Raw genomic sequence first — 72,089 nt, forward strand, 5'->3', positions numbered from 1 at the left:
CTTCCAGAGTGGATGTCCACCACGAAGAGCGTGTTGCACTTGGTGCCACACACCACCTGCCTGGCGTTGAGCCACTGCGAGGCGAACACCTTGTTGAGGGGGCCCAGGGCCAGCTGGCGTTCCTGCAGCAGCTCAGGCAGCCTGAGGATGGCGTAGCCCCGCAGCTCGCTCTCGAAGCCCGGGAGCCCTGCGTGGCCCTGAGCACGCCCGTTCAGGTAGTGCACCAGCGAGCGCCGCGCCACCGGCCGCCTCTGCCTCTTGGGCAGCCTCGGACCCTCTCCAGGGGCCGCCGCCATCACCGGGCCGGGCAACACGGAGCTCCCGGCGCCCTGACCGTCTCCCTGAGCTTTCCGCTTCCTGCTGCTACCTGTTTGCTGCGGGGCCATGCTGGGCGCCGGACAAGCGGCGGCGGCGGCGGAGATGGCGCGGTGGCGGCGGCGGCGCGTGGCACCCGTGTTGGCCGTGGTGGCGGCGGCGGGGATGCGAGCGTCTCCGAGTCAGAAAGGAGCACGGGGTCTCGAAAGCCACGGGGCTGTGGAGACAGCGGGGCGCCAAGTGTACAGAGTACCTGGATTGTTGGTGGCAAATAAGACGAAGGTGGCAGCGAAGCTGGGCGAGGAATGCGCGGGGGAAGCAGCGGAGCACGGGCGCAAAGCGGACGGAGTGTGGCCGTGGAGGGGGCACTGACTTAAGCGAGGGCGGGAAGTGTGGTTGTCTGGGAGGTGGCGGCAAAGTCAGTGTGGGGCTAAGAGGACGCCAGGGACCTGAGGGTGAGAGGCGGAGGCAGTGGGAGGGGCGGCGTGGGGTGCTGGGTAGCACAAGCGTGCTTATATGGATGGGGGTTGGGAAGAAGCTGAGGGTTAGCATGAGAGGGCGTATATGGAAACTCTAAAGAGACTCGAGGTGCAGAACTCCAGGTTACTGGATATCTAACGCAAGATGTGTCACCACCCCCACACCAGCAGCCATTCAGCCTTAGAATTTGAAACCTAAAGTACAAATAAGCACCAGATTAGGAGGAGGCTGACAATGATCAGTGGGAAGAAACGAATGTGCACTTAGTGTAATTCACAGAAACGCTTGACTAAGGCAAAACTTGGAATTTGGTCAAGGGCTGGAGCATTTTAAAATGGCCTGAGAACTTTTCTGACTAGTTCATTTCTGCATTCTGTGTCAGTCCCTCTGGCTGTTGGTGACTTACAAAATAGCCAATTCTTGTTTTGTTCTTTCTTGCCTTTGGAACTTGATGTTCTAGACTTCTTGCCCCAGAATCCCAGAAGTATATATCATATATATCCACACTTAAATTTCCCCAATCAGGCTATTTTAGGTAATGATTTAGGGGGAAGCAACCTCTGGAACTTACTCTGGTTGCTAGGATGAAATGAATGAGGGAGTGGAAGATACAGATGAAGGGGACAATGGTCCTATATGGTACTGACTTCTCTTGAACCCCAGAACCCAGAGATGTCGGAGAGGGAAAAAAGCCCTAGAGAGAAGATAGCCCCTTGGTCTCCAGGGAGGGAATATTCAATCCATATAGTCAGTGGCAGGACTCCTGTCACAGCGTTCTCATGTATGGGAAACCATTTGGAGCATTGGGGCAGGGCCCTGAAGACCACATAACATAAGTAGTTAGGAATGGTAAGGGAGAGCTTAGCAAGGGGAAATTGGGCACACAATGATGAGAGTGGAGATACTGTGGCATGAGGTTGGCAATCTCCTCATTCAGGTCTTCCATGTCTCAGATTCTTTGCATCAAGTCCAGTGACAGACCCATACAATAGCATGTTTGTCCATTACGCTGGCTAATACCGAAGCGCATAAACTCAATTCTTCTCCACAAAACATAAGTGTGTTGAGTAGAAGCATGTGGTGAGGAGGTCCATCACAACAGATGATGAAGCTATTTTGTGGTTATTTTCTGAATGTAGCCTTCACACTTTTGCAAAATTATTTCAAATCTACAAGCACCAAGTACAAAATGCTTGTGGCCCTGTCCCAATTCCAACCCCATTGTAGCCTCCCACCTCCTATACCCCACATTAATCTCAATGTAAACTGTCAGATCCAAACAACAGAGTAGATGACAAAGAGAGAGAAACTACAAGTGCAATTGACAATGAGTAACTACATTTAACTTTATCTACTATAATGCATTGTAATTCTGCAGTGAATTATATCTTAGAAAATTTGGTAATATGTAAGATTTCATGCCATTTTTTGTGTTACACTAGGACTAAATGGACTGAATTTGGGAACTATCTCAGTCTGTTTGGTCATATGCTTGCAGGAGTCATTTGTAAAAATTAAACATGGTTATATCAGCTATTCATTAAAAGTCTGTGATGGGGGTGAGAGAGCTGTGCTATACAGTTGAAAAGCTAGATGCTATACATCCAGTCTCACAATAACTTATATACCCTGTCTGACTACAGAACTTTCGTGAATGACTCCTACTCTATTATTTTATGAATAACTATTATGACTTATTTCCTTTAAAGCTGTACATGTGTACATATTGTGAGAATTTTGTCTTCTTTGCTTCTGGTAGACACAATTCTTAATGTAAATAAATAAATTCTGAGTACAAATTTATATACAATAAATTTCATATGATAGATAAAGGAATACATAATGCTTATTTGGTTTAAAAATTTCTTCTCAGTAATGTTTATTAAATATGATATATCCATATTCTTTTACTTTGCTAAAAATGACACTCATAACAAGTTATGATGTTGTCTTCCCACAAGTTAATTACCATAAATATGCAATATTTAAATATAGTAGTATGTTTTTATTTAATGATCAGATGGTTATTTGTATTGACTCCCAATACAAACAGCAATCCAGTACCCAAATTAGATTACTGATTTGAGATAAGTTAATGTAGTAATGTGTTACTGCCTTATGGTATTGTGAAAGTAAACATATAAGATATACTCATTTATATTGAAAATAATGTAAAATTTAAATGTAAATAGTCACAGGGGAAAGGTATTGAAAGTGGAGGGAAAGACAGTCTAAGTCTGGAAGTAGGGGACAAATCTATTTTAATAAATATTCAGTTATGAAAGTTTCTCTTATGCAATATTCTATAGAGAAATATATGCTATTACTTATGAATACAGACTTCATAACTGAAGTAAACTGTCAGGTTCAAAGATATATATTTTCAGAAATAAGATCATGGAATTATTTCCAGTATGTTGAATATAGAGTTAAATAAGATTATGTTTCAAGGTATTTGTGATGTTTATCAACATTTGTATATGTAGCCCTTGAATTATCTCTATCAAAAGTATACATATAGTATGCTTAGATTCTTAGTTAATTGAGCTTTTTTTAAAATAATATATGGTAATGATATACTGTAGTTATATCAGACACAAGGCAAACTATTCTTGAATGATTAAATGGAATACATTTTCAGTTAATCTCTAATTATAATAAAGTCATAACATTTCAAGCTGTGACCTTGTCATGTCTCCTAAGATAAGCAGCTGTTCTTCTGTATTATAGTCAGTTGGGAGCCTTCTTCCAAGCTGCATGGTGCAAAATGTGATACGAATGACTCAGCATGCTGTGTGTCCCCCTACAATGGTACTATCAATGGCATATCTTGTTGGGTCAAATAAGAAGGCAATGATTTATCACATTAGTGTATTTACTAGGAAGTGAGCTATAAAGGAAGAAGAAAATTTTGACTTACTTACTTCTACATTGTCCCAGCTTCCTCCATCTTCTTAAGACAAAGAAGTGTGTCACAATCACATCTGGGTATTTGTTTTGTGAAAAGGAACAGTCAATACTAGTATATGTATTATGGGAGGCACAACAGTGTAGTGGCTAAAAGTGAGATTTGGAGCCAGATATCATAGACTGAATTTCCATTCTATGACTTACTGGACTTAGAATTTCCCCAATTTGTATATTCTTTTTGCATTTATTACCTGGTGTACAAAATATACAGGTATAATAATTTCCTTGGTATGGGGTCATTTAAGATTAAGTGTTTTTGTGTGTGTGTGTGTGTGTGTGTGTGTGTGTGTGTGTGTGTGTGTATCTTCTTTCTGTCATTTAACCTTACAAAGAACCTTTTCAATGTCCTTTGTAGTGTAATACACACATATTCTTGATTACTAAAATCTACTATAGGCAGGAATATGTTATTTGTAGAATTGGCTATTTTTCCACATGTATATGTGCATATGTATATATATATATACATATGTGCATATGTATATATATATATACATATGCACATATACATGTGCATATGTATATACATACACACACACACACACATTACTGCTGCCAAAGTACAGATGCACATTCACAATTTAATATTCATATGAGAAGATTATATTCTAAAACTTTACAGTACGCTAATTAATCCTAAAGGGAATATTCAGAAGAGTTCATTGTAGGAAACATTGAGAGTTGGGTTCCTAATACTAATAACTGTTGATATAACATCTATTCTGAAAAACAGTTGATATTGTCTTAAATTAAAGGTATTTACAACCTAATGATACTAGGTAAATTCAATAGAAGTGACTAAACAAAGGACAGAGATCATGCTTGGATATCAGGTCACCATATAAAGATATGAATGAATGTATGCCAAGGAAGTAACCTGAGAGCATGGTATTCTATTCCCTGAACTAGTTTAAACTGGGTATAGATGATGAATCATTATCTCTACTTTTGATGGCAGCTTAATGCTAACTCCAAAGCACCATATATGACAATGTTTTCTAAATGTATATATCCACCACAAGCCTATGTATACAAATTCTTACCTGACATTTTATATACCAGAAACAGAACTTCAAGTTAGCATGTATAATCTCAAGATCATGGTTTTAACACTTATGCCCCTGAACTTTTATTATTACTTGTCCTCATGGATGGAACCATAATGTACTCCACTGTGGAAACCACAGATCTAAAAAATGTCACTCATAAACCTCTTTCCTGTATGTTCAGTTCTAATGTTCTATCTAATAATGTTTTTTGTTCATTTGCTTCTTTATTTATTTTTAAAATTTTTAAAATATTTATTTATTTTCACATATTTATTGACAAAGAAAGGGAGAGAGAGAGAATGGGCTTACCAGGGCTTTCATCCACCTCAAATGAACTCCAGATGTGTGTGCCCCCTTGTGCATCTGGCTAACATGGGTTCTGGGGAATTGGACCTGGGTCCTTTAGCTTTGCAGGCAAACACCTTAACAGCTAAGCCATCCCTCCATCCCTCATTTGATTCTTATTAGCACCATTGCTGCCTCTGTCTCTCCAGCCATGATTTAGTTTACAGAAAACAATTGTAATAGCATGCTAAGTAAATTTGCTGCCATCATCCTTGCTCTCCTTTGTTCAGTCCTCCACACTGAAGCCAATATAATGTTTTCCAAATATTAACCTTGTCTCACTGCATGGATTTAAACAGAAAAATACTTACCTACTGTCTTATGATAAAGATAAAAGCCCATGGGCTGGAGAGATAGCATTAAAACTCTGATGACCCAGGTTTGATTTCCCAGTACTTTTTTTAAAGCCAGAATCACAAAGTAGCACATGCATCTTGAGTTGATCTGCAGTGAGAGAAGACTCTCTCACACCCATATTTATTCTTTCTGCCCACCTCTTTCTCTGTGACTCTGGCGTAAATAAATAATAAATAAAATACAAAGATAGATAAATAAATAAGATTAAAGTCCATATACTGCCTACCAGGCCCAGCATGATGAAATCTAGGTTATTTTACCAAAGCTCTAACTTTTGCTTATTTTTTAATCTTCCAGCCACACTAGAACTTTATATTATTTTCAATAATGTCACATAATATTCTATCACTTATCTGTTTTACATGATATTCTCCTTATCTGTGATACTTCCTATCCATAGTTCTTCCCATCTTTACTTCACACAAATACCTGAATTTGTTAATTGTTTGATTTTTGAGATTTCAGGTATATATTATGACTTTCTGTTATTAAAATCCCTTGATGTTTCAAAAAAGAAAGACATATTTTCTCCTATTATGAAAGAATATTATTTTAATGTTATTCCATGGCTTATCTTCAATTGAATTGTAGCTGGTATCCATTATACTCACTAATATTTTTTCAGATTCTACCATGTCTTAGAAATCTCTACCATGTTTTTGAAGTAAATTAACATTTTCAGAGTGACAATATAAAGGCATTGGTTCTGTTATTGATATAGCAGAACATTTTTTTGTTATGTGACAGATCACCTCTTAATTTAACAGTCAGTGAAGACTTTTTCCTACCTAATGCATTCACTTTTTCAAATTGTTGCTTCTTCAGTTGCAAAAGTACCAATTTTCTCTGGATATATTCAAACTACAATCCAAAAGTTTCTGTTCCTGTGACTGCATCATTGGTTGACATGATAACAGAGCTCTAGAAAACACTATAATTAGAGTAGAAACACAATACACAACTAGCAATCATTGTCACGTTTTCCTTTAGCTGTGGGGACATCAACAGAAAGTAACATAAAATGGTTTCCAGCTTTCATATTTTATCATAACTAAAATGAAAACCACCAACTTTTACATAGTAGTATATGTTCTAGTGGAATTTAAGCCACTTAATGCTTACCTAAAATAAGCGTAATAGAGGAAATTAAAAAAAAATTTCTGAATGATCATTGTTTTTGTAAATATAATACTCATAATTATTTAATGGCACAGTATTATAATAAGATACATATATAAAATATAAAATTATAAATCCAGTATAACTTGCATTTCCATATCTCCAAATATTATTTATATGTTTTAGGAAGCCTTAAATAATTACGTAGCTTCTGAAGTGTGCAATTACCTATAGACTGTGGTTACACTAAAACCATTAGTATTATCAGCTGTATTTCAAACATCAGATGCTCAATATAAAATTATTTCTAGAGGGCTGGAGAGATGGCTTAGCAGTTAAGCGCTTGCCTGTGAAGCCTAAGGACCCCCGTTCGAGGCTTGGTTCCCCCGGACCCACGTTAGCCAGATGCACAAGGGGGCGCACGCATCTGGAGTTCGTTTGCAGTGGCTGGAAGCCCTGGCGCGCCCATTCTCTCTCTCTCCCTATCTCTGCCTCTTTCAATCTCAATCTCTCTCATATAAATAAATAAATTAATTAAAAAATATTTCTAGAAGCATAGTAAGCAATTTGTTTATTTCATAAAATGGAGTATTTTTCATCATGTAACAAAACAATGGGAAATGCCTTTATTATATCAAACTTTACAATGGTCCTACCTCCTCTGAAGGTACTTAACGCCTACTGTTTTTTATCAAGATTGGCAAAATCCACACTTGCAATGTTCTTTCTAGAAAACCTAGGAGCAGAATGGAAATAATTACTGAAGTACTGTCATGGTTTGCATGTGAATGTAGGTCCCCTATAGCATGAATTATTTTTGATTAAGCCTGATACAGGGTTTGTCACTGGGGGCAGATTTTAAGTCCAGCCCTACTGTGTATTCAGAGCAATTTGGAGCTTGCTGGCTGTCTTTGTGTGTGTGTGTGTGTGTGTGTGTGTGTGTGTGTGTGTGTGTGTGTGTGTGTATGACTCTCTGCTTGTATTCATGGAAGTATACAAGTTTCTGTTATTGGTGGTGTTTTCTCTGGATTCTGTAAACCTTAAATGAGCACTTTCCTCCTATAAGCTGCTTCTGATTGAGTGTTTATCTAGCAATACAAAGGTAACTGAGACAAGAACACAAAAATGTTCTGCTTGTGCTTATTGAGACACATTTGGTTTTACCTGAAGGTACTACCATGGACTGTATTAAAGAAAAGATCAGATATTCTTTCCTCAGAATGAGGATATTGGTCATACTTACCAAGTTCTGTAAGATAGCGACTTACTCCACTATTATAGTCAGCAGATGGGTTACATGAAGAAAAAAGAAAGGTTTTACAAAGCTCATTACACCTCTTTCTTGTCTTGCTTTGCCAAAAATAAATAAATAAATAAATAAATAATGTTTTAGCTATTGCAACTGTATGTAAGAAAATGAATAAACCAATAGCTACCATTAATTACCTGGATTTCAAAAACCTTCTGATTGCCCATAAAGAGCAACATTAGTTTACCAGATCTTCAGAGTTCATCAAAGAATGCAACTGAACTGATCTTAAATGAACAAAACTTTATATGTCTCATAATCTCCCTGTGTAACTGCTCAAGTTGCATCATCCTTTATGTTTTACCTAAAACACTGCCTCTACTGTGGCAGCATATTTAACTTGCTGTGTAGATTTAAGTGCATCTTCTACAGTATAACATCCACATACTTTCAACACAGAAATTGATTTGTTACTTTTCATGGATATACTTGTTTTATTGTAAACTAAAAACTTCCATGAACCACAAATATATATGATTTTTGAATTTGTATGCCTACCGTAATGCTTGACTTATTGATTGTCCTTATGTATTTTCTGGATAAATGAACCAATAAATTCATCCTCTATCAAAACCATTGCTAATAGAGTATAATAGCATTCTGAAGGCTGATTCATTCACTCCTTTACTCATGAATCACCTTAGGCTACTGTTCCATGGGATCACATTATCTTAGTATAGGCTTAATCAGTTTCACTCACTTACACTTTAATGGTATCCTTCACGTGGTTAGTAAAGGTCATTATAAACAGCTCTATGAATATCCTATCTACATTTATTGTAAACGTGTTATGAAGGGCACATTTTATCATATTGCTCAATCTCCCCTTTGTACAAAGTCACACAGCAAATCAATTCTATAATTTAATGTAAAAGAACTTATGAATTTTTTATATTTCCTCATTTCTAATAGTGTGAGTTATATCAGAGTAACATCTATGAAGTCAAAGAATTTGTGGTTTGAATTGTGGTTCCACCTAGATGGACAGTTTCATAACACTGATGAGACAATTTTCAAAACTCACTAGATTCATTTATAGAATAATTTAACATCAACTCTCAATGGATGTAACAGAGGTACATATAATGTCAAAATTCCTGCAATATTTTGAGGTCATAATATGCACTCAACATGTAATATGATTTAGTTTTTTTATTTTCTATTTGGTAGCTAGGAAGTACAATAGCAAATATAATGCTTTGTCATTACAGCTGTATCCTAAGTTTTAAGTTTGACTTCTATAGTTAAACACTTGTTATTTTAGGTAAGAAAAGAATGCCTATAAAATATGTAAATATATAAAGAGATGTCTTCATAAAAGAAACAGATCTAACAGTCTAAAGTTATAGTTATTATATGCAGACATAAAGCAGAGCAGATAAACTTAAAATATAAGGAGCTAAAAGGAAAATCCTAGTGGTGATCATTATTTCTATTCCACACTATTATACATATCATCATTAGAGATCACTCTAGTGATTCTGGAAAGTATTGTTTTTCTCCATTCTTGATTCTGGATCATACATTTCTTTTCTTTGATCATCCTTGATCCTGGGGAGGGTGATATCGATGTCCCATTCAGTAATTATTTGTTCTGAGAACCTTGACTAGTTTTGAGTCTTTGCAGTAACTACTACTTCTTGCAAAAAGAAACTTCAATGACAAAAGCCGTCATAAGCACTAATATAAACAAATATTTGGGAAGCAATTTAAAAGACACATCATGCCCATTTAGCAAAACTACACCAGTAGCTTCTTAGGACCTAACCTATGACCATCCAAAATGATGGGATTTACTTGGTTTGCAGTAGCATGTGTGAATACCTTCTTTGTAGCAAACCTAAAATCCAATCAGAAATTGGTTAATTACCACCCAACCCACTCTATAACAAGCATGTTGCTATTGTGTCAGTGGGTTCACCTTGCTTGGTTGGTCACTATTGTAGCATGCAAGATTCACAACTGAGTATATCATTTGATGACAATTGCCCCCACCCCTCATGCACAAGGCATACATAACATTGTACAGCGCTATGAGAGATAGACAGCAAGGAGAAGGCTTCAAGCCTAGTCACAGCTTGAATTATCATTTTCTATAAATAAGCATCAAAAATAATAATATCTCTAGTAATATAGTCTTGTTTCTAATTCTGGTAGTCAACCAACATTAATGTCAAAAGCATAATGAGAACCTATTTCATAAACTAAAACCATCTTCGCAATGTTAATTCTGCCTATCCAGGACCACAGGAGGTCTTTCCTTTTTCTCGAGTCCTCCTCAATTCTTTTTTGGAGTCTCCCCTGGTCTCTTACATATACAATCATGTCATCAGTGAATAGAGCTAACTTAACTTCTTCCTTTCCAAATTGTATCTCTTTTATGTCTTTCTCCTGTCTTATTGCTTGAGCTAGTACTTCCAGTACTATATTGAAGAGCAGAGGTGAGAGTGGAAAACCTTGTCTTGTTCCTGATCTCAATGGGAATTCCTCCAGTCTCTCTCCATTAAGTATTATTTGGGCCTTAGGAGCTTTATATATTGCCTTTATTATGTTAAGATATGAACCAACCATGCCAATTCTCTCCAATGTTTTGATCATGAAGTGATGTTGTATTTTGTCAAAGGCCTTTTCTGCATCTATTGACATGATCACGTGGTTTTTGTTTAACCTTTGTTTATGTGGTGTATTACATTGACAGATTTCTGTATGTTGAACCACCCCTGTGTTCCTGGGATGAATCCCACTTGATCAAAGTGGATAAGGCTTTTGATGTGTTGTTGGATTCTGATTGTGAGGATTTTGTTCAGGATCTTTGCATCTAAGTTCATTATGGAAATAGGCCAGTAGTTTTCTTTTCTTGTGGCATCTCTGCCTGGTTTTGGAATTAGGGTGATACTAGCTTTATAAACTGCTCTTGATTTGGCTAACTGATCCCCTCAGGGGAAGGAGACTCATAGCTGGAGCTAAGAAACAAGTCAGAACCATATCCAAACATGAGCCTGCTCTCCATTATTAAGCTACCAACAATCATGGGCTACAACAGAGCCTACACTTATTAAATTCTCTATAAAAAAAAAGGGGTTATCCCATTTGTCTGGTGCTAACTTTACTCTCCGTTGGAGAATCTGCTTCTCTTTTACAGATAGATGCAGATCCTAAGTGAGAACCACCCCATCGTACCTCAAAAGGGCCCCAGCTGAAACTAAGAATAATTGGTGAAACAAGCAAGGCTGTTGTTTTCTTGGTGAACTGGGTACCAGCACAAGGGGTGAAGGAGATCAACACAGAAAACAAACAACTCCTACAAAATCAGATACTCAGAGACCCAGAGGCCCCCAACACTTCATACTGAAGCAGACCAACATGGCACAGGGAAATTTTGAGGAAGAGGGGGTGGAAAGCATGTCAAAGCCACATGTTGGGTCATGATACCCAGAGTCACTTCTCCTACTCATAACTGTGGGCTAACCCTAACCCATATACCTCAAAAGAGGGGCCAGGGAGAGGGGTAGGATACGGATGAGCTTAACAATGGTACCAACTTGCCTGTATTCACTGAATACAATACTAATTAATAAAAAATTAGATAGAAAATCTAAAACCAAACAAACAAACAAAGAGTCTAGCCTGCATTTATTAGTAACTAATACTGTACCACATATTGAATATACTAATTCTAGTTTACATAACTAATCCACATAACATAGGTACAATCTTTTGAAGTTATATTTTAATACATTAATATTAGTAAATTAAAATAGCAATTTATGCTAGAGAGAGGTGATCTTTCAATCAAGAAATTTCCTGTGACTTATGACACTGCTAACAGTACAATATTACATTTTTACATCATTTTTCTGTTCTTAGAGAGAGAAAACTAAGGCATAGGTATGGGATGGGTATGTCAATATGCTCCAGTCCCAATGACTGGCCATTGAGAAAATGGGTGATGTTTTCAAAATGTAGATGTGTGGAATGAATATCTCAGAATTTAGATGGTGCATAAACTTTATATGTTGCTTTATCTGTTCTTAAATACTAGGCATATTATTTCAACTATACAATCTAGTCTTACTATATTGTCTAATTGTTGCTAAGTCCCTCTAAAACTTGAAACTGAAGAGAGTTTAATTATATCTGTGGAAGCTCATGCAAGTAAACGAGATATTTTTGTCCTCTTGCATGCGGTTTTGATATTCTGTACCTGCTGTGTTCCAGAGTTAAATCAAAAATATATTTACAGTAATAAAACTAAGAACATACTGCTCTTATATAAAATCATAAGGTTCTTGTCCACCTACTGCTATTTACTATGGAATTTTAAATACTCCTGACTTGGTTGGGAGCATAGATATTTTATTACAAAATTAAGGAAAATGTAATTTTGTAAACTTAGTACTTTTTTCAATTATATCATAAGCAAGACAAAATGTAAAACAAACAAGTGATTGCTAGTATCACTGAATATTATGGTAATGTATGCAAACAGCAACAGCGTTTTATTTTTCTTCTTTAGCTCTCCAGTCAAATGAAAAACATTTTTGCAACTTTCAGATGAAATTTAAATCATATGTTGTTCTTGGCATGAGAATGACTACTGACCTTCTTTAAGTACATGGAGCAGGGTGTCTCATGTTTGAAGATATTTTGAGTTTTCTTTTTAATGTGAGCTCTATGTGAACAAGGAGTCTTGCTTGAGCATATTTTGAAAGTGGAGAGGGATGCCAATTCCCAATTCTCCAGTGGTGAGCTGGCAAGCTGCCCTACTTAATATTCATGCACTGAGCAGAAAAAATATTGATGTTCCCAGAAGTAAAGAATGAAATATGCATTTTGAAAGTGTAAATGCAATGTGTCATTTTACAATTATGTGAAGATTAGGAGGAAAACATATTCCAATTTTATTGCCTCATTAGCACAAGCAATGATAGAAACTATGTCATAAGGTTTATATACTTTAGTATAGCTTAAAATTCATGTACCAACATGAATTACTGGAAATATATAAAGAAAAGCATTGCCTAATTTTGTTAACTATACCAAGAAAACAGTGATATGTGTTTAACACATTTTCAACAGAATGTTATATGAAGACATTTAATTAGCTTTTCAATCTTGACTTTTCTTCATTCATTTATTAATTTATTTGGGGGAGTAGTATTGATTTTAAGGTTTATTAATAGTTTTAATACATACATATATATTTTTTAAGGACAAATAAGCAATATTTTATTTTTACTAAAGAAAGTAAACAGAAGTTTCCTGAATTGGGAAAAGACTTAAGCAAGTGAAAGGGATTCCTATATCCTTGGAGATGTGTATTTTGATCATTATTCATTCCCAATACTTTCTTTTCAACCCTTGACCATACCACTGAATCCTGTCTTCTTTGTAAGTAGTCCTTCTATTTGATGTCTTTTCTTTAGCACTCCTACATCACACATGACAAGACAACTTGTTAGTATGCTCAACATTGATCAAGTAATGACAGCCACTTGGAATTCATGAATGGAGTGGACATTTCCTGTTAGGGAGACAGAGTTATAAAGCATTTCACTCCATTCTGTGCCTTATTATGTTCTTTTTGCTACCTCCTTCACAGTGTCCCTAGGGAATTGTTGGGCATAATTTAGATGCCTCATGTAGTGTTAAGTAAGCAACTGTCATTGTTCTCAACACTTTGAGAAGTTTTGAATTTCCTTAGTGAAGAAAGGGAAACTTCTCTGACCAAAAAGGAGAAGATCACTAAGTTATGATATGAACATAAATTTGGATTTGATGTATATAATGTAGCCACTAGCCAAGAATCTGTCTCACTTTCCCTCCTATGGCATCAATGAATGAGTGTAATTGTTTTTATTGCAAATATTTAAATTAAAGGTCAGTAGTTTGAATTTGGAGTGCCTCCCATCAACTACTGTATTTGCCATTATGCTTTAGGCTTGGTCCCCAGCTGGTGGTAATTTGGGAAGTTTTTGGAGACAGAGATTCTTGCCGGTGGACTTGTGCCCTTGGGGCAGGTCTTGAGATTTGTTAGTCCAGAGCCACCGAGTATTCAGAAACTCACTTTTGCTACTACCTTCCAGCTGACATGAAAAGATTTTATGCACTGCTGCCTACTCTGCCATGCTGCCTTAATCATAATGAATTGCCCCTTCAAAATTATAAGGCAGAGATAAACCTTTTCCTTCTATAATATGCTTTTGTTGAGTGTTCTGTTTCAGCAGCAATAAGGTAACTGCTATAACATGCAACAAAAAAGTAGAGCAATTGCAGGCTCTATTATATGGAATCAGAAGACATATGCCTCATTCTGTGTGCTCCTCTATCTATTAGAGGCTGAATAAAATACCCTGAATGACTGAAATAATTTCTCTTACCTTCTTAAAGAAATGAGTCATGGCTTAAACCTCTATCTATCCTGTGATCCCATAAGTCTATTTGGCACAAATCAGGTATTCAACAAATGTCTATTCAACATTTATTTCAAAATGTGAAATAAATATGCACACATGCATGCACATGCACATATATACATATATGAACTATTATCAAGACTTACAATATCAACATTCTTATTTTCTCGATTACTTACAGAATTTAGAGAAGGTAAAATCCTTACATGACAGACATACATTGTTTTGAATCGCATAGGAATTATTCATCTGAGATAACTAAATAGCAGGTGTAAAAGTTTATTTTTCAAAATACTGGACTGGAAAGTTATACCTCAGTTTCTAAAAGCTATTTTCTATACATTTTGTATTTTATTATCCATGATTTTGTGAATAGAGAAAGTAAAAAGGTATGCTTCATTAAAATTAAATTATATGAGAAATTGACCTTGAATTCTCATAAGAATGTTTGGGATCTTTCCCTAGCTGCACTTTATAAGTTATATCATGATATGCTGTGTTATTTGTATGATCACTGTGCTTTGCAGAATGAAATAAAGAATTCTGGCTTTTCTACTTCTCATCACTGAGTCTTTGTGCTTGTAACTGAACCTCTCTGTTATCTTCCTCAATTATAAAACAAGGAGAAAATAATATCCACCTTTCTGCTTCCCAAGTTGTTCCCTGAATCAAATGAGATGAATGCATGAGCACGTTGTAAAGTACAAAGCACCATGAGTCTGCCAATTATTTATTATCATTGCTTTCTAAATGTCAGATCCAGCCTGTGGTTGTGTTCATTGATTTGTCAGAGGCTATTATTTACATTTAGAGACATGACTGAGAATGATGGCAGAAGTTGCTTTGGAAACACCTTACACATCATCTACAGTGATAGATTTATATTTCAGTGTCTACTCCAGATGTGATATTGACACTGAAAAATTAACTTAATTACTCATTCCTCAGCTCTTAAAAAATGGGAGCAAGAACCATTTAAATTAGTATAGATTAATACTTAGTATGCAAAAAAATGATAACATATAGTGGAATTCTAAATTCAAAACATGATAATTGAATGCACATCAGGTTCTTTTCTGTTGAGAATTATTTTATCATTACCTAACTGTTTAATGAAGAGAGGCATTGAATTAGAGAAATCTTTGATGTTACCGTACTATGTTAGCATTTTAGTGAAGGGAACTGTAATAGTTCCAAAATATCAAGATAAGTAGCTCACTCACCTGGTCAACCTAGCTTAATCATTTATACTAAGAAAGCTCCAAGAAGGAACCTTTAAAGTTGAATTTATAATATTTCTCCAAATTACAACTATTGAAAATTTTCAAATATATTATCTTTAATTTTCAATGCATTTTTAAAAGTAAAACAAACATACTTTTGCATCATTTGCCATTCATTAGTTTCTAGCAAAGCTCCAGTCAAAATCACAATGTGAAATACTGTTTCACCAAGTAACAAGGCTTTTCTGATAAAAGCTAGGTAAATATTGGCTGTGAGAAATAATGGAAGAGGTTGTGAAGGAATGAAGCACTATTAGTAATAGATACATTTAATCACAAACTATTGCAACTAATAATTGAAAAATAAATCTTGATCTATTATAATCAGAGTATCTATGTAGATAAAAAATTGTATGGATGGCAGAAAGATTGAAATCATGAGATGCTTTCAACCATGAAGGAGTTGTACACTGTAAACACTCATATCAAGATCTTTCATCCATGACAGGAGGGCTTGTTACTTTACACAAAGGACAATAAACTGGCTTATAAACAAAGTGAGTAATTTTTTAAAGCATACTACTACATGTATAACAACCCTTATAACATACCTGTCAAGTGTCTCATGCGTAAATAAAAAGGGAACTACAAACCAAATTCTAATGCAAGGAAAGCTGAGGAAAATCTATGGTAATGATTCAGTATACTTTGCCATAAGTGTAGAATGGCTCATGAGTTAAAATTAGTAATCATAAATCCTGACAAATTACCTTCATGGTGATGAAAATCTCAAAGATAAAGGAGTATTTGAATGACTGTATTTATTTACTAATATTTGGCGGGGTTTTTTTCTGCCTTTATTGCTTTCCTTTTTTCCATAAAGACAATCTCTGAATTGATATGATATTCTAAATTATTTGAAATACAATTTCTTTTGTTTTTTTTTTGAGGTAGAGTCTCACTCTTGCTCAGACTGACCTAGAATTCACTATGTAGTTTCAGGGTGGCCTTTAACTCATGGCGATCCTTCTACCTCTTCCTCTCTAGTGCTGTGAAACACTCATTAAAATAAATATGACAGAAGATAATCCTCAGAATTTTTTCAAACATAACCACAAATTAAAATTTGTCTTATTAATTAATGCATTTTACTTAGGAATAGAATAGACAGACACTATATAACACAAGAATACATTATTTATTTCAACTTTTTCCTTAGCAAAAGAGTGGAAGCTTTCTGTATTACTCTCTGTTTTACTTACCAACATACATGTATTTGGGAAAGTACATATCAAAAATAGTGAAGAGTCATTACACTTTCCCTTTACAGTTACTTGTTTTAAGTTCTACATATAAGGGAGTTTATATAATATTTGTTTTTCTATATCTGGTTTATGTTGCTCAGTAGAATATTGTTCAGGTCCATCTATGATAGAGAAAATAATATTGTATCGTGTTTGTGAGTATTATGAGTGTATGTATGATTTCATGTGTACAAATGCTAGGTGTACTGCATATACATTTGTTATCACCGATGCATTTGGCAGTTGAAGGAGACCAGGAGTGTCCCATGGATTCTTTTGTATCAGATTCTTTCTTCTTTCTCTCACTTCCTCCATTCATCGTTGAAAAATCACAGACAGTTTGATTATCTTTAAAGGGAGGATAGATATACGGAGATGAATGATACAAAGTTCCTGAATGCTATTAAATATTATGAAAACTATAAAAAATTCAGAAGTATGATATACTCTATCTATTGCTAACAGGGACAAATATGTGATGACTTTTGTCATTACTATAGATATTACTTGCTTATGCTTTGACATTGTGAAAGTAATATGGTATGTATCATTTTCAAAAGGTCAGTCACAATTACAATGAATTTAATACAGTTTATTTAGGAATGATCTTTCTGCTTAATAATTTATTGATATTTATTCACAATCGTAATTAAATAATTTTAATTATTATATGCATCAGGGATAAACATTCACATTACGATGCTCCTCTTTTCCTTTCTATACATTTCATTAAATTTTGATTTAGGTATTGATATGACATCTTTAAATGATATTTTTACGTATATTTCCCCTAATATTGGCAATGCTACTTATTGTGACAGAACAGTCCAAAGAACAATGAAAGTAATATTTAAAAATGATTGGGCTGGAGAGATGGCTTAGCGGTTAAGCGCTTGCCCGTGAAGCCTAAGGACCCCGGTTCGAGGCTCGGTTCCCCAGGTCCCACGTTAGCCAGATGCACAAGGGGGGGCACACGTCTGGAGTTCGTTTGCAGAGGCTGGAAGCCCTGGCGCGCCCATTCTCTCTCTCTTCCTCTATCTGTCTTTCTCTCTGTGTCTGTCTCTCTCAAATAAATAAAATAAAAAAATTTTAAAAAAATGATTAATTACCAACAGGAGTTAAAGGACATCATGATAGATTTGGCCAAACATTACTACATATGATCCTATGATAGGAACAAATATATTGCAGTATTTGCTTTGAGAGTAATTATGGAATTGTGTTATTTTAAAAAAAATTATCCTTTTAGAACACTAATTATAGTCATAATTTTACAACCTGAGTATCATAGGAAAACTTTTCCCCTGAGGAGATGCAAACACAGGTCTCCTCCAGAGAGGTCACAGATGACAGATCAAAGGATGATTGCACTAAATCCAAGTTTGATTAAACAGTTGGTTTATTGGAGTAATTTATAATGAACGGATTAGGGGTTACTTGCAGAAGCACGGGTTACTCAAGGGCAGCACCATCACCAGAAAGTCGTGCCTCATCATGTATGCAATCTTATTGAAGCTGCATCATGGAATTCCACATCTCATTTACCTTCTACCTCCTATATGAACTAGATTTTCCCCAAGATCACTTGGGGCAGGGCATGCAAGAATAATTGCTGTAACTTCAGGTGAGTGTTGTGTGACCCTTCCTTTCTGCATCTACTAGGGAATTGTCAGTAGTTCCCTTACCATAGACATTCTATCAGTGTTTTCCTGCTCCAAAGTTCCCATAGCTACCTGCTCAAAACATTCTTTTCCTAAAGATGGCTTCATGTTACCTCCATGGGAAGAAACACCATATAATACAGAGCATCCTAGAATATAAAGTAGATCGAGTAGAATGTTCACATTGCCATCCACATTGTCATTTCAGATTGTCAGTTGCTTCAGTAATTGCTACCCCAGGCTAAGGCAGCCTGTATGCCAGTGTTTTCCATTCCATAATGGGACACACAGAGTCCTTGGACTTGATATGACACACTTGAGCACACTGAGTGTTCAATAAATTATTTTTTTAATGTATCTGATCCTAGGTAAGTTTGAAAATGCTACTTTACTTTATGTTGAAAGATGTGTTATGCTCTATTTCACTGCTTTTCTCCTCACCTCACTTTTCTTTCTTTTTTTTTTTGAATAAGTGATGAGGCCTTTGGTAAAGATTAAGTACTAGCAGGCAGTAACTCAATGGTCCAAGTACCATCTTAATTGGAACCTCAAATTCTGTGGAAAAATAAGAAATTAAGATCATTAATTAAATATATTTCTATGAAGACACTATGTAGATATATGTTAGGTTGTAAAACAATTTCTAATTGCTATTTTTTGTATATGATTTCTATATTTATGAAATGTCAAATTCATTAAAAATGCAATATAAAATTATATGCTGAACTTAATCCCTTTCTAGAAGTTCTAAAAATCAAGATATTGCTACAAAATCCACAACAGATTTGTTTCATTGATATTAGCAATGTTGTGTCACCATTAATACTTATGTTCTCTTATGATATTACAGTCTGGTCTTTTCTTAATGTGAACCTGAAAGGATGACATATTTCATATATTTCAGCATAATCAATACCACAGAATAATGCCAACCAACTCAAGCTGCTATATAATTACATCTTAAGGAGGAAATGACTTTTTGGGTAGTCATGAGCCCTAGGGATGTAATGTCTGCTGCTGTCTGGCTAAATGTGTATTCTATGCACATCAAACTACCCAGTAAGCACTTCTTTTAATGTTCATATCCATATATTAATGTTACTCTCACTTTTTGTTAGAGAAGCTTCTCTATTCAGATGGCAGTGACCTTGGCATAACTCAGAAAGCATCATGGTTCTGAGAAGAGGTGACAGGGGAGTATTCAGCACTGCAATATTTCTATCACACTTCCAAAGCTCAGGGTCCATTGTGGAAGAGGTGGCAGAAAGAATGTAAGAGCCAAAGGAAGGGTAGTACTCCTTACAATGTGCTCCCCAAGACACAAAATGGCCTGGATATCCATGACCTCACAGTGTCTGACAATACCTACACAAGACCATCATAATAGGAGGAAAAGATGATGATATCAAAAGAAAAGAGAGACTGATTGAGAGGTGGAGGGGATATGATGGAGAGTGGAATTTCAAAGGGGAAAGTGGGGGGAAGGAGGGAATTACCATAGGATATTTTTTACAATCATGGAAGTTGTCAGAAAAAAATAAAAATGAAATATATATATATATATATATATATATATATATATATATATATATATGTGTGTGTGTGTGTGTGTGTGTGTGTGTGTGTGTGTGTGTGTGTGTGTGCTGTCATCAAAGAAGATCATGAGAATTACCTTCTAATTAGGTATACAGCATACTAAGCAAGATACTAAAGTATCTTCTAAAATAACAATACGGAAGACTCTTTGAAAAGGAGTAGAGTTGTCTTATTTAAAAGACAACTTCATTACAATTTTTTTCCAAAGAACATTTATTAATCAGTCAAAAACCAAGATTTTCTTAAGAGCAATGAGAAGATATTTTGTTGAAGAATTTAAATTTACTTGTGAGTTTTAACTGCAAATGAAATACTTTCAGATAAATTTATACCCACTGTGCATCATGGCTCCAGAGTAATGGTTAGCCGTTCAAGCACCATAATGGTGCAGTTACTTATTGCTTTAGGCAATATTATTTGGGATAAAAGTTTACTTTTGTAAAAAAAATTAGATACTAATACATCTATATAGCATGTATAGATGATATCTAAGAATATGTTCTTTACAGACAAATACATACAATTTGTGTAACATTTTAGTATTTTGTCAACAAGACAAACCAATAAAAATGATATATGATATATACATGCAATTAAAAAAATTCTCCTTGGGCTGGAGAGATGGCGTAGCGGTTAAGCGCTTGCCTGTGAAGCCTAAGGACCCCGGTTCGAGGCTCGGTTCCCCAGGTCCCACGTTAGCCAGTTGCACAAGGGGGCGCACGCGTCTGGAGTTCGTTTGCAGAGGCTGGAAGCCCTGGCGCGCCCATTCTCTCTCTCTCCCTCTATCTGTCTTTCTCTCTGTGTCTGTCACTCTCAAATAAATAAATAAATAAATAAATAAAAGTAAGAAAAAAAAATACTCCTTGTCTCATTTAATTCAAATGAATTATTTTTCTAGTAAACATTGAAGCATGCAAGTCTAAAATTTATATTAACTTCTTCTATAGGGTTACGTGAGTTTTTCACTGCATTGCCTCTGTGATATGCTGGTGAGGAGATGTATTTCAAAGATTTCCAAAGTGATTGCAATTTTTCTCTGCTTCTATATAGTATGTATAACACATTATCTTCTTATTCCAACAGTTATTGATGAACACATTCAGATCCTTTTTTCACCAAGTACTTACTATTCATCCAAAATATTTAGTATCATGTGAAGTTAACTAAAATTAAAAGATGAATGAGAAATGAAGTCTGCTGTTGAGGCACTTGTCTACCAAGAGAGGTAACTCATTAACTAAAAGAGAGGATAGACTGCAGTGAGAAACATAGTCACAATATAGGCTGTCATAGCTTGTAGGAAGAAATTGGGCTTCTTACTGTATGGATCAAAGAACATTCTGTGTAAGATGATATTTCAAAGTATATGTAAAAATGTGACTGAGAGAAAACTAAATGGGAAAGGATATAAAAGTTTGAAATGAAGTGGAAAATGCAAGGTAGAAAAACCAGTGGAAAGCTCTATTTAGCTGAGTTATGTGGTACTAGGACTAAAGCAGTATAGGTAATTTTGAGAGGATACATAATTATCAGGCAATGCTGATCCTTGCATAATACCCCGAATAAATATGATTTAATTCCTTAGGTAATTAGGCTCTCTAAAGGTTTTCAGTCAGGGAAATGGTAGAGTAGGATTTTTTTTTAGGAATTTTAATGTGCAAAAGTATGAAAACTTGATGTGGCAGATTGAAATAGATGAGAAGGTGGGCATGTAAGCAGTTGGGTAGCTATTGTGAGATTCCACATTAGGAATATTAATGGCATACATCAGGACAGAGTTAACAAAAAGGAGGAAAGTAGAACAGATGTGAATAATGTTTTCTTCCTGATTACAATCCTCTAAAATGTTAACTGGTGAATTGAGAGTATGATAGAATGATTAACAGTGATGAGAAAATAATGTAATAGAATATTTGTAAAAAAAAAAAAAAGGGAAGACAGAAATGTAGTTTATTTGAAAAGTTACTACTGGCAGGAGATTGTTCTGCTTGCAAATGAAAGGTAAAATACTGTTCAGAAAATTCTAGTCTGCATAAATGTCAGGAGCACCTACATTTATTCATTCAATTATCATTTAACAAGTACCTAACATATACTAGGCATTAAAGTTACAAAGATAAATTTTACATTGCCCCTGCCCTAGGGAACTAATTTCATAATATAAGATAAACTAAGTAATTGAAAATTATAATTAAATATGGAGAGTCCATTCAAGTCTGTATTAATATAATTATGTATATGGGACACCTGATATGTGTTGAAAGGGTCAGAGAACAAGTCACCAAAGTAGTGACACCGGATCTCAGTTTTGGAGAGTAGGGAAATATTTACAAAGTAAAGGGTCAATATTTGAAATACAAACAACCAGAAGAGAAAAGATATGAAGGTAATACATAGTGGTGTGTGCATAATATTTTTGCTTATTCATTTTTTACTGGAGCAACAAAATTGTGGGAATTAAGAAAATATATTTAGTTTCAATTTACCCACAGTTGTTGAAAGCAAACTAAGGTACTTGGATTTATTAAGTGATCACTAGAGAACTAGTAAAAGCATTTCAGTAAAAGTATGGTTGTAATTCCACTGACTGAGTCCAAGTGGGATACAAATTCAAATTTACTTTCTTTAACATAGAATTATAATTATTTTATCTGTGAATTAAACACCTGGCTATGATACATGATCCATCGTTCCTTCTTGTGTTTCTCTGTATTTCTTTTGAATGACCATAACCCAGTCATTATCATGAAGGAATAAATGTCACACACACACACACACACACACACACACACACACACACACAAACACACACACATGCCTTTAATGAACCTGGAGAATTATCTAATTAAGTGCACTAAATAGACCACAAAGGGGGAAATGTGTGATTAGATCTATATGAAGTAGGTGAGATAGTGAGATTCATAGAAATAGAAATCACTGAGCTTCCTGGGAGGTGCAGTGTATCGGGATGAAGAGTTCATATGGGCATGAAGCTTGTTTTAGTAACTGAGAACTTTCTGAATATGGATGATGAAGTTGAGTGATTTTGCAATGATATAAATTTATTTAATGTAATAAGAATTACATGTCTTAAATATGTAAGTGGTAAATTATGTGTTAATTTACCACAGTAGAGATATTTTAGAGTTGTCTTAACATAATGAGAAATTTTGTAAGAACCATTTCTGTGGTTGGTCATTTATAAACCTACATGATCAGAAAATTCATTTGCACAAGCTATTTTACATTTTTAATTGACTCATTTCTGACATTTAACTCATATTAGCACTTACCTTATAGGCTAATGTGTAAGGTGAAGAAATTATATATGCAAGCCTCCCATGAAATAAAAATATGAGAAAAGTTTGCTGAGAAAACATAGGTTGGACATAAAGATCACAAATTTTTCCTTGTGTGTATACTGGAAAATTAAAATCTCAACCCTTCATGAGGAATGATTGGATATGATGTCCATTAAGCCTCTCTCATCTTTCAGTGAATACATTGTACATTTTAGAGAAAATTGAGGTTGCAAATTCTCAGCATACATGTGTACTGGTGCATTCATAGAGATTAGACAATAAAGACAAAATTCGTGATGGGATCAAAGGAGCGGGAAAAGAAAAGAAAGTTCCTTATATTGAAGCTCTTCACTTTTCCTCTCTTTGTTTCTCCCCTCTGATCTTTGTAAGTCTTCTTTTGTATTCCTTTCCTTTTTGTTTGTATCTCATTCTGATTTTGTTGTGTTTTCAATCTAATAAAATGATGAGGAAAAGTATTAAAGGAAAAACTTTGCTAAGTATGAAGTGGTTAGCTATCACTATTAAGAAACAAAATCTAAAATCTCTATAAGTCATATCCAACATTATTATGGGACAAGATGCATATTGAAAGAATTATTTAAGTGATATTTTTTAGTACTGGGAACCAAAAATAGATTATCTTTGAGTATTTAACTAAGACACCTGTCTTTTGATCATTCCCCCAAATCTTATGTTGTGTTTCTTTTATCCTGGTCTTACATGTCAAAACGGGCTGCACTGCTTCTATTTTACATTTGTCTGCTGGATTGCCCATGACCTGGAACTTTTATCTCTTTTCATAGTTAGAACATTCTTAATGGCTAACTCGATAATTGGAACATGTAGATAGAATCAATAATGGGAAACAGGACAGTAAGGTAACATTTTACTGCTCTTCATAACTACTAATCAATGGACCAATGTTAGTCTATTGGGAAGTCTCCTCATATTGCCTACCATTGGACATTTCCTTATTATGGTTAATGTTTTCATCAATGAATTGTAAATAAAATTCACATAATCTTGTCTGTAGAGAACACAAACCTAGGGTTGTAACTATATCACTAGACTAGAGAGAAGATTCACAAAATTCTTAAAACTCTCTGAGCGAGCATGAAAGTATGTAGTCATACACACACACACACACACACACACACACATATATACATACATATATATATATACATATATATATATATATATATATATATATGATATTCACATATAATTATTGGAGATGTGGTGAAGGGCTAATATTAAAGACAAAAAAGTAGAATAAGATGAAAATCTGACAGGTTAAATGTAAAAATGCTAAGTTTACATAATAATATAAAATTTGTTTGGTTTTAAAAAGCCTGTACTTTAAGGCTATTAACTGATAAAGAGGATGAGGTACCATCCTTGTCTGTCCAATTAAAAATGTATTCCTCAAGACTGGGGAGATGACACTACAGTTCAAGGTGATTGCTTACCATGCTTACTGACATGAATCCAGTCTTCTCAGGACCCATGTAAATCTGGACTCAATGCACCTATGATCCTAATGTACCTATGCCAAAGGGAAGTGGAATACAAAACTCATGAGCCAGCCAGTCCACATTCTATTCTTTTGCAGCATCAAGAAACTGTATCAAAGAAAGTAGAAGAAGAGGAGAGATACTTTATGATGGTTCACTGACCTCCTCACACATCGCATGGTATACACAAGCTCGTACACATATGCATACCTATGAATGAACACACATGCACACATATGATATGACATGATATAATATAATATAATATAATATAATATAATATAATATAATATAATATAATATAATTTAAAAAAAAGGGAAAGAGCCGCTGGTGCCTTGTCCATTGGGTGGGTTGAACTTTACTTGATGTGAGGTTTCAGTAATGGACACTAGGATCTAGGAGAACAATGGATGTCAAAATAATGAAAGGAAAATAGTCATTCCACTTAATACAGCTTTAATGTTTCCCTCCCCAAATAAATAAGCAGATACTTTGAAGTCCTATTCTACCATGCCTCTGAATATGACCTTATTTGAATCTAATGTATTTACTGAAGCAACCAAGTAAAAATGTGGTCATTAGTGTGTACCATACTTCCATATCACTGGTCTCATGAACATAGGAAATTTAGGCAAAATTTGTGTCTTTAGGAAAATTCCATATGAAGAGACATACAGAAAATATATGAAAAATATATGAAAGTATCTCCACAGGTTCAGTGAAATAGGGCACATTCAGTGGGCATGACTGTAGATTCAATACATATTAGAATCATGTTTACATAATGAAGGGAAATTTGGGGCTATAAAGAACAGTGAAGAGGCAAGGAAGAATCCTGTGATCCCAGTTTTCAATTAGGACATGGATTAGCCAATACCTTGCTCTCAGACCTGTAGCCTTCAGAATTAAAAGACAGTGCACATTTGTTGTATTTATCTAAGAGAGAGAGAGAGAGTGAGAGAGAGAGAGAGAGAGAGAGAGAGAGAGAATATGAGCACCAGGACCCTTAGCCCCTGCAAAGAACTCCAGAAACATGTGCTACCATGCCCATCTATCTGACTTACTTGGGTACTGGTGAATGGAACATGAGTCCATAATATTCCCAGACAAGTGCCTTACCAGTTCAGGCATCTCTCCTGTCCCATGTTTCTTTACAAACCAATAATGAAGTGCTCTATTATGATAGAACTATCAAAGTAATGGGGACCTGTGGAGAGGATATGGGTGGGGCCATAATGGCTGCAATGGCTGCTAATCAAGATTGTTCTTCATGGATTCTCAGTAGTAGTTCTGGTCATGAATAAACCTCAAAAAGGCTGAAAATAAAGGAAAAAAAAAGTGCCGGGCATGGTGGCACACACCTGTAATGCCAGCACTCCGGAGGCAGAGGTAAGAAGATTGCCATGAGTTCGAGGCCACCCTGAGACTCCATATTGAATTGCACGTTAGCCTGGACTAGAGTGAGACCCTACCTCGAAACATCAACAAAAAACAAGATAAGTATTTTGCTTCATGAACTGAATTACTTTTTGCTCAAAGGAGCAAGTAGTATAGAATTTAAAAATTATTAGCCAGTTGGCAAAGAATTATTAACATATATTGTTATGTTTTGCTTTAATCTTTAACCTCTTTGTTGCATACTCTTCATTTATTGTGAAGTCCACAGTTGTTGTTTATATTTTTATTTTATTTTTTCATTTTTTGTTTTTCAAGGTAGGGTCTTGCTCTAGCCCAAGCTGACCTGGTACTCACTCTGTAGTCTCATGGTGGCCTTGAACTCATGATGATCCTCCCACCTCTGCCTCCCGAGTGCTAGGATGAAAGGCGTGTGACACCACAATTCCAGGCTTTTTTTTTTTTTTAAACCAGAGATATGTTCATATTCATGTTTGTGAGTACACATATATACTTGTATGTATATTTTTATTTATATCATTACATATGGACATATATATGTCTGATGTATATACATGCATAATAGAAATAGTGATTTCTTCAAATAGCCAGCTGTATGTATTTTTTTACTTATATAATTAAAAATGTAATTTTCCTCTGTCTGGGTTTGAGGGACAACACACCAACAAAGGAGGTTCTGTATGTACTAGAAACCTGGAACTGCATTAAACATGCTCTAAGGTTACAATTTAAGTCTGTTTAGCTCTGGCTAATGCATTTTTAATAAATTTCCTAGGTGAATAAGAAATCCAGGAAAACACTGCCAGCCAGCCAGTCAACCAGCCAGTGACATCTATGAAATATTTGTCCTTCTTGGCAATCATTCTGACACAGTTTCTGTCTACTGGGAACAAGTGTGAGATTGACAGATATTCCTTTGATGTGGCCAATGAAGCAGATGACATTGGTAGACATTAAACCATTAGAATCTTGCTAATTAATATACACAATCAACCTTTGAGTACTTTGACAATACACACGGCCTGTACATTTGGAAAAAGAAAAGGGAGTAGGGTTAAAGTAATGAATGTTGCTCCTTTTATATTCTATTGAACAATTTTTATACAAGTATGTAATAAATTTAGGTCACAATTCACTCCAATTACCTTCTATCAAGCCCCTCTCCATTCCCCCTCTGAATAAGCCCCTCTTCTACTTTGATGAGTCTTTGTTTGTTTGTTTATTGTGTGTGTGTGTGTGTCCTTCTGAATTTAATAAGGCTGCCTGCACATTCACAAAGATAATTTGAGAATTTGGAAACATGATCATATTATAGCCCATTTAAAGTGATTATCATGTAGAATTCATCTGCAAATATGCAGGTTTGGAGGTTTTAAAGGTATTGCAAAAGAAAAAAGCACACTATAAGGACTCATTTCAGTATTTATCTACTGTTGAAAGCATGAAAGAGGAAATTATGAATTGGTTTCTTTTAATGCTTACTAGTGAAGTCTGGAAAAGAACTGAAAAATTTCTTACAGAAATAGCATCTAAATTATTTTCCAGGCATATTTAGGTCTAATTGTTATGATCCATCAGAGTATTAAGAATTATTTTAACTTGTATTTATTTTTAAGCTTTTCCTTTTAAAACTGTATTTTGACCTTAATGATATATTTAATAATGTGATTAAACATGGATATAATTTAAAATGAACAAAATTATTTTGTTTGAGGCAGATTTATTTCTAAATATGTAAAATAATATCTTTGAAGTAATAGAATTTTTTCAAGTTTGAAATAGTTGTTATGTACAATACAGTTAGAAGACAGCCTAGAAAATTCTAAGAACCATATAAGGCTTGTCAATTTGTATTATAAAGTCCATTTTCAGGAGTTATGTGCACTCATTTTCCAGTAATAAAAGATAAAAATACTATTTAATAAATCAGCAATTATTGTTGAAGAAATTTGTGAACAATTTAGGTCATCAAATCCCATCAAATTGACACAAAAAGTAAGAATATAAGCACAAATCTATAAAAATATTGTACAAAGGTGTAAATGATATTTCTGACCATGAGACTGAAAAATTACTATATATTATCATGTAAAAAAGAAGAGAGTTGCCAGGCATGGTGGCACATGCCTTTAATTCCAGGACTCAGAAGGCAGAAGCAGGAGGATCACCTTGAGTAGGAGGTAATCATGAGACTACATTGTTAATTCCAGGTCAATCTGAGCTAGAGTGAGACCCTACCTCGACAAAAAAAAAAAAAAAGATGAGAATGACAGTAAAAGAAAAGGGGCTAGGCTTCAATAAAGCAACATTGCAATACAGGCAGAAAGATGGAATGATGGAAAATTAATTTTCACAAAAAAAACATAAAGATCATCAAAATCACAAACAGATAAATTATGAGTAGTAATTAATGACAGTTTTTAGTTTAAAAAAGTTCTGATAAGGCATTTATGCAGGATAATGCATAGAGAAACATACATTTATGTAGAGATCCTGGACACAATAAAGGGTGGCTTGTGTGACAGTCAATTTCCTCAGTAACCTTTATTCCAATTTATCACTATTGACAGTGCTAATGTAAAAAAATATTTGAAAAACTAATGGCCACCTAATGTGTCTGACTAAATACGACCTTCATTTGTGACAACGAGGAGAAACCAATATTCATCAAACTTATAAAGAAGAGAAATTTGAAGACAAATTGATCAATGAAATAAATCAATGCTGTTGATATATAAATAGAAATCATTCAGAAGGCATGAATAGAAGAATCAGCATGTTTTGCTACCCAGTTTATGGTTTAAAAGAGGGTACCAAAGGGCTTTCATAGGATACATTGAAAAGCAATCCAAATAAAATTATGAGAGAAAAGTAAACTTGGGAAAGAACATACTGTGTCTCTTGGGGGATAAAACAAGACAATTTTGTCTGATTTCTGAGCAAGTACTGTATCCTGTGTTTTGATTAGCTTTTCCAGTTACACATCTGCCTCTTGCACTAACACTGCACTCTCTTCCTGTTAGTTGAGTATAGTAAGTTTCAATTTTCAATATTTTTCTTTGCTTTCTTAACTCATTTCTAAGACGGTCTACTGTAATTCCAAGGATATAAATACCATATAAGTGCGATTTTACTAAGTTTATAATTCCACTTCTGGTTCTTCTCTTAAAGATCATATATATATATATATATATATATATATATATATATATATATATAATTTGATATATATATAATTTGATATATATATAATATATATAATATATATATATAATATATATATATATATATAATTCGAGAGCGACAGACACAGAGAGAAAGACAGATAGAGGGAGAGAGAGAGAATGGGCGCGCCAGGGCTTCCAGCCTCTGCAAACGAACTCCAGATGCGTGCGCCCCCTTGTGCATCTGGCTAACGTGGGATCTGGGGAACCGAGCCTCGAACCGGGGCCCTTAGGCTTCACAGGCAAGCGCTTAACCGCTAAGCCATCTCTCCAGCCCTCTTAAAGATTATATTTAACTGTACATAGATGCATGCTTGAAGATAGAACGGACACAGAATATTTCTCCGGACTAAGTAACCTGCAGTGTTCCTGAACTAAGTAAATCGCATTCAGAAATTTCCTCAAATCATAAGCCATTATTGACTCTTGTTTCTATGCCTAACCAAATCAAACTTTCCATAAATCTAATGAATTTAAGCTTCAAAAATGCCAGATTTATACACATTTTTCATACCTTAATCTCACATTTGTTCATAAATCCTTGTTCTTTTCAGTAAAGAAATTTATAGGTATCAATACCTGACACTGGATATACTAGCTGCTACTTTGTGGTCATTATTTTTAGGATTTTTTTTTTTCAGTTGGACAACACTAAGTGGCACTACGTTTTTTTTGTTTTTTTTGTTTTTGTATTTTTGTATTTTTTTTCCTCAACCAGTACTCCACTCAATATTGAATATCCCTTATTTCACACTCAGTACCAGGGGTCCTCATAATATTACTGTTTTCTCTATCTTCAAACATGTAGTTTTAGAATGTTATGTCAAACAAACACAATGAATAGAGTTCAAGATTATTTTGATGTTTTATGCTTTTATACTGTATCCCTGTCAGAGTACAATGACAGCATTATTTCAAAAGTTATTTGAAGTGTCTTTATTTCTATGGACATGTATTACCTATTTATGTGCCTTTATGATATTTTTGTTTATCTTTTAGTCACATTTATCATATCATTAGTTTAATAATATTTTTGACTTTTAAATGCATCTTATTATATAATACCAAAAATAATCAAACAGATATAATAGCTTCCCTATTATTCTCTCCCACGCTGATTTTTTTAAAGTTATAATTTCAGTTAGTTTTGGCTCAATGTAATTGTATTTCTTTTTTAAAACAGACTTTTTTAAAGATTTGGCTGTAGAGATGAGGTTGAAAGCAATTACTTGCAATGCCAGACAGCCTAGGTAAGATACCCTAGAACCCACATAAAGCCAGACAAAGTGGAAAATTTAGGTGGAGTTCATTTGCAATGGTAGGAGGCCCTGGTGCAACCATGTGTACTCTCTCACTCTCTGCGTTTCTATTTCTGTCTTTTATTTATAAATAAAATCGAATGAACAAGTGAAGTATATTCTACATGGACATAGCAACCAGTTTGAAATTATCTACTATTAATATTTGGGATAATTTGAACATGAAAAAAAGTAATGATAACAATGAAGTAAATTGTAAAATGATACATTCACAATAATAACTGAGATTAGGAAATAGAAACAGGAGACAAAGAGGTCATTCATTGTAGAGAGTACCAACAAATACACAGGTAAAAATAGGATTAGAAAAAAAAGGTGCAAGTTACACACTGGGCAAGTATTTGGTTCTATGAAGAGGACATATTTGGACGATCATACTTCTTGGTGCAGTGTTGGTTAAATAGACTATTCACATTATCTAAATGTAGCAAAAATCATGAGTCATAAACTGATCCCTTTACAGTGGAGAAAATTAATAGTCATTACTTGTGATGGTTAAGTTCTGTTGTCAACTTGATCTGACTAGGAATCCACAGACATTCCTTTTGGTTGGGTCTCTGAGGTTGTTTCAAGGAAGGATTGACTGCAGGAGGAACTCCTTCCTCCAGAGTGAGCCCTTTCCCCATAGTTGTTGGCCCTCACCGTGGGCTTTATCTAAGTAAGCTCCAGTAGAAAAGAGCCCCTTCCTCCCACCTGGTTGCCTGTGCTGCCTGCTGGTGAGTGCCTTCACTTATGTTTGTATCTACCTTGTGCAGCTATCCTTCCTCGCATTGGAACATAGTTTTCTCCGACTTCCAGCGTGGGCTGAAATCAGAGCCTCTCCATGAAGCCTTCAGATCTTCAGTGCTGGATTAGGATTAATGAGGCATCCAGCCATTCACACTGAGCAGCTGCATGGTCCCTTGATTCTCAAAACTGCAGACCGCTAATGCTTGAATGCCATAAACTGATTGAATAAAATCCTGTATTTATTTATTTTTATTTTACAGAGACAGAGGGACAGAATTGGCGCGCCAGGCCTTCAGCCACTTCAATGGAACGCTAGACGCTTGCGCCACCTAGTGGACATTTGCGACTTTGCACGTGCTTCACTTTTGTGCATCTAGCTTAGGTGGGATATGGAGAATTAAACAAGGGTCCTTAGGCTTCACAGGCAAACGCTTAACTGTTAAGCTATCTCTCCAGCTCTAAATTCCCCATTCAATACAATTAATTCTATTGGTTCTATGCCTTTAGAGAACCTTGACTAAAACACTACTTCAGTGTTCAAGATCTCTATATGAGAGGCATCCTGGCATCTAGGTATGCTTCTGGTGTTATGTACTATATATCCATACTGCAATTCAGCTGGTCTCAAAGTACCAAGAAGATGTCATTGAAGTAGTTGAGTTTAATCTAGAATGAAAGAGATAAAAATATTACAATTTTGTGCAGATCATTGATCAAAATATTGATGGGAATAATTTAAACATGGATTTAAACCAAGCATTCCAGCGGCTAGGAAGGGAATATTGCCATGTGTTTGAGGCCAGACTGGACTATATAGTGAGTACCAGGCCACATAAAGATGCCTACACCAAGAACCTGTCTCTGTAAAAAATAAATAATTATAAATTTGATAAGGTATATTTTTGAAACCTGAGGTAATTCAAATGAAAAAGTATTCTGAAATATATATATATATAGATAGATAGATAGATAGATAGATAGATAGGTATATAGATAGATGAGAGAGAAAGCTATAGAAAAAGTCAGATAGAGAAAGAGAGAATGGGCATGAAATGGCCTCAGGCCACTACAGATGAACTCCAGATGCACGTGTCACCTTGTGTATCTGGCTTACATGGGTACTGGGGAATCAAACCTGGGTCCTTAGGCTTCACAAGCAAGCATTTTAACTGCAAAGCCAATTTTCCAGCCCTGAATAATGTTCTTGAGTCAATGTTTTCCTTCTTAAATACAACACATTTCTCAGGGAATTAAATAGTTTAAAGTATAAATTTAAAGTGTTATTCATTGAAAACATATGATTTTTAGACAATGTATGAAACGTGCATCCAATGGCCAGGTGTTAGAGGTGCAAAAAATATTATGAGTGCTCAAAAGGCATTGAATTTATTTAACATGAAGGCAATAGGTGATCTTTATAATGGTGGCTTTATTGGGTTCTATATAATAAAATTATATTTCTTATTTTTATTGTCTATAGTGCCTAAAAAGGTAATCTAATTTTTTTTAGTGATGTGCTTAAATGAAGACCAATGAGTTAATGGCTTTTATAAATCTTTTATAGGTATCTGATTATAATATGTCAATTTAGTTCTTTTACCTTTCTTTATCAAATATCCTAAATGAAAATGAAATTTGAATCATAGATGGCATTACTACTCTTGATTATATAGTAATTATTTCTATTAAAGAATACCTACCAGGGATCTGTATTTGATGAAAACTTCATCAATTGTTTTCTTGTACTTTTTATTTCAGATGATTTGCTAGACAGACTTAACTTATAGAATATCAAAATAATCACTGAATAATAAATATATAAATGATAATTATAATTATCAATTATCTATGCCCCTCAATTTAAAATTATCAATGTCTCCTGATTTCTTTTCCTTCTGCTACTCACTCTTTGGCAATTTCACTGTTCATTAGCACATAAATCAGATAGTGAATAAGAAAAGTGATGAAAATAAGTTCAAACAAATGAGATCAGTTTATTATTCACCACCACTTCTCAGAATGCAGCTTAAAGATGTGATTGAAAATTAATTTCTGAAGAGATATTTTAGATTACCTCAGTCTTAGATGTTGACTATATATTAAAAATAATAAATTTTATTAGTTATAAAGGTATAATTTTGATCATATTATTTACTAGAGTCCTATCTCAATATTGCAAATGGCATAGCCATTTTAAAGATTCATTTCACTCCTATTCAACTTAGTACATTTATTAAGACTTTCATTTCCATAGCTATAGAATGGCTACCTCTGAATGAGATGAAACATAAGTTGTATTTCATTTGGTCACTATCCTCATGGAGTTTTATGAGTGAGTTAGTAGGTCTAGATTATATACCTAATGCAAATGACAAAACAAGGAAGAACCTGTCATTTAGAAAGTGTAGTAATTTATCCAGACAAGAGCAGTCATTACACCCCTAAGGCTCATGACCTCTCCTGCCATAGATTTTGATTAGGTTTTCAGTACCAGGCACATGTTCCCTCCCATAGAGTGGGCCTTCAATTCAATTAGAGAGCAGTTGGTTTCTCCCAGAGCAGGCATGCAATATCCAAGACCTTACAGTGCCTAGCAATACCCACACAAGACCCTCATAATAGGAGAAAAAGATGATGACATCAAATTAAAAGAGACACTAATGGACAGAGGGAGGGGATTGACGGAGAGCAGAGCTATAAAGGAGAAAGTAGGGGAGGGGGTGAGAGGGAAATACCATGGTTTGTTGTCTATAAGTGTAGAAGTGTGTGTGTGTGTGTGTGTGTGTGTGTGTGTGTGTAGCAATAGATACAAATAAATATTAACAAATAATAAAGCATAAAAGCCTTACAAGACACTTGAAATAAAGTATTATGGTACCCTCCTTTCAATAATGAGTCATTAGAGCCAGGCTTTGTATTTATAAAGAATGGAGTAAACTGACATTTACTAAATGTTTATAAGTAAATAGTTTTGTTTTAATTTTGGGTGTAATTTGTGTGTATGTTTACATGTATAAATGTGCATAATGTGTGTGGATATTAGCATAAATATGCCATAGTGGATGTGTGGAGGTTACAGGACAAGGTCAGGGTGTTGATCATCTTACCCCACCTTGTTTGACATGGAACCTCTCTCATTTGCCTCTCTGAAGGTCTATGAGTGTGAGATTATCATGAGTCCTCCTTCCATTGCAATAGGTGCATTAGGATTGCTTGTGTCACATTGCATCTATCTTTTTGTGGGTCCTGGGTTGAAAACTACAGTCAGCTGATTTTCAGAGCAAGTAATTTTAACCATTAAGAAATCTTTCAAGCCCTATATTATATATATATATATATATATATATATATATATATATATATATATATATATATATTTTAAGTTTTTTGGTTCATTTTTTATTTATTTATTTGAGAGCGACAGACATAGAGAGAAAGACACATAGAGGGAAAGAGAGAGAATGGGTGCGCCAGGGCTTCCAGCCACTGCAAACGAACTCCAGACGCGTGCGCCCCCTTGTGCATCTGGCTAACGTGGGACCTGGGGAACCGAGCCTCGAACCGGGGTCCTTAGGCTTCACAGGCAAGCGCTTAACCGCTAAGCCATCTCTCCAGCCCTATATTTTTTACTAATAGAAATTTCATGGTTTGATAGTTCTAAATACAGATAGGGATTTATTATGCATAAATTGGCTAATCTGTCTTTTTATATTTTTATTTCTCCAAGAGGAAAACCCATTTAAGAGAAATATTGATGTGATCCAAATATTTCTTTTATTTTTTTAATTTTTCTTTTCTTAACATGTATTTATTTTCATAGAGAGAAACACACACACACACACACACACACACACACACAGAGAGAGATTGAGAGAGAGAGAGAGAGAAAGGGAGGGAAAGAGTACTAGGTCCCATGCCACCACCCTCTTGCCTCTCTGCAAATGAATTTCAGACAAATGTGTTACTTTGCATATCGGGCTTTACATGGGTACTGGGAAACTGAACCAAGGCCATCAGGCTTTGCAAGGAAGCACTTTAACCATTTGGTAATCTTTCCATTCTTCTTATTATTTTTTTGAATTTAAAATTACATTTGGCTTGAGACAAGAAATCTTTATTGGGCCTTTATTAGTATGTTGAAGAACTATTGCTTATAATGTATTTTTTCATAAATAATTTAGTAAATATTTGAAAAAATTATGAATAGCATGTTTAGCAAATGCATAATAAATAGTATGTCAGATAAATTATATGTATTATAGATTCTCCCTTGTCTCACTCATCTCAACGAAAGTATAATATGGAAATAATAAGAAAATACAGTATTTTATGAGAAAGAATGAAGAAATTGGTCAATAAGTCTAAACATTACTTATCATAATAGAGTAAAAAAATGAACTTTGAGGGCTGGAAAGATGGCTTAGTGGTTAAGTGCTTGCCTGTGAAGCCTAAGGACCGATTCCCCAGGACCCACGTTAGCCAGATGCACAAGGGGGCACATGCGTCTGGAGTTCGTTTGCAGTGGCTGGAGGCCCTGGCACACTCATTCTCTCTCTGTCTCTATTTGCCTCTTTCTCTCTCTGTCAATTTTGAATAAATAAATAAAAATAATTTTTAAAAAACTTAAAAAACAGACTTTGAAACACAGAAAAGACAGATTGTACTATGAAGTTTTGAGACTTCTATTTATTTTGATTTGTTCCTTTAACTATAAGTGTTTTTCTATAATGGTTATTAGTTAAAAATGGTTTCCATTCCAATTATTCATTTATCAGAAAAAAGGCATACAGATATCCTTACTACAAAATTTTAAAAAGCTTTCTAAATTTTAAAAATTATTTTTTTGTGTGGACATGTGTGTGTGTGTGCACGCAGGTGTGTATGTATTGCAAATGAATGCCCATTTTGCCTTACAGTGGTGGCTGGGGAGTTGGCCAGCAGGCTTTGGAAGCAAAGAACTTGTCATCCCTCATTCTGCATTTTTATCTATCAGTAGTTTATTTGAAACATTTCCCAACTCTCTCCACCATGAAAAATGTCATATTTTATAGTAATGCTCATATAATTGTATGATCCAATGAGAAGAAAATGGCAAGTACGCAAAAGATGGCGAACAATACATTTTATTAGCCCTTCACCTTTTCATTAAACTTACTGATCAGCATATCATATTTAGTCCACAATTACCTAACTTTAAAAATAACAAAACATATGCCCTACACTGCTTCTAAATAACACAATGTATACACAGCCAGAGTTCTGTAAAATAAGTGTTCAGACTACATGATAGCAATCTTCAAGTTTCATTTTTGTCCAAAGAATTGGCCAGATATATTTTTTTTCTCATTTTCACACATATGGAAAAAATGTATTTTAACTCCTTACTATGGATTGATTTGTCTGAGAATTGAAATTCACATGCCTATCCACAGTAATATAAGCAAGAATACACTGCATAAACTGAAACGCATTTAAATATCTTTATGATGGTGTATCAGTGGCAATATTTTCTCTTGCCCAGGAATTATGAGGACATACTCCAGCTACATAAAACAGAATCTTGTTGTAGTTAAGCTCTGATGAATTAAAGTAATTTATTGTGCATAGTTTATGTATGATTTTAAAATGTCTAAAACATATAATTACATAGAACTTTTTGAATTAATAATCAAAATAATTTTTGTAATGATTGAATTGTGAGCTGCAGCCTGAAATTTCAAGAAAAGTAAATTGGATGAAAAATTTATAATTTACAGAACATAAATGACCAGAAATACTCCCAATGGACAAACAAAATGACCAAACAAATGAATTAATAAAAAGCAGTCGTTTACCTGTCTTATCAAATAAAATCAAAACTGAACCCACATAGGTTAAGTGTAGTGGAATTTGTGGTAAATCTAATCAGTTGTAGTGTAATAAATTTATTTTATTTTGTGCTTCTAATGAACTTAGCAACTTTTATCTGATAAGAGGTTGGATAGTTTCTGGAATTTTTTAAGCCTCTGTGTTTACCTTCAATAAGCAACTTTCACTGATTTATATATTTTCATTAAAAATGTTTAGGGCTAGAGAGATGGCTTTTCAGTTAAGGAACTTTCATGCAAAGCCAAAGGATCTTGATTTGATTCCTCAGTACTCATGTAAAGCCAGATGCATAAGATGTTACATGCATCTGGAGTTCTTTGCAGTGCCTGGAGATCCTGCTCTACCCATTCTTTCTCTATCTGTCTTTATTTCTTTATCTCTCTGTCAAATTAATTAATTAATTTTAAAAGTGTATATATATATATATATATATATATATATATATATATATATATATATATATGTTCTTTTTGTTGAATCTTGATTTTGGTATCAGAGTTTTTATTAATTGAATTTGGCAGAAATCTGAACTTTTCTTTTTTTTAAATATTTTTATTTATTTGCAAGCAGAGAGAGAGACAAAGAGAGACAGACAGAGCAAGCGAAGGGGCAGAAGAGGCAGATAGAGAGAATGGGCGTGCCAGGGCTTCTAGCCACTGCAAATGAACTCCAGAGGCATGCACCCCCTTGTGCATCTGGCTAACGTGGGTCCTGGGGAATCGAGCCTCGAATCTGGGTCCTTAGGCTTCACAAGCAAGCCCTTAACCGCTAAGCCATCTCTCCAGCCCTAGATCTGCACTTTTCAATGGTTTGAAATAGTTTGTGAAGAAACAATAGTGTCTGTTCATTCAGTGGCTCATAGAATTGAGCAGTGGATCCTTTATGTCCTGGGCTTTTCTTTATTGAGTGAGTTTCTAACTCTGACTTGATCTCATATCTCACCATTCATCTGCTCCAGTACTCTATATCTTCATAGTTCAATCTTGGTACATCAGTTCAGAAGTGTATGTATTTCTTCTAAGTCATCATGTCGTATAGCAGTGGAATATGTGGTGGGAGGAAAGAGGTCATTCTAGGTGGGGCCTAGCAGCATGAATTATCTGAAAGGATTGTTAGAATAGCACTGACATTCTTTAAAAGTGGTATAATAAGTAGCCATAGTCTTAACTGTCAAATAGAATCTTGAGGTTTACCCTCAAGATATTCAAGGAATTTTGCATATAATCAAGTGTAACTTATTTCCTGGGATTTTATGCACAAAAGTATTCAACATGGTAATCTCTGTTTTCTTGTGTGTGGTGAGGTCTGATGATGGCCATGCAACAGCATGCAGGGAGAGGAGAGAGGTGGTGCTGCTCAATTTCTTCCTTGTTTGAAACACGTTCTCATACTAGGTAGGTTGTCCTCTAAGCTTCCCGGAGATTCTCCTGCATCTGCACCTTATCTCACAGTTATTTCACAGTTGGACGTACAGTCTTTCCTAACTAAGCCCAGCTTTTATGTGGGTTTTTGAAATCTCAACTCAGGTACTCATACTTGTGTTTCAAAAACTTCATCAACTGGGCTGGAGAGGTGGCTTAGCAGTTAAGGCATTTGCCTGGAAAGCCAAAGAATCCCAGCTTGATTCTCCAAAACCCAAAACCCACGTAAGCCAGATACACAAGGGGATGCATGCGTCTGGAATTCCTTTGCAGTAGCTGGAGGCCCTGGCACGCCCATTCCCTCTCTCAACCTCTCTGTCTCTCACTTGCTCTCTCAAAATCTATAAATAAAAATAAATAAAACTTCTTCCCCTGAGTCATCTCCCAAGCCACACTATATGTTGTTGAATTTTACTCTGCTTCTCCATATTTTAGGCCACAGACTTGCTCAATATATTATTGATAATTTTTTCATAAGTCATAAATATCAGTCCTCTTCTTTATTTTCTAAAATGACAAGGACAAATGTTAGAAAATTTTTCCAAGACACAAGCAAGCAACTATCATGCATTTCTTCTCATATGTGTTTCCAAGATTTTAATTTTTCTATGTGTGCTGAATATATATGCACACATACCATTCAACTAAAAAGGGGAAAATGAGAGAGGGAAGAAAGAGGGTTAAGGGAGATTTGTGGAAGAAAAAAAGGAGATAACAGAGCGCATGCATTATGAAAGTGTAAGGAAGTCTACTCTGCAAGTAGCATAAGAGAAGTAGAGTGACAGAGAAGAGTAGTGATAGAGGAAGATCTGAAAAAAAGAATTATGCAGAAAAGTGTTATCACAAAGCACATTGCTTTATATGATAATTAAAAATAAAAATGAACATAGGGCTGGAGAGATTGCTCAGTAGTTAAGACACTTGCCTGTGAAGCCTAAGGACCAAGGTTTAATTCCCCAGTACCAAGTTGCACAAGTTGGTGCCTGCATCTGGAATTTGTTTGTAGTGGCTAGAGGCCTGGCCTGGTCATTATTTCTCTCTCTCCCTCTCTCTCTCTCTCTCTCTCTCTCTCTCTCTCTCTCTCTCTGTCTTTCTTTCTCTCTTTCCCTTTCTTTTTTTTCAAATAAATAAAATATTTTTAAAAATTACAGTGAAGCCAGGCGTGGTAGCACATGCCTTTAATCCCAGCACTCGGAAGACAGAGATAGGAGGATTGCCATGAGTTCAAGGCCACCTTGAGACTACACATTGAATTCCAGGTCAGCCTGAGCTAGAGAGAGACCCTACCTCAGAAAAATAAAAAAACAAAAACAAAAACACAGTGTAAACAAGGCAACGTTCAGAGAAAAAATAATTAAAATTATATCCAACATTTTAGGGGTTTTCAATAAGATTTTGGTACCAGAAAATTCCTTTAGGTTTTTGTTGTTGCCCTTTGTTTTAATGGAAAATGAGGTTATAAATAGCACAGCCTGATTTTAAACAACAAAATACAGGTAGTAAGTTATATGATTTTTAGGTAAACCAAACTAATACTGTGTTTGCTAGTTTTTGCCACATCTCATTCCAAAATGTTCAGCAGTCTTTTATGAAGAATAAAAAGAACTAGGGGTTATCGATTATTTCAAGGGCAAAGTCTGGGATTCAATCCATAGTATCATAGCAGAAGAGAAAGAGAAAGGAAAAGAGAAAGAAAGAAGAGGAGAGGAGAGACACAAGAGGAGACTGAAAGGAGAAAAAAAGGGACAGAGAGGAAAAGCAAAGGGGAGAGGAGAAGAGATGGGGGGGAAGGAAAAGGGGAGAAGGAAAAAAGGGACAGAGAGGAAAAGCAAAGGGGAGAGGAGAAGAGATGGGGGGAAGGAAAAGGGGAGAAGGAGGAAGTGGAAGAGGAAAGGGAGAGAGGAGAGGAAAGAGGGAAAGGAGAGGAAAAATAAATACAGAAATAAAGAAAGAAAAAGGAAAGATGTTTATATTGATTTCAAATTAAGTTTAAATTAAGTTCAATTTGAGTTTAACTGTGACATAAAGAAAGAAAGAAGGGATGGAATGAGGGAAGGAAGGAGTGAGGGAGGGAGGGGAATAAAAGGAAAGAAAGAAAAAGGAAAGAGAAAAAGGTCTATATTTATGAGGTAAGGACAGTATGGCATTTCACTGGGTCCTTTCTAAATTGGAACTGTGATAATCATATCAAAATATGTGACATTTTGGGCTGGAGAGATGGCTTAGCAGTTAAGCGCTTGCCTGTGAAGCCTAAGGACCCCGGTTCGAGGCTCGGTTCCCCAGGTCCCACGTTAGCCAGATGCACAAGGGGGCACACGCGTCTGGAGTTCGTTTGCAGAGGTTGGAAGCCCTGGCGCGCCCATTCTCTCTCTCTCCCTCTATCTGTCTTTCTCTCTGTGTCTGTCGCTCTCAAATAAATAAATAAAAAAAAATTTAAAAAATATGTGACATTTTGATTTGACAGTATGCTATTGACTAAAATGCCTACCAACTAAAGCTTTTGTGGGTGCGTTTCAATGAAGCTAATTATCAGACTGAAGGGATGGCTTAGTGGTTAAGGTGCTTGCCTGAAAAGCCAAAGGACACAGATTCAATTCCCCAGGACCCACGTAGGCCAAATGTAAAAAAAAACACCCGCATCTGGAGTTTGTTTGCAGTGGCTGGAGCCCCTGGCGAGCCCATGCTCACTCTCACTCTCTTTTGCTCTCTCCCTCTGTCACTGACCCTAATAAATAAATAAAAATAAAATTTAAATTAAAAAAAAAACCTGTCAAATAATTACAGAACTTTAAAACATGTATATTTTGTTTCTGTTTTTCTAATATCTATTTTCTTTATTATGTACCATATATATTTGTCTATATATATGTGTGTGTGTATTTGTATATGTATGTATATATAGATACATATATATGTGTTTCTGATACCTAAGTTTGTGCAATAGAATGTTGGAATGTTTTAAGTTATTGTACATCAAAGTAATAAACAATATTTTATAAAAAATATGGTTGAAGCCTGGCATAGTGGCACATGCCTCTAATCCCAGCACTCAAGAGGCAGAGGTAGGAGAGAATCACTGCAAGTTCAGTGCCACACTGAGACTAGATAATTAATTTCAGGTTAGCTTTGGCTAGAGTGAGACTCTACCTTAAAAAAAAAACTATATATATATATATATATATATATATATATATATATATATATATCATATATATATATATATATATATATATATGATTGGGATGGATTTAAGCACCCATATATTACCATATCTCTGCAGAATTGTCTTCTTTTGAATATTTGACATCTTTGTTTTCTGGATTTCTTCAGGAAACAGTCAATACATCTGTGCCTCTTATAAGAAAATATTTATGTTTACCTGATATCATTTTACTATACTTTTATCTTCCTCTTCCTCAGGATCCCATATAGATTTATTAGAGACATTTATTCCTAAGATTATTTCTATGAATCCAACTGTTGTCCATTTAAAACTTTTGAAAGAATATTTATAACACAGACCTGGCCACCTAGAAGTATATGTGATGGCATGACTTAAACTGTTGTTTGAATGGACAACTAACAGGTATGCTGCTTGAAGGAACATTCTGAATTGAGATACACACAGACACACAGTGGCTAATTTGTGTTAGCAAATGAATCATTTTATTTATGTTATCTCATGAAACCATCAGAGCATTATTTGCATGGGTATTTTACCTTTACTAATGTAAGAAAACTCAAGGCAGTGGGAGCTGCAGGCAGGTAAAAGTGTAGGGCTCCTTTGTTCGGTTGAGGGGGAGGAGGGTGGTCTGTTAGGCCTGCAGTATGCTGCTTCAGTGAGGGGCTCCAGCATAGCCACTCCTCTGGTTGATTTCCCAGGTGCCACTCCCTCTGCCTTCCAGATGCTAGGTGCTGGAGAGCACGGACCCCCCCCCCCCCCAATTTGTCCTGGGACTCTTGAGCGCTGCTGAGAGCAGCTTCATCCTTTACACCACAAAGCTAGCAGGCACTATGGAGAGAAAAAAAAAAAACAGAAGAAAGTGGAGGAGGTGCTTGAAGAGGAGGAAGAGAAATATGTGGTGGAAAAAGTAGTCCATCAATGAGTTGTCAAAGGAAAAGTAGAATAGCTTCTAAAGTGGGAGGGTTTCTCATATGAGGACAATACATGAGATGAAGAAGAGAACCTGGATTGCCCTGACCTGATTGCTGAGTTTCTACAGTCACAGAAAACAGCACATGAGACAGATAAATCAGAGGGAGGCAAACGCAAAGCCGACTCTGATTCTGAAGCTAAGGGAGAGGAGAGCAAACCAAATAACAAAAAAGAAGAGTCAGAAAAGCCAGGGGCTTTGCCCAAGGTTTGGAGCCAGAGACGATTGTTGGAGCTAAAGACACCAATGGAGAGCTCATGTTCCTGATGAAATGGAAAAACTGATGAGGCTGACCTGGTCCCCTGCCAAGGAAGCCCATGTCAAGTACCCACAGGTTGTCATATCCTTTTATAAGGAAAGGCTGACTTAGCATTCCTACCCCTCAGGGGATGATGACAAAAAAGCCAAGAATTTACTCTCTTGAGTATCAGCCCCTGTCACCTCTTGACTGTGGGTTTCAAGTGGGGAGGGAAGAAATTGTACTTGTCTTCACACCATAAATGTGGCTTGAGAAGATGTCCTCTCAAGAGCCAGCATAGTTTCTGTGCCCCGCAACAGCCCAAGTGCTTTAAAGCTGTTCCAAGCTGTGTAGTTCTTACACCCATCCCAGTGGAGGGGAAAGGGTAAATGTTCCAAGGCAACCCTTACTGCACTTTGCTAAGAAAGGCAAAGGGTCTTCTACGAAGGACAAAACATGCAGAACTGGTGTGGGGGAGAGCAAAACAACATGGCTCAGGGAACTTTGGCAGAAAAGGGGCCAGAAATAATGTCAGAGCCACACACTGGGTAGTGACAGGCAGAGACATTTCCTCCTACCCCAAACTAAAGACTAACCCCACAATGCCTGACCCATATACCCCAACAAGGAGTGTCCCTGTGGAGATGTGAGGATAGGGAGGAGGCTAACAGTGGTACCAGCTTGACCATATTCACTGACTATAAAAATAAATTTTAAAAAGATACTGTTGGTCTTCAAAGAACATCTCCACAACCCACAGCCTTCTTCCCAATAGTGTTCACTGCATTTTTACAGAGTAGTAGCATGTGTGCAGTTTTGGGCTATAACTGGTGGATTAATTGGGGGTGGAGGGATGGGACAGGGAGGAGAGGAGGTGGACAGCATGATTGTGTTTAAAATTAGGGGCCTGATTGGGGAAACGGTGAAGCAATGGAAAGAAAAGCTAACCAATGATTTATTTCTAGGTTCAGAATCCTTTACCTTTTCAAAATATTTCATTGGCACCAGAAAGGTGAACTGTGGGAGACTGCTTTAAACCTGTGATGTTTCCTGCCTGCCCTTCATGTTGGCCTTAAAGGTGAAAGCCAGTTCCTACATTAACCAAAGCTGACATTTTAAAGATGAAAACTGAAGTAGGGAAGTCTTTAATTGGAGAGCATATTCAGGCAGATCATTTTGCCTCAGAGGTGCTAATATTGAAATTAGGAGGGAAAAAAAGACCCTTTCATTTCTAATCATGGAGTTATAAATACCAGTTTTTCCATCCAACTACTGGCTGAAGCATTGTGGGAAGGGTGGTGGGTGGCATAAGAGATAGGAAAATTCTTGGAGCCTTTTTTTTTTTTTTCAACTTTGAACTCTGAAATTTAGTGGCAGGTTTCAGTCACTAATCACACAGATTTCATCAAGTCAATTCAAGGGTTGCATGCATCAAAAAGCCCTGGTCTCAGAGGACAATTAGTTTCCATATGGGGGTAGAGATTGACTCAAAAAAAACAAAATAAAACCTTCAGATTAACATATACAAAATGAGCTGTCTTGAATCATAAGACCCATAAATACTTGGAATTGTCTAGATGTGAATCTAGGGCTACATTGTTAGATCATTTTAGGCATGTGTTAGATGTCTGAAGATTTTGTTTAAATGTAAATTTCATACCACATTGTCAGGTTTTTTCTTAATAAAACTATAGATTTGGACTGGAGTGATGGCTTAGTGGGTAAGATGTATGCCTGAAAAGCCTAAGGACCCAGGTTCAATTCTCCAGGTCCCATGTAAGCCAAATGCATATGGTGGCCCATATATCTGGAGTTTGTAGTGGCTAGAGGCACTCATTCTCACTCTCTCTATCTCTCTTCCTCTCTCTGTCTCAAATAAATAAATAAAATATATAAATAAAATGTTTTTTAAAAAACTATAAATTTATAATCCTTGAAAAAAAAAAACAACAGAAGAAAACTCAAAATTCAAATGGCTAACCATTCCCCAATGTTATGTAGCTAATATGTAAAGTTGAGATCCACCTTTCTTTAACATCAAGACTGTACTACTATCAGTGATATGTATTAAACATGACATTCCACATTAAGTGGGTTTTATGAAAATTAATGGCATGGATTAAAGATAATTAAAATAAATGCATAGTACTTCTATTAATTAAGTAAATATTCTGAATGTTACATTTGTTTATAAATTCATTATTCTTCAAATCTACTAAAATTGTGATATTATTCATAGTTTTACTACAGCAGAATTAAGGGGATTAAGGCATTTGCCTGCAAAGCCAAAGGACACAGTTTCAATCCCCCAGGATCCACATTAGCCAGATGCCCAAGGGGGCGTACATGTCTGGAATTCATTTGCAGTGGCTGGAGGCCCTGGCGCTCTCTCTCTCTCGCTCTCTCTCTCACTCTCTCTCTCTCTTATTCTCCCCCCTCTTTCTCTGTCAAAGAAATAAAATAAAATATAAAAAACAATAGTAATGATGGCCACATTATGATATATCTTGACATTGGGATACGCATGAAAGGGATAAAAAGTTCTTTAAAAAACTCACAATAAGTAACAAGAGTTAGAATATTTTGAAATTAAGAAAAGTATCTAAAAATTCCAATAGAAACTATTAAAAAGATCCAGAATTTAAATATATTTTGTTAATCGTGTTTATCTCTGTTTGATGCCATGTCAGAAAGCCTAATACAAATATGTTTTGTTTAAAGCACTTATTGGCACAGCAGGCTCTGAACATTTTAAAAAAGGATGCTTGTTATCATGAAGTTGCAATGGGGAGAGGAGACAAAAACAAGTGTAAATCATTAACAATATATTTAAATTAAATGTTGCATTATTTAGCTACTTATGTCCCACAAAACTTGGGGATATGTGTTTTACTTAATGCAATTTATATTAAGGTTTTCAAATTTGTTTGGCATTTAATGTGTCAGAGTCTCAGTACTTGGCCTACCAGGTTCTTTTTTTTATTTTTATTTTTTAAGATTGTAACACTAATATGCTGAGAAAGTGTACCTTCAGTAATTTATATTTAATTACAGTATATTTTAGTTGAATCACTGAATCTATGCAGTCAAATAATATAAATGAAACTCTATAATCTTAGATGCAAGAATTAAAAGAGTTAAAGGGTTTCTGATTCAAGATGACATAAAGGAAATATTTAGTCTTATTTCTAGAAAAATTCACATTAAATTATGAATGGGGTATTTTATTAACTACTTTCCTTATTGCTGGGACAATATACCTGACAAGAAGTAACTTAAGACAAGGGCTATTTTGATTTACATTTTGAGAGGATATACTCTATCAAAGAAGGGACAGCATGACAGTAAGAGCATTAAGCAGCAGGTTAGAAAGAGACAGCAATGAATGTAACTGGTCAGCTAGTGTTCAACCTCTTAATGCAGTCTTGAACCCAAGATCATGGGATGAGATTTCTCATACATAAGGGTGAGTCTTTTCTAGTTTGTTTCCTAATCAAGAAATTTTCACAAAGACCTGAGCAGAGTATCTCCTAGGTGATTGTAAACTCAATCAAGTTGAAAATCAAGATTAGTCATCCCAAGTGTAACCCTTGAGAATTTTCCATATAAAGATATCATTTTTAACCCCTAGTCTCTCACCTGTCATAGCCATCTTGTGCAAAATGCACATAGTCCAGCTGACAATGTGCCAATACCCATAGTCTTTGATAGTCCCAACCCTATTCAAAAAAATCCAAAGTCCAAACCTTCCTTTGAGACCCAAAGCAATTACTTAACAGAGAAAAACAAGACATATGAACAATTTATATACTTCAATAAACAATGTCCACATTTAAGTTCTCTTGGTGCAGACAGAATGCAGCCAATTTCTGTGAAAGAATATAAAACAAACCATCTCTAGTCCAGTTCCCAGTTAAGTCCCTGTTCCCTTCTGAAACCTTATGAGTGAGAGCTCCACTGTCCTCATTCTCATGGCTTTTTGATCTTCCAATTCCCCAACAGAATAGCTTATTAAGCTCAATTGTCACATTCTAGGTCTTGGCTAGGCCAAAATTTTAAACTCTTACCATAAATCAGTTATACAGATCTATGAACCACATAGCCAGGTTTATCAGAGCAATGGCTCTATTTCTTAGTATTAATTGTTTGTATTGGTTACTTTCCTCACTACTGTGACAAAGCTCTTGAAAAAGATCCATTTAAGTAATAAAATGTAAATTTTGCCTCAGTTTGAGGTTACTGTGCACCATATCATGAATGAAATGATAAAAAGATTGTTAGACACATTGTTAAATCGCCTCTGCAACCAGAAAACAGAAAGAAATTAACACTGATGCTCATCTATTTCACTATTTTTATTCACTCTGAAACCCCAGACCATAAAATGATGCTACTTGCAATTATGGTGAGTTTTCCCTCTGAATAATCTTAATATAGGAACTTCCTCACACATAAATCCAGAAATTTGTCCTCTAACTAGTTCTGTATGCAATTAAGTAGACAGTGTTGTTCACTGTGTATAGTTTGGCTATCATCCCTTTCTTATTTGCCCAATATTGAGAGATGTTTTATGAAATAATCAAAACCCTGTTAAAGGTCCCACAACTCATTCCAAATGTTTTTTTTTTAAGTCCTCAGTTTAGATTTTTATTTATTTATTTATGTTTTTATTTATTTGCATAGAGAGGGAGAGACAGGGAGAAGAGACAGTGAAAGAGAGAAAGAGTGAATGGGCACATCAGCACCTCTAGCCACTGTCAATGATTTTTTAGATGCATGTGCCAATTTGTACATCTGGTTTTACATGGGTACTGGGGAAAAAAAAAAAGATTTTTAGACTTTGCAGTCAAGTGCCTTAACCTCTGAGCCATCTCTCATTCCAAATGTTTTGACCTGCAGGTAGAGATTGTAGGACTTCGTCTCTTCATAAGTGTTGCCATGATGACCTTGGTAGTAGATTTTAATTCTTTTGTTTCTTTGTTTTTCTGAAACTGGGTCTCTCTTTAGGCTAGATTGACCTGGAGCTCACCTGTGGCCAAGGTTGGCTTTGAACATATGACAGTCTCCCTATGTCTGCCTCCTATTGCATGCTGAGATTAAAGATGTATGCCAGCATGCCAGACATGGAGGGTTTTACTTCTGACCACTATCATTTATTGATGTCTGTCTTGAATTTACCAGAGCTCAGGGTTTATGTTGGGTAAAATTTTGACCACTAACAACTTTCTTTCTTTATTTGGATATTATAACTCTTCTTGAGTCATGTTTGGTCCCTGTGCCTATTAGCACTTGTTTTATCTAAGTAATAAGTTCCCCTATTTCTGATTTGTATTTGGTATTTTGGATCTTTCCCTATCAGATTTTGCTTTCTTTATTTTATTTATTTCTGATTTGATCTTTCCCTTAGATTTGTTAAGCTATTCCTTTCTACTTCATTCTACCAAAATTCTGTTTCCAATTTTCTGGCATTTTTATAAACAAAAAATGTGCTAACTATGCTATAACTTTTTTTCCTATTGAAATATTTTCTAATATGTTTCCCGACCTTTGGTATCTGATACAGCAAAATCATTTTTTAAATTTTGGTATATTTATGAATTGATGTGTGTGTCATACTTATTTCTAATTTAGTTTAATTGTAGCAAGCAATACTGTTTTGTAAGATTTCTGTGGTCTCAAATATGTGGCAAACTATTTATGACTATATATATATATATATATATATATATATATATATATATATATATATATATTTCAAGAATATTATACAAATACTTCAAAAATCTGAAATAGTTTCACTTCATTTTAAAGGTGCAAATATTTTTTACCTTATATTTATATCTTTATCAATAGTCTCTAGGCAGTGGGATATTTTTCATAGGTTTATCATCATTTAGAAATACATTTAAAAAATTCACTTATATTTGCTATTGTAAAGCTTGCCTATTAACTGAAACATCTTTTTGTAGGGAAAGTCTCTAGAAACTGTTCCTTTATATGTCTATGTTACCACACTATGTTTCTGTAGTTAATATATTTTGGAAACTGAATAATTTTAAATGAAATGTTCCAATTCTGAATAAAAGAATTGTATTACCATGTGTAGATTTTTTGCTGCTGTTTGTTTAATAACTTTGTGGGTTACATATATAATTTCTGTTATATATCTATTTTCTAAGCAATAAATATGCAAAAGAAAAATGTAAGAATTAATTTGCCTCTGCCTATTGTAATTCATAATTAGGCTATGTTCATACTGTTTTGGTCAGTTATTTAATTAATATATGTCATCCCAGTCAGGACACACACACACACACTCACACACAAATATATATATTGGTTTTTTGAGATAGGATCTCACTCTATGTCAGGCTGACCTGGAATTCACTATGTAGTCTCAGGGTGGCCTTGAACTCATGGTGATCTTCCTACCTCTGCCTCCCCAGTGCTGGAATCAAAGGTGTGCTCCACCACGCACAGCTCGATAACATATATTTGATTATAACCATAGTCAAGATGAACAATTTAAAGTGGATATGTTTTTAAATAACATTCACCAATTATGATTTGAGTGGAATGCTCCTATCACTAGACAAATTAATTTATATATATTTGATTAATTTGTTTCATATATTATATCATGTATTAGGAATAGTTTTACTTCCTGTTATTATAGTATCCATTTTGAAAATATTTTAAAATTAGAGAGAAGCATAACAGTCATACAGAATTCCTGTACATTTCTCAATATACTAACCCTATGATTAAGTATTATGTAAATTGTATATCACTAAAACCAAGAAATCAACGTTGGTAAATAGTGTTAATAAACATCAAAATTTTCTTCAATTTCACTTGTGTTTCAACCAATATCTTTATTGGTGTTTAATCTATAGTATTAATTTTCTTAATCTATGAGAATTTTTTTATTTACCTGCATATTATCTGACATGACACTTTTGAAGAGCACTAGCTAGTCTTTTACATCAATATGTTTGTTTGTACTTATACTAACAAAATGAAATTATCAAATCCAGTTGTTCTTCCTGAATGACAAATAAATATCATTTATATCTACATGAAGTTCTGAAGCTCTTTCCCTCATTACATGTAAAAATGAAGATATTAGAATTATAATGTTCTTTGTAAAATTTAATTTGGTGGATTATTTAAAATATTTAGCTGCAGTATCAGAAAGTTGGTTATCATATGCATTAAATTGAACAACTTAGGACTGACATAAATGGATGTAGAATGATAATCTTTCAAGGTAGAGATATAGCAATCACATCAATTGGACTAATTGGACAATTGGAATAATTATCTCATTTGAAAAGAATGGAAATAAATATGAAAACGCCTATATTTGCATGATCATAGAGTGACCCATTTTGTAAGACACAGTACATGAAACAAATGGTACAGTTATTAAAACCACTATGTGTCTAAGGACATGGAGATTTTTAACACAATAATTATGTTGGAAATTCATAACTTGAATTAAGCATCATGCAATACTGTGTATATATATATATATAGACATCTATATATATACACCTGTAGTACCCTTCTACTTTTTACAAAATTTGTTTTAAGAAATCAGTGAAATATAAATATAAAGCACAATGAAATGAATAATAATGAAAAGGGCTAGATAGATGGCTCAATGTTTAAAATGTTTTCTTCCAAAGTTTAATGACCCTAGGTTGATTGCCCAGTACCCACAGAAAGCCAGATTCACAAAGTGTGACATTCATCTGGAGTTAATTTGCAGTGGCTAGAGGCCCTAGCATGCCTATTCTCACTATCTCTTTCTTTCTCTCAAATGAATAAAATAAAATGATATCAAATAACAATAATGAAGAAAAACACATTTAATAAAGTGCCTGTGATAACATTAGTGCTTAGTGGGGAAGTGAATTCCTATTAGATATAAGTTGTATAACTGAACAAATGGGAAGAAAACCTACTTAAAAAGTCTATTTTATACAAAACAATTAGAAAACACTATGTTCAGTAAAATGCCCCTGCTGATTTAGTGCAGTAAATTACTCTTACTTTGGTTATTATCAATTGAGAAAGTTAAATCATTTTGAGGTGCTTTTTTTTTCTTTTTTTCCTTTGAAGTGGGACAAACAGACTGCCTTTTTTTGAGAGATACAGAGAGAGAGAGAGAGAGAGAGATAATTGGCATGCCAGGACCTCCAGCCATTGTAGCCAAACTCCAGACACATGCACCCCTTTGTGAGCATATGTGACTTTGAACTTACATCACTGTGTCTGGCTTATGGAGAACCTGGAGAGTGGAACATGAGTCCTCAGGCTTCACAGGCAAGTGCATTAACTTCTAAACCATCTCTCCAGTCCTGAGGTACTTTTAACTGTATAAAAAAATTAATTATTATGTGTGGGTTTGGAGATATATATATATAATTATATACAATTATACATATAATTATATATACATGTGCATACATATATAAAATTATATATATATATACACACATATATATATATATATATATATATATGCATGCATATATGTGTGTGTATACAGTAACCTCCTTTGAGGAATAGAGTGAGATGTTTTTCAGATATACTTCAATAAGGCTATGATATTTGCTTTAGTTCATATAAATTATATATATATATGATAAAGTAATATAGCATATTCATATCTGTCATACACTTTCCCTGAAAACATACAAACAAACATACAGCTGTGCTAACAGTGAACAGTAGTACAGAACTTAAGTTAGGCTGAATGTGTCAAAATTTAGGCCACACCACTCTCTGCCATGATCTTGAGAATTTCACCTTCATTCTCCTCTCCCATCACTATATCTATTAAAGTAGAGGGTTTTTTTTTTATTCTTCATTTACAAAGTTGCAACAGTCAGGTTCATGTTGGTCACAGAAAATACCCGACCAAGAGCAGCTTGTGGAAAAAAAGAGTTTATTTTTGCTTGCAGACTTGAGGGCAAGTTCCATGATGGCAATGGACAACAATAGCATAAGCAGAAGTAGGGACATCACCTCCTGGCCAACATAAGGTGAACAAAAACAAAAGGAAAATTTGCCAAACATTTACTAGGGGAAATTGGATATAACAACCATAAGCCCACCCCCAACAATACATTGCCTCCAGAATGCAATTCCCAAATTGCCACCAGCTGGAAACCTAGAATTCAGATCACATAAGTTTATGGAGAACACCTGAATCAAACCACCACAAAAGTTATTACAAAAATTATTAATTTAGATAAGCAAAATATTTAAAACAGTGGTAATGTTCATAAGAATTGCAGAAAGGCCTTTCTTCCATTGCTATTGTTACATCTGACCAGTAATTCAAATAAATCATTTTACATTTTGTCATAAGAAAATTATTAGTCACATTTTTTTAAATATATTTTTTAATTTTTTATTTATTTATTTGAGAGCGACAGACACAGAGAGAAAGACAGATAGAGGGAGAGAGAGAGAATGGGTGCGCCAGGGCTTCCAGCCTCTGCAAACGAACTCCAGACGCGTGCGCCCCCTTGTGCATCTGGCTAACGTGGGACCTGGGGAACCGAGCCTCGAACCGGGGTCCTTAGGCTTCACAGGCAAGCGCTTAACCGCTAAGCCATCTCTCCAGCCCATTAGTCACATTTAACATTATTAATTCACAAATTAAGGTAATCTAAGTAATGTTTGTGGCTAGGAGGGTGTTAACAATTCTGGGGGTATTGCTACATAACTTAATTTCTTTCATGAATGTAGCTTAGAAAATTATATGACCAACCACTTATCCCTACTGGTTCAGACAACTGAGTTTTGATAATTTTCACTAGAAAACATAGATACTTACACTCATGAAATATCAAATAAGAGTCTGAGTGCATAATTTATACATTAAAATACAGTAGGCTACACAAATCAATATACCCTCAAGTCAAAATAAGAGCACATAGACAGGAGGAGGGCTAGGGATATTTGTCAGTGATAGTCTAGGGTGTTCCATAACCTAGGTTCTAAGAAAGAGAGAAAGAAGGAAAGCAAAACAGGAAGGAATAAGACTCAATCTAGATGTCTATCATTGAATGAATGGATAATGAATTTGTGGTACATTGACACAATGAAATTCTACTCAGCAGTAAGAAAAAAAATCAATACAATGCATTTGTAGAAAAATGGACAGATTGGAACAGACCATACTCAGTGAACTCACACAGTCACAGAAAGAAAAATGCCTCATGGTGTCACTTATCTGTGGTTCCTAAACTGGACCTGCTCATGTTGCTGTCATACCTGATAGGCAACTCAAGGCCCATACTATAGGGATGGAAGGGTTGGAGAATAGGGAAAGAGGAGTGGAAAAAAAAAAAAAAAACAGACACAAGATTAAATCCAAAATAAGCAGATACCATAGAAAACTTTATCCTTAGATATAGCATAAAAGATATAATCCTTAAAAGGCGTAAAGGGGGAGCACCTTTAAAGTAGGGTTCTGGTGAGGGTTGAATGAAGCCTAAGCTTAAAAGAATATCTTTTCCGTCTCTGACCTGTAACTCCCAGTACCAGGGGTTGGTTAATACCCACATTGAGATGTTGACATGAGAGACCTGTCAGGTCCCCAAATCAAGACAGATTTCTGGCAAAGCACTTGATTACCTGCCTGAGGTAAAAACTAAAACCCTATTGCTTAAGACAAACCTGGCTGGAATTCAGAATAAACCAGATCCCAGACAGCCTGTCTAGTGCTGGAGAGTACTACATGAGCTACTGGGGGATAAGGGCCAACAACAGCATGACAATATAGGGATCTAAGCTATTCAGAAGCAAACATCCTGACAGGGTGTACACACCAGTGAAATAGTTGCACACAGCCTTAGTAGGTAATGAACAGCTTTCTGATTGCCTAAGGGATCTATCTGCTCAGTGTAAATGAACCCATATCTGGAATTAGGAACTGGACCATAAACCTATGGAAGCAAATATTATGTTCTTCAGTGTCAAGCTGTCACTCATCTTTGCCTAAATGAAGGGTTACATCCATCAGTCTCCCTAAATTAATAATGCTTATCCCATTTAAACTATGCTGAATTCACTCTCCATTGCAGATTCTGTTCTTCTTTTTCAGAAGGTAGCAAGACAAAAGGAGATAAACTACCCCTCACACTTCCACCAAGCCATAGCTGAATCCACAGAGGGAATGGGGAGACAAGCAAGAGTGCTGCTTCCAAGATGTTCCTGATAATCAGGGTGTAGGAGACAGACCCTGAGGGTACTCCCACCTACCCAAGCAGAGATCCAGAAGCTTCTCACAGCTCATCATTGAAGTAGACTTAAAGCTCACTCACAACAGCTCATGGAATTTTGTGGAAGAGGAGGCAGAAAGATTGTAAGAGCCACAGGTTGAGACATCATGCCCAGAGGCACTCCCTTCCCCCAAACCAAGTGAATGATGCTTCCACAAGCATAACCCACAATTCAATAGAGCATACCTGTAACCCCACTTCGGAACATCCTGAATGGAATGGGGTGTAGGAACGAGGGAAAAGAGGGTACCAACACATTATGTATCCTTATGAAGCATCTTGTTAGTAATAATAAACATTAAAAAAGAAAATAATGATGGGTGGGGTGGTGCACAACTTTAATCCCAGCACTTGGGAGGCAGAGGTAGGAGGATTACAGTGAGTTCAAGGCCACCCTGAGACTCCATAGTAAGTTACAGGTTAGCCTGGGCTACAATGAGGCCCTGTCTCGAAAATAAAAATAAAAAAAAAGAAAAAAGAAAAGAAAAGGAAAGAAAGGAAATAGCATAAGGAAGGAAAAAAGGGAAGGAAGGACAACCCCCAACACCTCATCACTGAAGCAGACCAAAAATGAACCCAACATGGCTCGGAAATTTTGCAGAGACATTTATCTTACCCATAACTGTAGGCTAACACCACAATGCATGACCCATATACCTCAACAAGGAGGGGCCAATGGGGAGGGGGTAGGTCACACATGAGCCTAATAATGGTACCAAACTGACTGTATTTGCTGAATAAAAAACTAATTAATAAAAAAAGAAAAAAAGAAAAGAAACAACAGCGTGATATTTAAACTTTGACAGAATATGGACAACACATAATTGTTTAAAGAGTAGGTTGCATAAAAGAAATACTAAATAAATTGTTACAGCAGCAATATTGTCAGAAAAATTCATATAATGAAGTCATTTTTTTAAATGGTTGGAGTGATACTGTCTGAATATTATAAGTGTTTTAGAAAGAAAAAAACTTCACAAGTGTTTATCTACTGGCGATAGAAAAAGAAAAAGATATGAAGGGGTAGATGAAAACATTTCAAATCACTTGTCCATTATGGTATCATATATTTTTCAAAAATTTCAAAACATAGTATGCTATAATGATTAACTTATATTTTATATATTTCTGCTAGTTATGATAATTAATATGTACATATATTTGTATGGATGGATAAATACATACATATATATGTGTGTACTAAAATGTTACTGTCTGAAATGTTCATTAATAAATGTTATCAATATTTAATTTTTATACATAGGGTCTATATTATGATAATGAGAAAAAATGTTTATTACAATTATTGGATTCATTTTATAATGTATTTGTTATTAAGCAATCAAAAATTATACTTAATATAATTTAGATTTATTGTATTTCTTCTAAATATTTCTCAAATTCCTGTAACTGTGAAAGAGATATGAAATGGAATGAGTGTGAGTAAAACAGAAACTGTACACTTTTTTGTTTTTCAATTTTCTTATATATACTTTTTTTCTATATCTTGGCACCACATTCTGGTTGTATTTCTTATTTCAGTTATAAAATACAATTTATTAAAAACAAACTGAATATTTACAATGTTTAAAATATTATAGAGGAAGGAGTTTGGTTCCATGGATAAAGTTCTTGCCCACATATAAATTCTAGGTATAGCAACTGCTCAGGGAGCTGAGACAGGGGATGACCATGAAATAAAGACTAACTGGAGTAGCTGAATACATGAGCTCTGGGGAAAAAAAGGGGGGGGGGGAGAGGATCCTGTCTTGGTAAATAAAGAGAAAGTTATCAGGGATACCTTACGTTAAGCTTTGGCCTTCACAAGCACAAAAACATCCATACATAAACACCTAGAGACATGCATCCACATTCCATAAGAAACACATAGACACATAAATACACATTCCATATAAATACAAGAAAGTAACTGGAAGAAGTTGTTTGAAGATTACCAGCTTTAGTAACTATACCTATGATAACTTTCAGTAATATATGTGGAGGTGCACAAATCTGAAAAATAATGATTTTAGATTTAATCATACTGCTTATATGATACACACCCATTCATTCTTGAAAGTGTCCAATGAGTAGTCTGAAACACACACAGGCACAGAAACAAAATTTCTGTGATTCCTGTATGTCATAACTTTTTCATAGATCTTTCTGCAGTGCATCTATTGTAGTTTCCTTCACATTGCTAGGACAAAATATCCAACCAAGAGCACCTGATGGTAGGAATGTTTTATTTTAACTTATTTAGAAGATGCTGTAGTCAGCTTCACATTGCTGGGATGAACCTCCAGATGAGACACAGTTAATGGAAAGAAGGTCTTTATTTGAGCTTTACTGGTCCAAGGGAAATTATATAATAGTGGAAGACACTGGACCCCTTTGCACAGATCCACGCACAGAAAATCAGCCAACACCAGCACCACCAAAAGCACACTCTGGGAACTCCAGGCACAGCTCAAGCACTCTGCATACCTTTACGTAAGATACAGATCTTCCCATTGTAACAATGTAGAGCTGGGTCCCCAGATCAACCCACAGTGACATCTCTCCCAGCAATGTGGCTGTAAATTCAAGTTACAAACTTGTATGAAAGATTTGAGTCTATTAAAGGACATGAATTCAAAGTACCATATACTACCCCTGGTCCCTAATAGACTCCTAACCATTTCACATTGTAAATTGCATTCAGTCCACCTTAAAAGGTCCCATAGTATTTACTAAGTTAAGATAATTCCAAAGTCCCAAGTCTTATCTGAAATATAAAGCTGCTTTTAATTGTCAGTCCTATGAAATCAAACAACTTATATACTTCCAACATATAATAGCACAGAGTAATCTTTTCCATTGCTATAAAGTATAACAAGGAGAGACTAGACCAATGCAAACTCAAAAAAAAAAAAAATTAGAAAAACAAGCATCTGCAGTTCAAGTCTGATATCCATAACCAGTGGCCAAAGATGACCCTATGGATTTTTCAATTCTGCCCCTCCAGCTGGACTGAGTAGCCAAGAAAAATCTTCTATCCAGAGCCAACAGTGTTCCATTGTAGCCCTTGCACAGTCCTGGTATATCAAAAACATCTTTGGGTTTCCACAAAAAACATGGTCCAACTTCCTGGGGCTTTTCCAGTCTCTTTAGCAGGGTCATCATGCCTTGACTCATGTTGTATCACAGCAGCATCTCCTAGAACCATGTTCCCTTCATGAGCCATGCCTCCAGTTTTCATGCTTCCAAAATTAATACCAAGTGCCCAGGATACAGCCATATTGTTAATTCAGGGACTAAATAAATTGTGACGTTGGAGAGAAGATTCCTTCCTTTCTAAGGAGTTTGTATTCTTATCATTCAGTCTTTTCTTGGGCTTATTGTCCATTGTTTAAATTAAAGTAGTTGGATAATCTTCCTTAGTATTGCTAATGTATTTGACAATAGCAGCTTTAGCAACCTAAAACTAGTCTCTGTGCCTATAAATTTCAAACTTGTTTTAATTTATTCCAATTTAAATCTTACTTCCCCATAGAAACTTCATAAGGCAAGCCTCCAAATACAATTCTCTGTATTCAGCATTGTTAAACTCTCATCATTATAGTCCATAAAGCTTGGTTTACTGCTCTGAAGAGCAGCTTCAGTTTCATGTACCAAGTCCATGTCTATTACCTTAAAACAAAAGTTCCAAAGTTTACATGGCCAAATTCATCATGTGGCAACACCTACATTCTAGTACCAATACTATTGTACTCAGTTTCATGTTGCTAGGATGCACCTCCAGACCAGATGCAGTTTATGGGAGTAAGGGATTTATCTGAAGCTTACAGATCCAAAGGAAGTTCCATAATGGTTGATGAAGCTAACCTCTTTGTTTATACCCAGGCACAGAGAAAAAAATACACCACCATCAGCCAGCACCACCAAAAACACATGCCAGAAATCCCTTGTAGAGCTCAAACACTCTGCATATCTTTAGGCTGGAAAGTATTCCTCCCTCAGTAGCATCTCATGACTGGACCCCTTAACCCACTGACAGTGACAACTTTTCCAGCCAGGTAGTTATAATTCTAAGTTACAAGATTTAATAAAACATTTGAGTCTAATGGGGGACCATAAATTCTAATAACCACAGCAGAAAAAAGATGATAGAGCAGCAACTGGACATTACCTTCTTGATATAGCAGGTGAAAAAAAAAAAAAAGCAGCAGTAGACTGAGCCAAGATCAGACAAGAGGAAGCATGCCATATAACACCCTTAAGCCCACCCCCCAAAAAACATATCTCCTATATAGAGGCTTTACCTCTCAAATAACTATCAGCTGGGGACCAAACATTCAATATATGATTTTAATGGAAGATATATAATTTTATTTTAACAACTGGATTCTTAACCATGTTATTACTAATAAATAATATCCCACATTCATGTTGTCTGAAGCCACATATATTTCCACTATTCAATCTCAGCTGGTCTCCAATACCTTTACATATTTACCATAGCAATAATTTAAACCCTCACAGTCTCTTTAAACTTCCTCTTCCTTACATTCCTTACTCACATGAAGGTATGACTTTGCTTCCTTTATGTCAACATACTTGATTTATTTGTCCATATTATCTATCAATTTTCTCTTATGTTGTAAGCAGAATGTTCCTTCTTTTATAATGTTTGTATCTTTTTCAACTAACTAGGTCAATGTTACCCTCTCTTCTTCAAATAACTGTTATGTGGAGAAGACCTCGGCTTTTTTTATTATTCAGTACTTGTCCCTGTAATTCATTCTTCCCTTAAACCTTTTCATATACTCAACTTTTACTACCTAAAAAATCATTACAACTACTCTGCAGGAGAAGTTGCTTAGTGGTTAAGGTGCTTGCCTGCAATGTCAAAGGACCCAGGTTAAATTTCCCAGAACCCATGTAAGACAGATGCACAAGGTGATGCAAACATCTGGGTTCATTTGCAGTGGTTGTAGGCCCTGGTTCACCCATTCCTTCTCTCTGTATCTCCATCTGCCTCTTTCTCTATCAAATAAATCAATATAAATATAATGTTAAAAATCTACAACCTCTAATATGTTTCATTTTTATGGACAATTTTAGGACATGCTATTACTTTTTATATTTTCAGTGATCTCAGCGCCTCCCTAATCAAACCATTGGAAAAAATCCAGTAAAGATTTCCATGATGTCCCTGTCTATATTCACCTGTATATTTTAAATGACCAAAATCTGTTTATCCATCTTGGAATATTTTCTACTGAGTTCCAGATATTTGTATTTATTTATTTAATGTCCCCTTTCCATGTGTGCTTATTGGATACCTTAATGTCAAAACATACATGTCACTTTGGGAAAATCTTGGGGTCAGTATAGTAAGAAAATGCTTTAAAATTATTTCACATTCTAAATGACTATTTAATTTGATATGTAGGAAATACCAAATGCATAAAACTGTGTATAGTAAAAACTGATTTTCTCATTTCCATATTCTTTGGTATTTAGTTATCAACTGTAGGGATACACACTCAACTAGATTCTATTATTCCTTTAGATATATTCTATATATTTACGAGCATATTAATTTCAAGAGTTTGATGTACAAATCCAATAACTAAATATACCTCTCATGTAATTTACAGATAGAATTTGCTCTTTGAGGATATGGAAAATGAACTCATAGTCTTTTATCCATGATTCTTGATACACTACTTGATACACTATAGGAAATTAGTACCTATCAATTAAGTAAAAAATTATACACTTTATTAAATCTGACAATATATAATCAAAAACCTAAAACTAATTATATTAACACATGTTGATTTTTCAGAAACAATTTTTCAACATTTATTTTATGAGTTACTTTAGCTTGTATATGTTAACTCTTACCTCACTTATATGAGTGATTTCATTATCCAATATATTTTTTCATGTTTATAAGGACTGAGATTTATGAATATTGCTTTTTGGCCTGAAAAATCAGGGGTTATAGGAGGCATCATTCTATAACCTCTGATTCATGATATCTATATATGGATAATGCTGCTGTTCATATCCCAAGCTCACTCAAAGAATAATATTAAATAACTAGTAAGAAGAAATATCAGTTTCAATAATAGACTAGACATGAAATCTGAAAGTAATAAAGTAATGATGAATATCAGTTTTCTTCAAAAGATAACCTGAAGTGGCCTAGCTAGGATATGTTTTGAAATTCAGTGAAGGTGTCTGATTAAGCTTGTCTTTCTCCTTCAATTTTCATGCATAATTTAATTTACACTTATAGTTACATATCTGTGGAAATAGCCCTTTAATGTTCATCTGATTCTCGTTAGGTCACTCAGTGAATATAGAGCTATAATTCTATCTAAAAACTTCACAGATAATAAACCTCAAGACCACAGGTTTTCATGTTGTTAACCCTCCATTTTCTCTTTTCCCAAATTCCTCATAAATTCTTTACATTTACAATGTATCATAGTAGCTGAAAATTCTATTGTAAAAGCAATACATAAAGAGGAAGGTCACTGTTGCATTCAGATGGATGAAAATATGGTCATTTGAGGACAGTAATAACTAGAAAAGACAAAATCTGAAGCTCTTCTTAATTTCAAAAGTACACAGAATTTTCATGTTCCATGGAGATCTAGCCCTTGCAGTATAGTTAGTATATTGCTTTGAATGTCACCCAGACATAGCGCTTCAATGAATTATTTTATTTATTTATTTATTTATTTGAGAGATAGGAAGAGAGAGAATGGGCCAGGGCCTCAAGACACATACACTACCTTGTGCATCTGGCTCATGTGGGTCCTGGTGAATTGAACCTGAATCTATTGGCTTTACAGGCAAGCACCTTAACTGCTAAGCCACACCTGCAGACCTGTATACTTCATTAGAACTCAAAACATGTGAATTTTAAATGGCACGTTTAATTAGCTAAGGGGCAAATACTAATTTCCATTTTAACCCAGTGTAAAGAGCCATCATATTCAAACAGCTATTTTGCAAATCATTAGTCCTTCTTTTAGAGAACATTTTACTACAATTCCACTTTCTTCTATCAAAATCTATATTGAAAAACAAGGAAAATGGGATGAAAACGAGCACAAGTTCTCACCAGTGGCATGAAAATTATCATGTCAACTCTATTTGAAATTAAAATTAGTTTACTTTATTTTTGTATATGGACATTAAATATTTTTAAATGCTTCAAAGTTACATGAACCCAATGAGAAATTATTCATTTATATATGTGTATTTATATGTACATAACATAGTTGTTCTCCTTGTATATATGAACTGAATGATGTTTTTAAGAAATTTAGTGTAAATAGAGATTATGGCACAGGAAATTTGATTCCTATAAAACTAATTATAGGTTTAGTAGAGGAAGAGAATCAAGCCAAGGAAATACATAGCACAGTAGTGGCCAGTGTGTTGAGTATAACACAGAGAATGTTGTATTCTGGCTTAAAAGTTAAAAAGTCAGTCAGTGATGATGCCAAACTTAGAATTTAATTAATTTGAAGGACTTTATTGATGCTGAAAATAGTAGCATTTGTGTATTGATGGATATCTGTTTTAGAAAATTTACTCTTGGAAAAATCAAGTAGGAATTAATATAAAATATGATATTTATATGGAACTTTGAGGAATTTTCTGATAGAGAAAATGGTTATATAATTAGGGCATATGGAATCAGGTAAATAATTTTCTAGTTTTAATGGTAATATAGGATGTGCATTTATTTCAGAGATACAGTAACATGCATCAATAACATAACATATGTGTAATGTATAATGATTAATTCAGGGCAATTAGCATATTCTCAATTTTTTAAATATTATACTTATTTCTTAGAGAGAGAGAGGAGAGGCTGATAGAGAGAATGGGTGTGCCATGTCCTCTAGCCATGGCAAACAAACTCCAGAGTATAGATTGTGCCTAGGTTCTAAATTGAGTGATTGGTCAGATTACTCAGTGGTCAAAGGCTTCAAGGATGTGGATTTGAGTTCATATTGTAATTGGGGGGCATGGGATCAAGCTGCATTGTGTTCTTGTAGTAAAGTTCCAAAATATTAAAAATTGTAAACTAAAGCCAGACATAGCAACACATGACTACAAACCCCATACCAAGGAGGCATAGACAAGAAGAAATAGCCCAGCCTAATCTGTGAGCTCTGTATTCAGCAAATGACCCTGTCTAAAACAATAAAGTGGAGACAACTTATTGTTGACCTCTGGTCTCCACCTGTGGTCTTACACAGGTGCACCTGTACCCACACACACCTCACACATACATATAATCATACTTATACATACACTCTCACTGGGAACTAATGTAAAACACACAACACACACACACACACACACACACACACACTATATTGAATGTGTAGAGCTTGCGGCACTATCATATATAAGATTTTAGCTATACTTCCCATTGTTCTGCAAACCTCCTGCATAATATATCTGTATGCTCCATCTAACAGGGACTAATCATTCTCCACATTAGCCCTAAATGTCCTGATTCTTTACCTTTCACCATCATGAATTCCTAAATAAATTGAGACATTTTTATGAGAAACAATGTAATGAAGTAAAAAAACAGGGATTGTCAGGGAGTTGAGGATGACCCATGTAGTCAGTTTATTACAACTAACAGTGTATTGATATGACCATAAGCTTTTTACTTCTCTAGTCCATATTTTTCTACCATGAAGCAACTCATTAGCATTATTGTTGGGATGAACATGGTGTTGGACTCAGGTTTGCATTGCTTATCACCCAACCAGGAGCAGTTTGTGGAAAAAATAGGTTTATTTTGGTTTACAGGCTTGAAGGAGGAGCTCCCTGATGGCAGGGAAAATGATGGCATGAGCAGAAGGTGGACATCACCCTCTGGCGAATATCAAGTAGACAATTGCAACAGGAGAGTGTGCCAAACACTGGCAAGGGGACACTGGCTATAATACCTATAAGCCTGCCCCCAACAATACATTGTCTCCAGGAGGCACTAATTCCCAAGTCACCATCAGCTGGGAACCTAGCATTCAGAACACCTAAGTTTATGGTGGACACTTGATTCAAACCACCACATTCTGCCACTGGCCCCCATAAAGTGATTACCATAAATGATGTAAAATGCAATGCATTCATCCACTTTTAACAGTCCCCATAGTTTCTTTCAATTTCTCTGATGTTCATACTTAACGCAAATTCGAAGGTCTTTTAACTGAGCTGTAATACAAAAACAAACAAACAAACAAAAATCTAATGGCACAGAATAAACACTCACACTGCAAAAGATGGCATTGCGTATAACGAAGAAATATTCAGCCAATTCAAGATTTAAAATAATCAGGGAAACATCAAACTCTGTAGCTTCAAGGCCAGCAACTCTAGCCAGTGACAAATCTCCAACTCTCATAATTCTAACCAGCAACAAGTCTCTGGAATTCCAATTCCGCCCCTCCAGCTAGGCTACTCACAGTCCTGGAAAACTTCATGAGGGCTGGCAGGGCAGCTTTCCTTAGCAGCCATCTGATGGTCCTGGCATCTCCCCTGGGTCCCCACTGAAATCCATGGTTCATCCTCAGAGCTCCATTGAGTCTCCCTGCACGTATCCAGCAAACTTGTTTCACGCTGCCCATGGCTGTTTTCAAAGCATGACTGTGTTGCAAACTCAATGACCCTCTCTTTCCTGCATTTCTTATACTCCATAACACCAGGTAAGGTACCAATTCATTAATCCAGGGGGAATAAAGCAGACTCTGAAGAACAGGATGAGCACTCAGGCCCCTTAAAGGTCTACATTCTTCTTCCTGTTACCCCAGTGCAGATCAGCTGGCCCAATCTCAAAGGTTGTAATGTCTCATTTGCAAATGAACATGTAGCAGTTCACCCAAAGATTTTAAACTTTTCTGTGCCATATCCCTCCACTCACACCAGTCCATTTCTATGAAAAGCAACCCTGCCCAACTTTCTGAGGACACAGGCATAGTAGCAAGTTTTTCACACAAACTTCCTCTAGCCCAGTCCAAGCTAAGCTCTTTCTCAACCTCATAAGCCAAATCTCACAGTCCATAGTTCTTCCTGCATTCAGGCCTTTCAACTCTGACCAGTATAGTCCATCAAGCTGTACTTACAGCACTGCAAGGCATCTATTAGGCCAAGGTTTCAAATCCTTCCACATTCTTCTTGTATATCAGCTCCAAAAGGCCAAATCCACACAGTCAGGTGAATAGCCACAATCTCATTTCTCAGTACCACTTTACTGTTGTAGTCAGTTTCTCATTGCTGGTAGAAATCACCCAACCAAGAGCAGCTTGTGGGAAAAAAAAAAAAAAGGGTTTAGTCTGGTTTACAAGCTCAATGGTAAAGCTTCATTATGGCAGGGAAAATTATGGCACGAGCAGAGGGTGAACACTGAGCTAGGACTGGAGAGATGGTTTAGCAGTTAAGGTACTTGCCTAAAAACCTCAAAGACCCAGGTATGATTCTCCAGTACCTACATAACTCCAGATGCACAAGGTGGCACATGTGTCTGGAATTTGTTTCCAATGGCTAGAGGCCCTGGCTTGCCCATTCTCTCTCTCTCCCAAATAAATAAATGAATTAGTTAATTATATTTAAACACAGACTCTTGGGGTTGGAGAGGTAGCCCAAGGGTTAAAGCACTTGCTTATAATACACAACGACTTGAGTTCAATTTCACAATACTTACATAAAGCCAGTGCATAAAGTGTTGCATACTTCTGGAATTCATTTGCAGTGGCTAGGAATCATGGCATTTTCTCTCTCTCTCCTTGGGAATAAACAAATAAAATATTTTTTTAAAACACTGACACTAGAATCTGAAAAAAGTAAATGATTTTATTTGATTCATTTTCTTCATTTACAAAGTACGTAAGCTTACCTGTAGATTTTGGTAACATATGAGAATAGTAGATACAATATGTGAAGCATAGTAAAGGCTCAAGAAACACAAAATGTACAGTTTGCAAAATATAAAATATACTGGATTGCAAGCTCATGAAGAAAGACAAATAGATTTAGTTACCTTAGTTCTCCTGATGACTCAACACAATGCCATGTTCTAGCTGTTAAAAACATTTATTGAATTGCAATAATATAGATAAAACATTAATTATATTAAGTCTATTTATGCTAATACATTGTGGCAAAGAGAATGATTTTATTGGGATTGACACAGGAGTCAGATCCATATATAGTCTTAGGGAAGTGCTTTCTAACTAGTGATCTTGTGTTTAGGACATAACAAACAAATATATACTGAATTACATGATCTTGATTTTTTTTTAAATTTTTTATTTATTTGAGAGCGACAGACACAGAGAGAAAGACAGATAGAGGGAGAGAGAGAGAATGGGCGTGCCAGGGCTTCCAGCCTCTGCAAACGAACTCCAGACGCGTGTGCCCCCTTGTGCATCTGGCTAATGTGGGACCTGGGGAACCGAGCCTCGAACCGGGGTCCTTAGGCTTCACAGGCAAGCGCTTAACCGCTAAGCCATCTCTCCAGCCCTTGATTTTAATATATCAATAGTAATAACACATTTTATTATAACTTATTTCTAGAAATGTAATTAAAGGAAAGAAAGGAAGAAAGTATTTGAGAAAAAGCATCTATAGAGGTAGGAAGAAAACCAGAAAGAATGACCTTGGGTTTGCCCTTGCAGTCTCCATTTGGCTAGAGAGAAGAGTGTGACTTCTTCTTAGCTCTTGCCTAAGGGAGTTTCCTAGACTGGTTTTTCCATAAACAATCTCAGCCTCTCCCTGGGAAGGAGCATTCCTGGAAGGTTTAAATTTGATCCTGACATTGTGGCTGTTTAGCTCAGGCCCAATTCAGAATTTATAAATGAACCACAGTTTGGGTCACAGGGTGGGCTTTTACCCCTCTCACCTTCCTCATGGTGGGAGTTTTTTATACACCCTCCTCTTTCCTTCTCTTAATCTAATAAAGTCTTTCTAAATCTTATTCTATGATCTATGGATTTTAAGTCTTTATAGTCATAACACAAGAATCCAGGGTACTCTAAATTTATTGGTGGATTGGCATATTTGTGTATTGACAAGGAAATCCAAGATTATCATCTCAAATTCCTCTGCCATTCCTCCCCAATTGATGAAATTTCTCACTTTTAAACTACTGCAGCATATTTTACATTACCTTGCTTGTCACATATCACATATTAAATTATAACTACTACACTCTACGTTTTGTGTTCTTTTATTTTATAAGGACGATTCTATGATATACTCATAATCAAAATTTTGACATAATATTGTACGTACTATAATTGTTCAATAAATACTGAATTATGAGTTGCTGCTTGAATATTTTCCTCAAAACCAGCACTGTGAATGTCACCTATAGCATTCTTAGTATTTGTTGAATAGAATGATAATTAAAATTATTTCCTCATATTTAGCACTCAAATGATATGGCTGTATTTTACTCAATTCTGAAGTAATTGTTATTTTGCTTAGAAGTATTTAATGTAAAAGATTTAGTCTACTGTATAATAGATTAACATATAATTCTATGCTAACAACAGTGTGGAACATGGAATTGATTAATCATAAATATGTTAGTATGACATAGGGAAAAGTAGATTATTATAGTGAAAATAAACTTTTCACAACTATCAAAGAAATATCATAGTAACTTGAGCCAGTGGTTTGACTCAGGCCTTGAGCAGCATTTAGTTCCCTAACTCATCCTTAATTTGTCAGTAATTGCTCCAGTTTATTCTTGATTTAAGAGAGAATGATTCTACAAATAATTTTCAGTTCATTTGAAGTGAAATCTGCTAATTTGTCTCTTAACAGAATTAATATCCTACGGTCCTGAAAACCATAGAACCCATTTTTGTATTTATTGATATGTAATAAATTTGCTTGAGTAGACAGACATATATCACCACAGGGAAAATGGAACTTCTTTCCGATTATATTTCCATCTAGCATTCAATGAGCATTTTGAGAATAAAAAGTTAAATGTATTATAAGGTAATTATTTCAACTTTTGTTTTGGAAAAAGACTATTAGAAAACATAGTGCAATGAAAGCAACCTTTCCAGGGAAGAATAATAAATGACTTTTCTGCAGTATAAATGCATTTGATATATCAACATAGAATTTTCATGAAGTCATATCTTGATCACTTGGAATATAAATAACTTAGAAATACCTTAAATTACTTTTAAAATGTAGTGAAGGGTTATCATGAAAGGTATAATAAATCATGTTTTTGTAAGAACACTCTCAAATATTTATTTACCTAAAAAAGATACAAAATTTGAAATGAGACATATGCATGGTCATTTTCTGTATTCATTCATAACCTTACAGATTCATAAACATTAATGTTAAAAATACCTCATTAGTAAACTTCCTTATTTCCACATACATGTGCTTAGGTGATGTACAGTTTGTAATTATTTTTTCCTTTCTAAATATAATAACTTTACAGTAGGCTTGTAGCAACTACAATATTTCATCTCTGGATACTCCTTCAAACTTTCTGGGGCTGTGACAGAAATTTGTATTTGAACAGAAAAGCTGTCAAGAAGGTATGGTGGTACTATTCATCACATTCTTAATCCTTACCATACTTAGATGCTAGTGAGGCTGGCTGTCCAAGACACTAAACAAAGATTGAAATTATGCTTTCTGTTCTGGCACATCAAAGTCGTACCATTATACTGAATTCAATAGACCTGTATTGCACTCTATTAATTTCCTATTAGTTCTCAGCTATGCAAAATACAAGTGTGGTGTCACTATGGTTTAGACATGCAACCTTGATTCCAGCATCAAAAAAAAAAATGAAATCTGTCACTTCTAATAATTTCAAAGGAGATTCTACAAATGTAAATCCTTTTTCATCTTGTCATCCTTTCATGTCCTTAATGAGTTTGCTCACTAACAGTGTAGAATCTTAATTTAACTCTCAGAAATATTAGAAGCTTTTATAATTGAACATCTCTAGGAGTATACTAATTAATAAAGAATAATTTACAATTCACAAAATGTTTATCTTTTTAAAATTCCATCAATAATTAACTATATATCAGAAAGAAAAACAAGAAAATGATGAACATATGATTCTTAAAATATCATATTCTAGCAGAAAATATCACCTACTATATTTGAATGGTCTAGAAGTTAAACTCAACCATTTCTAAAAACAAGAAAATACTGTGCAGTTAAGAAAGCGTTGCCAGTGACAATCATGGCATGAAATAGAATGTGATCTCCTTACTCAGGAGGTTGAAGAGGGAAAATTTTATGTTGTAGAATAGTCTCGGGTTCATGGAAAGATTAAGGCCAGCCAGAGCTACATGATAAGACCCTGCTTCAAAATTTAACATGCTAAAGTCCCATGACAATTTTTTTTATTTACTTTTGGGGAACAAAGTTTAACATAAGCTTAATAAGTACATATATTTTCTGAAAGAATTTTGGGCTGTATATAGATATTGTGACTTTCTCTACTGGTCCTGATGTTTAAATGTTATTAAAATTCCCTAGAATTCACATCCAAACTTTTTATCACAAGTGATAGAATTTAATTTGAATGTCCACAATGGAGTGCAAAAACTTCAGATTGCAGTACTAGTAAAAAAATTAATGTTTATTTTGCTAGCGATATAAATCCAATATGTCAATTGAAAAAAATATTGAAAAATCTCACCCAAGCCCATGCAAACAACTTCAATTAAACAGAGTGAGTCAAAGACATACACAAAGAAAAAAGCAAACATTTTAGAACAGGGGCTGGTTGGTACTAGAAAGGGTACAGTGGAAGGGAGGCAGGAAGGAACATCACAAGAAGGCAATTGGAGGAGATTATAATGAAAATAATTTATATTCTTGGACAAAATTGTTAATTTTTATGCTGTTTTTTTTTTTTTTTCCGAGGTAGGGTCTCACTGACCAGGAATTCTCTATGTAGTCTCAGGATAGCCTTGAACTCACAGTGATCCTTCTAACTCTGCCTCCCAAAATTGTTACAAAAATATTTTAAAAGGAGGGCTGGAGAGATGGCGTAGCGGTTAAGCGCTTGCCTGTGAAGCCTAAGGACCCCGGTTCGAGGCTCGGTTCCCCAGGTCCCACGTTAGCCAGATGCACAAGGGGGCGCACGCGTCTGGAGTTCGTTTGCAGAGGCTGGAAGCCCTGGCGCGCCCATTCTCTCTCTCTCTCTATCTGTCTTTCTCTCTGTGTCTGTCGCTCTCAAATAAAAATAAAAAAATAAATAAATAAAAATTTTAAAGGAGAAAATCCATTTTAATATTCACTGACAATTTCCATGATGTACATATAATGAATTTTGACCTTAATCCCCTCCCATTACTTTCTTTTGTTCCCCATACCTCTCCAACTGAACCAATTCTTTGCAACTAGTCCTTCTGCAATTTTGATTACATTTTGTGTATTATTCCATCATCAATGATGGCATGTTGATGAACATAGTATGGTGTAGATCATGTGAAGTTTATAAGGGCTACTATGAGCTCAGGAATGTAATGGCCACTTCCTGTCCTCCATATCCTCATGCCTTACATTCTTTCCCATTCATACTGCCACTTCTTATGTAGAGGTCCCTTTGCCTTGTTGGATGTGACAGAGATATCTTAATTAGTTCTTGGCACTCAACTGTCACTTATTCTCAGCAATTTAGTAAGTTTTGATTCTCCCCAGCAGTCACTACTATCTGAAAATAGCAGTTTGTCTGACATGTATGTATGTATGTATGTATGAATGTATGTATGTATGTATATATATATATATATATATATATATATATATATGTATGCATATGTATGTATGCATATATATATACATATATATATATATATATATATATATATATATATATATATATATATATATAAATTTAGAGGGCAATTTGATGGGCACAGCATTTCTGTTTAGTCAAACAACTGTAGTTACTTTCTCATGAAGGCTTTTGACCTTTAAACCATAGGCTTTTAATTAAGTTTTCATTATCAGGCATTGATTCTCTCCAATGGAACAAGCCTCAAAAATCCAATTAGAGAATGGTTGGTTAACACCATATAGTCAAGACAATGTTGTACCATGGGACACATCTCTCCTGGCTGGCCAGTTCTGTAGCTTTCAGAGTCCTCTGTTGGTCAATACTGCTGATGAATTTTATCCCCCAGTAGACTACACACATCATTATTTAACTTTGTATGGTTGAAATATGATAAGTACCATGGCAAAAAGTATTGTATTTTTCCTTAAATATACTTATATTTCACTGATGATGAATTATTTTATCGGTACTAGTATCAAATGAGTAGAACATAATTCATCTTTGAGTATCCTAACTTCAAGAATTCAGAAGCCTTAGTTATTTGGTTGGGGATCTAGATTGATGCAAGTCATATATGCTAAGCATATTTCTTTCAGAAGTCTAAGTCTTGGCATACAGAAAGAGTTGTGAGTCCCAACTGTCGAAACTACTTTGCCAGTAAATAAAATTATTCTATGTACTTAGCTCACAAAATAATGTATTCATTTCAGTCATTTTGTGCATTACTGTTTCAGGGTTGCTGAATCATTAAAATTATGCCATTATCTACTGTTACCTTCATAGTGTCTAAATTTCAACATAAGCCACGATAGGTAGTAGTGTCAAGAAATATACACCTTATTGCACAATCAATATAGATTTTACTATTTGTCAACACAAAATATCTTTGTCTCTAATATTAAACTTTTAACTTAGCATTTGCCTAAGTGTTTTGGAAGTAGAGTAGGAAGCCGAGCAAGTAACATGCATTTGTATCTCTCACTATGAGGTTTATTTTATGTATATTATAATTTAATTCTGCAAGAGCCCTATGATTTTGCCTATATGGGATATAAGGAGCTGGGTGCATAAAATAGCTATTTGGCCTAACATCACATAGCATGCATTTGAGAGTTTTATCTTCATCTTACTGATTCTGAGTTGTAACCAAAATGGTAAAATAGTATTTTAAGGAAAATGTATTTCATGCCTGGAGGTTTCAAGGTAAGACATATTGATGGCACTGATTAAATCAATTGTAAAAATTTCTAAGTACTTAACAGTTACACATTGTTTACTTAATGTGCTATATTTTAATGATGCATAAATCATATACATTTTTGGATTTAGTTCCATTTCTAAAACAAATATGTTCTCAGAAGATCACTTATCCCATTCACTTCTGTGTGAGCCTACTTGAATTTGATTAATATTCATTTATATTACAAGGTAAAGAAGGAAATATGATTATGGCAGATACATTCTTCACAAAAAGGTATGTATAGACATTTATATAAAAAGTTGAGGAATATCTTAATCAAGTATATATATATATATATATATATATATATATATATATATATATATATATATAATATTT

At 35.1% G+C, this 72,089-nt stretch overlaps 1 protein-coding gene and 1 pseudogene across 1 annotated transcript in view; one reads left to right on the top strand and one right to left on the bottom strand.

Moving 5' to 3' along the window:
- LOC101611273 (DDB1- and CUL4-associated factor 12-like protein 2) overlaps nt 1-406 on the bottom strand; it is a 2,689-nt gene extending 2,283 nt beyond the window's left edge. The window contains exon 1 of the mRNA XM_004653943.2: nt 1-406. This exon is cut by the window's left edge and continues 2,283 nt beyond it. Within this exon, the coding sequence (XP_004654000.1) occupies nt 1-386 (386 nt within the window). The 5' untranslated portion in view covers nt 387-406.
- A 24,153-nt stretch (nt 407-24,559) lies between these two features.
- Nucleotides 24,560-43,519, top strand: LOC101597967 (annotated as a pseudogene).
- Nucleotides 43,520-72,089: the final 28,570 nt, after the last annotated feature.

The sequence above is a fragment of the Jaculus jaculus genome, chromosome X, assembly GCF_020740685.1.
Source record: "Jaculus jaculus isolate mJacJac1 chromosome X, mJacJac1.mat.Y.cur, whole genome shotgun sequence".
Classification (NCBI taxonomy): domain Eukaryota; kingdom Metazoa; phylum Chordata; class Mammalia; order Rodentia; family Dipodidae; genus Jaculus; species Jaculus jaculus.